Source organism: Pleurodeles waltl, chromosome 11 (genome assembly GCF_031143425.1).
Source record: "Pleurodeles waltl isolate 20211129_DDA chromosome 11, aPleWal1.hap1.20221129, whole genome shotgun sequence".
NCBI classification, from domain to species: Eukaryota; Metazoa; Chordata; class Amphibia; order Caudata; family Salamandridae; genus Pleurodeles; species Pleurodeles waltl.
The window spans coordinates 257,138,766-257,210,854 of NC_090450.1; positions in this window are offsets into that span (position 1 = coordinate 257,138,766).

The window sequence follows — 72,089 nt, forward strand, 5'->3', positions numbered from 1 at the left end:
TACCCCGTGTGCCGCAGGCCCTCCATTAAATAAAAGGCTCCTCCCCCCCATTGCCTGGGGTGGCATCTCTTATTTATTTAGGGCCCGCCACGCACAGGACATGGCGATGGGCCTAGTGGCATTTCTATAGTTTTAAAAAATGTATGCTGCCAGATGCAGGTTACGGCCCACTTGGCATGGGTAGCAGGGCCTGGAGGGGTATGTAGTTTTTTTATTCACGTTTAGGGCCTGCTGCCCACTGGGCAAGAGTAGCAGGGCCCTGGGGACATGCATTTTATTTATGTTTAAGCCCTGCCACCCACTGGGTATGGATGGCAGGCCATGATGGGCATGCATTTTTTTTAATGTTTAGGGCCCTCCACCCACTGGGCATGAGTGGCATGGCACCGAGGGGATGTATTTTTTTTAATATTTATAGCCTGCCACCCAGTGGGTATGGGTGGTGGGTCCCTGAGGGACAAGTTTTTTTTTAAAAATGTAATGTGTAGGGCCTAACTCTTTTTGTTATTTTGTAGAGTCTTGGAGGAAATAATCTGCTGGCTTTTCTGGAGTTATTGGGCTGTCTGCTGCACAGTGCATGTAAGTCTGTGTTTCTGTACACTTTTTGGTGAGATAAACAATGCATATGTTAAAGTGCAGAACCTTGAGGTCTCCACACAGACTTGTGACTTGCAATGGGAGGGAGAAACGTGGTGGGCCCACACAGTTTGCATCATGTCACCTCACCATGTCCAAACAGGTCAGCGCCGTCTCCTCCTCCTGTTTCAACACCCTTCGAATGCTCCGCAGAATCTTCAAGTGGATTCCAACAGAAACCAGAAAGACGGTGACCCAGGCCCTCGTCAGCAGCAGACTTGACTACGGCAACGCACTCTACACAGGCATCCCAACCAAAGACATCAAACGACTCCAACGTATCCAAAATGCCTCCGCCCGACTGATCCTCAACATACCCCGCCGAAGTCACATCTCCCCTCACCTAAAGGAACTCCACTGGCTCCCGGTAGACAAGAGGATCACCTTTAAACTCCTGACCCACGCTCACAAGGCACTTCACAACACCGGACCCTCCTACCTCAACACCAGACTTAACTTCTACACTCCAACGCGTCAACTCCGATCCGCCAACCTCGCCCTCGCCATCGTACCCCGAATCCAGCGCAAGACATCCGGCGGCAGATCCTTCTCCTTCCTCGCCGCCAAGCCCTGGAACTCTCTCCCCACATCTCTCCGCCAGACCCAGGACCTCCTCGCATTCAGAAGGCTTCTCAAGACCTGGCTCTTCGACCACTAAATCAGCAGCGCTCCCCCCTCCCCCACCCCCCCCCCCAGCGCCTCGAAACCCTGACGGGTACATAGCGCGCTTTATAAATTTTATGATTGATTGATTGATTGATCATGTCTACCCCAGACAATCCTTGCACGTGTCGAGATGGTGTGCTTTTCACTGGAGTAGCCCTATTGTAACTCATGGTTTTCTGAGGAATTCTGTGTATTCCTGTGTTTTTTTAAAAATTTGTATTTATGTGTTTATGTAAGTTTACAAATTATTACACTCTTTAGGGGTTTTGTGTACACAGGCGTTATAACATTTGAACACAAGGCATCCCATATACAATTTATTTTTTAATTTCTTTGTAGGAAGGGGGTGAGGGGGCTTGTTGCAGCTCTTTGGAACAACTTTTGGATTTTCCTTACACATCCTTTATGCAATGGTGGCTGCTCCTATTCTACCCCCCCGGTCTGCAAAAAGCCACGTTTATGAGCCATTATATTCAAACTACGCATGTACAAATTTGTTTTGAACAATTTTAGGTTTCCCTTTCTTTGCAGGTGGCTCATCCTGCCCTTTTTGGTCCATCCAACTTCATGTGAAAAAATTGTATGTTTTCCATTGTGGTTCTATTTCCGTTTCCTTTGTCTTTTGATTTTTTAGTTGCTTTCCTGCACGTATTGATAATCCATGTATGCAACTTTGCTTCAAACAGTGCATGTTTTCCTTCCTTTGCAACAGGCCATGCTGTTTTAACACTGTTTGCTCAACTCCATTTGAGGGCTGCATGTTTTCCCTTTATTTGCATGTGCATCAGAGTTTAGTGCATTTTTTAATCACTGCTTCCCTACATATGTGTAGGTCATTCGGATTCCTAGGGAGCGACGAGCCAACACACCAAATGCAAGATGGAGAAGTTTATGCAGCCTGTGAAGGCCATGAAGCATCGTTCACATCTAGCTACCCCAGCAGCAAACCGGGCCAGAGAGTACAGCGACATGATGGATGCTGATGGTGGAGTGCTGTTTTGCAGTGTGTTCAATGTGGTAGTTGACCACACCAGAAAACACACAGTGGCTGTCCCAAAAACACTTGAAGCACTGCACAGATGCTACAGACCCTCACTCATCACCGAAATATGCCAATCAGATGACTGTGAACTCACTTTTCACAAAGAGTACAGTTGCCAATGCCTCAAACCAGGAAATAATAAGTGAGTAGGTCGATGTCTGCACAGCACTGAACATTCCATTAAGCAAAACTGACCACGCTGTTTTTGCCAAGTTTCTCCAGGAGCGAGTTCGGAATGATGGAGCAGTACCTAGAAGTCATTAGCTTCAAGAACATTATCCACCAGAGAGATATGTAGGAGCTAAGGTTGATCTGAAAAAAAAATTGCAAAATCAGTGTTATAGTTCATGAAACACCTGATGTCAAACGACGATGTGTATTGAATGTTTAATTTGCAGTGGTCTCTTCACAGGGTGGCCATCAAATCCACAACCTACCAGACAGTGATCCTCTCACAGTGCAACAATGGAACTGTAGTGCAAGCAATAGTGAGGGTGCTCATCAGTGTCAGGAGTGATTGACACTGACCTCTTTTGGTGTGGGATGGCTGACCGAATTCCAGTCCTTTCACAGCTTGCAGCTGTGTGTGACGATTGTGTGACCTCTTTCACAGATACTGAGAGGAGCAACAGCATCTACAAAATTATTTTGGGAGACAGACGTTGGTCCCTCTCAGAACAATCAATCTGGGCATTATTGCTTTTACATTATAATCAGCAGCATGATATTGGTCTAGATTTGGGCTGCACAGAAGAATTGCCTATACATGGCCAAGAATAAAACCTAAGGACAAGCATATAGGTTCCATAGTTTATGCCATATGTGTAGACCTGTGACCAAAAACAAATTGTCTCAAATGTAAGTAAACATAAACATAAGATCCCTCAGTTTTGTGTTTAAAGAATTGCGAAATAAAATACTGCACAAATGCAGCAAAATTCCCACATTTCTGCCGCAAAATGTGCTTATTTGTGCAGAAAAATTTGCTATCCAAGCCTCAATATCCTGAGGGTCCTGTTTAGAGTGAATGTTGGAAAATGGATTATTGATAAGGGCAGGTAAGTACCTACACTTAGCAATAGGCCACTAACCTCCACTTAGGTCCAGTTAGGTCTCAGTAAATTAAACCTAGCTCAACCCTTGGTAGCTTGGCAACGAGCGACAAGGCTTAATTTATGATACAAAGCATAAAGCATTCAAATATCACAAAACAGTAATTAAATAAAACACAGGAAACAGTTTAAAAATCCAAAATCAATTTATAAAAATAGGAAATATTCTAGCTTTAAAATGACAACAAAAAGAATAAAATCAGATAAGAGGAACCGGAGATATTAATTTTTAAAGAATGATTGCTTTCTAGCGCAGAGAAACAAAAAGCGCCAATCTGGTCACACCTCGCCCGGGGCAAAGTCAAAGTTTATGGCTGACCGCGATGGAGCCTGGCTCGGCTACAGCCCGCGGGATGCCTCGGTCAAAAGTTTACCTTAGGACTTAGTTATTTTTTCTGGAGATTTTCTTCAGCGGGACAAACCTGCCAATCCAATCCGACCTGCTGGAACTCTTCCTCGGATACACGTTGCGGAAGCCCTTGGTGGAGATTTTTACCTTTGGACTTAGTCGGTTTTTAGAGGTGAAAATCCTTTGACCGGGGCAAGCCTCAATTCGGATATGCTGGCTGGGAGGTCCTGGTCAACTTCCTACATTCGGACGTAGTCACTTTTCTGGAGATTTTCTTCACAGGGACGAACCTGCAAGTCAGGCCAGGTTGCGGTTGAGGCAAGACGGCTAGAGTTGCCACGGCGGGCTGGTCCCACTATGGAGCTTTTTTCCAAAATTTCTCCAAACTTCTGGATCTTCTTCCAGATGTCCTTTTAAGGTTCTTTTGGGGTCCACAGTTCACCCCAAGGTTCCAGAAGCTCTGAGATGCTCCTTCAGGGTGTGGACTGCAACTCCCAGAATGCACCTGGCACAAACTCCTTTTTGGCCACTGGACAGTGGTCAGCTGGTTGGTTTCTTCAGGAGTTGGTGCAGGTGACTCTGGTTAGCAAGTTTTCACCTGTAGCTAACAGAGAGTCCCTCTTTGAACCAGTTGAAGCCAGGCAAAGTCCTTTTTGTGGTGAAGCACAAGTGTGCAGCTGGTGCAGTCCTCCAGAGTGCAGTGTCCTGGTGCAGGCCAGGGGTCCAGCAAGGCAGTCCTCCTTCTTCTGTAGTTCTTCCTTGTTGGAATCTGATAGGGATTTGGTACGGAATTGAGGTGTGGGTGCAGGTCTGCCAGTTTTATCCTTGCTCCTGGGCGAAAAACAGGGGGGTCCTGGTTTTCCGATCAGGGGCAGGGTCCTTTCCCCTTTGATGACCACTTCCTGGGAAGTGTGGCAAAAATCTATCCCTGGGAGCAACATTCCTCAAAAATCCATCATGGCTGAAAGTGATTTTTGGAGGTTACATCTGGCTGAGCCCGCACACTGGTGTGGCTAAAAATCCTAAACACACCCCTCACCTGCCCTCTCCTAATCTAATCAAGGGGGCACCTAATTGTCTGGGTTTGCAGGATGTGAGGGTGTTGCTGGGTTGCTCCAAATGTCCTTCCCTGCCTTTGAAGACCAGTTTAGCAGCCCTCCTCCCTTCCTGCTTCCCCATCTGCTGAGGGGAGATCTCCTCCCCCAGGCACATCTCTTTGTGTGGAGCCAGGCCACTTCACACCTCATCAAGTCAGCCTGGCCAGGCTGCCAGAGGCTGGCCAATCAGAGCAAAGCAGCAAAAACACTGCAGGGCTGAAGTTGGCAACTTTTCAGGTAAAGTTTAAAACTCTTTAACTGAACAAGTTATATTAAATCCCACAACTGGAAGCTGTGGGATTTATTATAACAATTAATTTGATACCAAACTTGTAGTGTCTGTTACTTAAGGGGATTTTTAAAATTAAAATAAAGTATCCTCATTCTAGCCTATGGAGGCCATTCACTACAATGAGGGAAAAACGAATTTGGCTGTTTTACCTCACCAGGGCTTATAAAACCATTTTTATAAGGTCCCTGCTTATAGTTACATGACACCCAGCCCTAGGGGCACATAGGGCACACCTCAGGGGTGGCTTATATGTAAAAATAAGGTAGTGTAAGGCTTTAGAACTACTTTTAATTCCAAAGTCCAATTTGCATGTAACTTTAATTTAAAAGCAGCCAGCAAGGCAGGCCTGCCTTTAAAATGACACTGGGCTCCTCATCAGTGCACTACCTATGCTGGGGTCCCTAAGCCTACACGCCCTAGCATATACTAGGGACTTATAGGTAGGTTGACTTAGCCAATTATAATTAGCCTAATTTGCATACTGATTTTACACAGAGCACAGGCCCTGGGACTAGTTAGAAGTACCCAGGGCACCATCAGAGTCAGGAAAACACAAGCAAAAGTGAAAAATGGGGGCAAAAAGTTAGGGTGCCAGCTGCATACAACTAAAAAAAAAGAAATGCCTCCAGGCCTGCCACCCTTACATTTTGTGCGTTGGGTCCTACATTAAATGAATGGCCCCCCACTATTGCCTGAGCGGGCATCTCTTGTTTATTTAGGGCACACCACACACAGGACATGACGGCGGGCCTGGGGGCTTTCTATACTTTTTTTTAAATGTATGCTGCCGTGAGCGGCCGGCTGCATACACTTAAAAAAAAGAGTGAAATGCCTCCGGGCCCACCACCTGTGCTCTGTTGTAGCGAGCCCTACATTAGATGAATGTCCCTCCCCCATGGGCTGCGGGCCCTCTCTTAATTATTTAGGGTCCACCACAACCAGGACATGGTGATGGGCCCGGGGTCATTTCCTTTATATTTTTTTAAATATATGCTGCAAATCACCCACTGCATGGGTGGCCAGCTTCATACACCTAACACAAAGAAATGTCCTTGGGCCCGTACCGTGTGTGTGGCAGGCCCTCCATTAAATAAAAGGCTCCTCCCCCCCATTGCCTGGGGTGGCATCTCTTATTTATTTAGGGCCTGCCGCGCACAGGACATGGCGATGGGCCTGGGGGCATTTCTATAGTTTTTTTAAATGTATGCTGCCAGCTGCAGGTTACGGCCCACTGGGCATGGGTAGCAGGGCCTAGAGGGGTAAAAAAAAAAATATAGGGCCAGATGTAGAAAGCCGTTTGCATGTTGCAAACTGCAAAAATCGCAGTTTGCGGCATGCAAACGGCCGACCGCGATGCTCATTCCCAAATTGCGAGTCGGTACCGACTCGCAATTTGGGAATGCGACTCGCAAATATGAAGGGGTGTTCCCTTCCTATTTGCGACCGCATCGCAATTCAGAGTTGCTTTGTGACCGCGAATGCGGTCGCAAACCAACTCGCAGTTACCACCAGTGTCACACTGGTGGTAACTCATTTGCAAAAGGGAAGGGATCCCCATGGGACTCCTTCCCCTTTGTGAATGTCGAAAAAAAAAAAATTTCAGAGCAGGCAGTGCCCACTCTGAAAAAAACGAAACCAAATGGTTTCGCTTTAGTTTTCATTTTGCAACTCGTTTTCCTTTAAGGAAAACGGGCTGCAAAATGAAAAAAAAACTGCTTTATTTATAAAGCAGTCACAGACATGGAGGTCTGCTGACTTCAGCAGGCCACCATCCCTGTGAGTGCAGGGACTCGCTATGGGGTCGCAAAATGTGACCCACCTCATGAATATTTGATGAGGGGGGTCTTTGCGACCCCATAGCGAGTCGCAGAAGGTGTCTGAGACACCATTCTGCATCCAATTTTGCGACTTGCAAATTGCGAGTCGGTCAGACTCACAATTTGCAAGTCGCAAAATTGGATTTTCCTACATCTGGCCCTTAATGTGTAGGGCCTAACTTTTTGTTATTTTGTAAAGTCTTGGGGGAAAGAATCTGCTGGCTTTTCTAGAGTTATTGGGCTATCTGCTGCACAGTGCATGTAAGTCTGTGTTTCTGTACACTTTTTGGGAGGTAAACAATGCATATGTTAAAGCGCAGAACCTTGAGGTTCTGCAATCAGCCCTGTTTTCTCAAAGTGAATGAGAGCCCCTGAAGGTGGGGTCCACTCTGTCTCGGAAGTGCTGTAGGGAATTGTGTTACTCCAGTGTATGTAGGTCCCAGTCCTGCACTATACCTGCTTGTTCTTTATAGTTGGCCACCTTCAACGCACAGACTCAGTTTGTGTGGTTTATTAGAAGGAACAGTGTGGTATTCTTTATTAACCACAAAAAGAACCTAAAATAAAACTAAGACCCATATTTAAGAGAAAGTGGTGCATCAACTATGATGCGCCACTTTTCTTGTGCCCCCCCCCTACCGGCACTTAACAACACCATGGTTGTGCCATATTTTATAATATGGAGCACCATATTTATAACATGGAGCACCATGGCGGTCATTAGCACAATAGCTCCAACATTTTTGTTGCTTTGCTACACTAGCGTCAAACATTTTGACGCTAATGCATCAAAGTGCAAAGAGGCCCATAATTTACTGAGCAGGTGTCAAAAATTACGCCAAAAATGTCGCAGTGAAATTTTAAAAAATTTCACTATACTATTTTTGAGGGCCTCCTAGCGCCAGAACGCCCCTCTTGCATACATTATGCCTAGCGTAGGCATACTGTGGTGCAAAATGGTGGAATGCATGCATTATGCCACATTATAAATATGGCGCGGCAGAAAAGACACTTTAGCGCTGCCTTAGCATAAACAAATGACACTATGGCGGTGCTAATGTGGAGCTAGGGGCTCTTAAATATGCCCCTAAATGTTTCTTGATCTCCTAAGAGAGGGGCTTTCTTTTCTAGTCATGCAGGGTTGTTGTCAGAGACAGCAAGAATTGAATGATTAAAAGCTGTTCTAAAAGATTTGTAACAAAAAACTGAAAATAAAGGAAAATATTGTTAACTAACGTCCGTCTAAAGGAACTCCTTTTGTGGACTTCTCCTGTGCAGTGTGAGTCCTATGTTGGAAGGACCTTTTCTTAAGTTCTGTTCTTAAGGACTGCAGGACAGTAATAATGCCTACTGCTACATTCTTTCACAGCGGAGCAAATGCCACTCTCCACGTTTTGGTTCTTGCTTGGGTTCAGGCAGTAGCATGAGTATAAGAAGCAGTTTCACTTCTACACACTGATGCACATGTTCTCTATTCTTTAGCAGGTTCAGTCCTGAGCTCCCGGCTGGAGAGAGCTACCAGACTCCTGAACACAACTCCTCAGCACCTCCAGCTCCTACATTGACATCATAGGCCAGCCTTGCCCCCAGCAATTTATTTGCATGGTGCTCTACTGACTCTACTGACTCCGCCCTAGGCCACAGGAATAATGCCCTAAGGCAGACCAATGCAGAGCTTCTGAATCAAGTCGTACCCACTGCTTCTAACACCACTGCACTAGCTTGTGCCTCGAGGGCGAGTTAACCCTGGCCTGACACAGGTGCAATGGCGCCATTTTGTCTTGCCTGATCCCTCCTAAAAAATAAGGTATTCTCGACTGGTTAACTGCAAACACTCTGCAGTCCTTAATGTTAAGCTGATTGGTGTGCTTCTCCTTCCATCTCCACCATGAATGGCAGTGCAATGCCTCAAACACTCTTTAACACTAGTGGCCCCCTGGGTGTAGTATTATTAATGAGTAACTCCTATTTAAGGGGTGTGAAATCGATGTTCAAGGCTGGGTTTTTCATGTAAGTTGTGCATGCCACACATAGGCAGGAATTTGAAGGTATTGGAAACTTCTCATTGACCCCCTCCAACGGAGGAATGGAACAGAGATTTTCTCCTGCATAGGGCTTGAATAAAAACCTTTTGAGAGTTTGGAAGAGGCATGGAACAAGTGTACTACTGAATATAAATCCCCAAAATATTTATATAGAAGAATATTGAGGACAGAATGGGACAAACTATTAAAAGGTAAGTGCAAATAGGGAAGAATACATTTACTATTCCTAACTCCACATCTAGGTACCTTGAAGAAAGATATACAGAGTAAAAAATGTAGACCTTTTTACCTGACATTATTTTTTAAATATTCTGTCCTCAATATTTTGTCTCCTCGATATTCAGGGGACGATATTGAGGGTGCACTTCTGAGTGCATACCATGGGTGAAAAAAAGCTCCCCCCCCTGGGCCCAGGCTCCATGAGACCCCCTCAGCACATCACCTGGCCTGAGTGAGTCCGGAGGGGGGCCCACTCCATGTTCTGTGCAGGAGACCTCTTCCAGTTTCGTCACACCACTGGTGCACACCGTATGTAACATTTCCCATATTGATGGGAGTGTAGGAGACGATGTTTCTTCACAAGTTAAATTATTCGCTCTTGCAGATTTTTTACATGTACTGTTGCACAAAAGCAATGGCATTTCAGCAAGCGTAATTGTATACATATGACATTATACAGGCTGAAATGCTTTGGTAGAGGCATGTAAAGTAATTCACCAAATTTTTCAGGGAAAACACCTGGAAACCTGTGATGGTGCAATTTTCTAAACATAATTTTGAGAAGTTATTTAAATGCTTTAGTCACTGATATGTGCACATTTGAGAGTATAACTTCTCACAGGCAGGTTTCATATGTTTTTGTGCATTGGGATCATTATATATATTTTTTCAGATGACTCTTCGAAATAGATCGCTTTACATATATTAGTATATATTAGTAAGAATTGATAGAAATATATTTCTCACATATTAGTTGGTATGTGCACTGATACGTGCACATTTGAGAGTGTAACTCCTCACAGGCAGGTTTCAAATGTTTTTGTGCATTGGGCGCATTTTATATTTTTTTGCATATGACACTTGGAAATAGATCGTTTTACATATATTAGTAAGAATTGATAGAAATATATTTCTCACATATTGGTCGGTTTAATTAATTCTTAGCATAGAGTTAATCTGTTCTGTCGCACACATTGTGCATGCTGTGTAGTAATGTCAAAGGTAAGGGTGAGACGCTCAACTTCTTTCACACTTTAGGTATTAGAACTCAATTGATGTTTCCATTTCTTTAATGTCCTTACTATGATAGGCTAAGGTGAATCTTTTTTTTAGGTGGTTAAGGTGAATCTTTTTTTAGGTGGTTCATGAGAGATACAAGGTTGGCAAAAACTATAATAAGAAGTGTGCTGGTGGCAGATGAGGCTGAAGGAAGAGCGAGCAAATGTTCAAGGAACAGATATCACACACAAATTTAATCTCAGTTCAAATATAGCTTACTATGATGTGTTAGGTACGATTTGGATAATAACAGTGGCTCGCATGCATGACTCTCAATGTGAAATAATCATCCTTTCACAAACATGAAGAGGAACAATTTAGGGTCAGATTTACAAGAAACTGGCACACCACGGTGTTGCGTCAAAATCATCAGCACTGAGCTGCACCAGTTTTGAAAGGCAGGGATGCAATGTATTTACAAGAATACAGCACACCTCTGCGTTTCCCTCTGAGCCAGCTCTAAATTAAGCAGCCTGCATCAACGCAGGCATCCTTGCACCATAGTGAAAGGGTGTCTGCATTGAGAGGTGTGATTGTTTATGTGCAGGAAGGTGTCCATTCCTGCACATAAACAATCATCCCTGGAATTTTGCTTCTTCTATGTGTGCCACAGAATGCAGCACACATAGAAAACGCAAAAAATGAGGAGGAATAAAAGTATTCCTCCTCGTTGTGCCATGCTAACGTCACCCCTAGGGTGACATTAGATTTTGGTGCCGTCTCAGATTTACGAATTCTTGTAAATTTGGGCAGCATCAAAAGCAATAGGTGTTTCAATGAAACACCCACTGCAACACCTATTGAACGCCCCTCTGATGCATAAAACTGCATCGGAGGGGCCCACATTTACAAATAGTGGTGTTATTCATCCTTGTGAATATGGAGAAGTAGTTAGCGCCACGGGAGCATCACAAAAAGTGATGCTCCAGGGGACTAGGTCCTTGTAAATCTGGCCCTTAGTATTGTAGAGTTTGATAATACTGTTAATATTAGAAAATCCAAGTACGGTTTAATTTCTTGTGTTTACATAATCTAACATGATTGAGCTTAAAATTTTGTGCTGTCCCTTGTGTCTCAAAAGTCAGCAAAATGTGACAAGTTTCAGTTTATGAAAGTAAAAGAGTGGAAAATCTAACAAAGAAAGCTGCACTGACGCACATTTTAAATGCGCAATTTGCTTGTATGTTCGACTTGGGTGTCTTTTGATATAAATCATGTGCTAGAAGCTTAAAACCGATTTTAAATGTAAATTAGACTCTAAACTAACAGTTTATATAGATTCATTTTTGAATTTGTTGTGAGTGATGAAAGATTAATGAGTTTGAAAATGCGTGCACAGTGAGAAAATGCTCTTCTCTGTTATACTTAATGAAATGCAAAATCAAAGCTCGTTCATTTAAAATGAAATGTATTACTCATACTGATGAAATATTATTAGTGACCAATTTATGAGTTTGTATATTATATGTTTTACTAAAATGTATTAAGTATATTTTATATTTTTCTTGTGTTAGTATAAGTAAGGCCTACAGAGATTGATTTTGCAGTTGTCTAAAGTGTTGAATTATTTGTTCATAATATGAAGTCTTCTTTCAGATTTCATTCCCATGAAAAGAAAAGTCCTTGCTTAAAAGATGTATTGTTTAAACGGGAAGAGATGTGCCCATTTGTCCTTGAAAACATTACATTGCAGGAACATGGACTGAGATCATTGTTTCAGCATGTTGGAGTGACACAGAAAGGAGATGTTCCCATGACATGCTTGGGTAGAGAATGTATGTTGCAATTTGGAATCTTCTGACACCCTGATTGGTATGCAACATAACATGAACAGACACCTTTGGTGGCTCAAATAGATTGGTTTAGTTTGAAATATCAATGGACACTGGAACTTTAGTCAGTCTGCAGCATTTTCCTGAGCAGTCCTAAGCAGACCTTTGCGGCTTGCTGAGGTTGTCCTGATGCTTGCTGACCCTGATGTCTTGCTGATGAAAAGTTCATGAATGCTGTATGGCTTGGAGAGGTATCTTCCTCTCTGCCATTAGCCCTTACCTTTGAATGCCCTTTGTACATATCGTGATCCTTTTTGCCCTTTCAGAAGACTCATGCCTGAGCTTCTGACATGCTGGCGCTTTCTCTTTTTGCCTATACTTTGCCAAACTCAGTTAATGTTCTGCACTTCGAGATTATGTTTTTCCAAATTATTTTTGTCCTTTTTGTATTTTTCCCGCATGTGTTTCTCCTCACACATGTTTTTTCTTGGTTTAGTTAGCGGTAGGGTTTGACTGTGCCCAGCTAAAAATTATTGACTCTGCTAATTTTGAATTGACTAATGATTGTAAATTCTGAGCATCGGTAATATCTGTGTCTCATATATGTTTATTGACTTTGTGTATTATTCTTTTTGAAAGTCTAGTTTAATTAATGTTAGTACACCTGAATTTGTTTCGCTGCCTCAGGCAACCTTTGAGGATTATGGTGGTCATTACAACCCTGGCGGACGGTGTTAAAGCGGCGGTAATACCGCAAATAGGCCGGCGGACAAAAAAAAGGAATCATGACCGTGGCGGAAACCGCCAACATAGACAGCCACTTTAACACTCCGACCGCCACGGCGGAACAGACAAGCAGCGCGGCGGTCACCGCCAACAGACAGGCGGGAGACAATGTACCGCCCACAGTATCACAACAGGCCAATCCGCCACCTTTTCCGGGGCGGATTCACCGTGGCTAAAAACACGGCGGAAACAGCTTTTGCAATGGGAAAACACTCACCTTCTACACATCCCACGAGGAAGGAGGACACCATGGAGCCGGAATTACAAATCCTACCTGCCCTTGTCTTCCTGCTCATTTACGAACACCAGCAACGGCGGCGGCGAAGACATCGGTGAGTACTGCACCTACGACATAGGGGAAGGGAGGCAAAAGTCAGGGACACACACGCAACACCCCCATCCCCACCCTCACCCTCGCACATTACAACACACACACCAATGCATTTCCAAACATCACAGGAACAACCCACAACCCCCCGCCCCCGGAAGAAAGCAAAGACCAAAGGAAATCAGTTCAAAAATTGTAATGTATCAAAATACAGTTACCAAATATATACAGATATATATATACACGTTCCAGATTTTATACATTACAAGAAGTAGTGCAGTTATGCACATATCAATGTCCGTGCACCACTGGGCCAAAAATGCATGGGCGAGGCCCACATTACATACCTGTCCACAAACAGAGAGAACACTGCTGGGGCATCAGATAGAAATACAACAGGCACCTCAGGGGGAAGGGAAGGGGGGGGCACCTCAGCCGGATGACAGCACCACGCCAGATCCACGACAGGGCTCCATGCCCACTGTTCCATCCTGGGGAGTGCAAAGCCACAGTCTCTCAAGTCTCTACAGTGGGTGGGTTGCCCACTGTTCCATCCTGGGGAGTGCAAAGCCACAGTCTCTCAAGTGGATAACAGTCTCCACTGGTTCTGGAGGGGGACTGGTGCCCAGAGTGCTTCATCCTGTTAAGGACAGACGGAGTGGATGCATGTCTCCACTGGTTCTGGAGGGGGAATGGTGCCCACACTGCATTAGACTCCCCGTGACGGTTCCTGTTCCGTCACTGTTCCAGCTGTACATGGGATAACGATGCTTGATGTGGCGGTGTTTTCCTTCTTCAGCGGGTCTCTGCCATGTTCAGCGGTGCTTTGCCCTGTTCAGCGGTCTTCACCATGGCGGTGAGTTCCTTGTTCAGCGGTGCTTTGCCATGGTGGTCTCTGACCTGTGCATTGGTGTGTGGCATGACGGTCCCTCATTGCCCAGCCGGGGCCCTCCTGGGCACTGACTCCGGCGGTGGTCTCCTGACCAGTGACGATACTCCTGCCCTCCTGGGCACTGACTCCGGCGGTGGTCTCCTGACCAGTGACGATACTCCTGCCCTCCTGGGCAATGACTCCGGCGGTGGTCTCCTGACCAGTGACGATACTCCTGCCCTCCTGGGCACTGACTCCTGGGCACTGACTCCGGCGGTGGTCTCCTGACCAGTGACGATAATCCTGCCCTCCTGGGCACTGACTCCGGCGGTGGTCTCCTGACCAGTGACGACGGTGCTGGCGGTTGCGCCCCGGTTGCCAGGGAGGATGGCTCCCTTCTCCACCGTGCTGCTCTTACCAGACTGTGCAGACTTCTTCTGGCACTTCACCACCTTTGGAGGAGTCACAGCTGACTCTGCAATTCCCCTAGGACCCTTCTGAGCAGTTTTGCCGCCAGGAGTCTTCACCCTGTCCCGTCGGCCACTTTCCAACTTGAGATGCTTTACAGGGGGTGGACTGTCAGTGCTTTGGCTCCGTGTCACACTGCCTGCCCTGGTGACCGGTGCACTCCACACACCTGTAACATGCACCACTGGTACTGGAGCCTTTTTGGCTGAGGCGCTACTACGGAACTTATGAATTGGAGGGGTGGGGGTGGGGGCAAAGAGGTCAACGTTGCTGAGGGAGAGTTTCTGACGAACACTGGGATGGGTAGCTGGAGGGGGTCTGTGAGTGGAGGAAGAGGAGGTGGTTGTAGGAGGTGTCACTTTAGGTGTTTTGGGTGCAGGTACTGGAGGCTGTCGTGAGGTGGATGGATGTTGGGTGTGTGGGTGCCTGCGTTTGTGTACTTTGGGAGGGGGCGTCACAGACACACTGGGAGAGGACACAGGGGACGTGTAAATGGTAGTGGGGGTGGTGAGTGCAGGTGAGCGGGGTGTGGTACTGGGTGTTTTGGTGCGAGTCCTAGTGCCTGTAGATGTACTGCATGCAGGTGAGAGTGTAGACGACACTGGGAGGGAGGAGGGAGGTGAGGAGGAGGGGGACACAGTGGAGGCAGTGGATGTTGGTGTGTCTGTATGTGTGTGATGCTTGTGTGAGTGACTGTGGGATGTGTTGTGCCTATGTTTGCCTGAGCTACTTTTGTGTGTTGAGGTGTATGCATGCTTGTCTGATGGTGTGCTTGGGAGAGGCTGGGGTACAGGGGATTGGGTCTGGGTGGAGGAAGTTGGAGGGGGGAGGCTAGACACAGGGACAATGGCTGCCATCAGTGCTGAGGCCAGAGATTGCAGGGTTCGATGAAGGGCAGCCTGACCAGAATGAAGGCCCTCCAGGAATGCATTACCGTGTTGCAACTCCCTTCTACACTGCACCCTACTAACCCGTCTACACGAAGCCGGCATCCAAGACAAAGCTTTCAACTGGATCTCCTCCTTTCTCTCCGGCAGAACCCAGAGGGTCCGACTCTCACCTTTCCACTCCAAAGCCACCAACCTCATCTGCGGCGTCCCCCAAGGCTCCTCACTAAGCCCAATGCTATTCAACGTCTACATGGCCCCCCTCGCACAACTGGCCCGCCAGCACAACCTCAGCATCCTCTCCTACGCCGACGACACCCAGCTTGTCCTCTCCCTGACCAAAGATCCTCACACCGCCAAAGCCAACCTTCACGAGGGACTGAAATCCATCGCCGAATGGATGAGCAACAGCCGCCTAAAACTTAACTCCGACAAGACGGAAGTCCTCATCCTCGGGCGCACCCCCTCGGCCTGGAACGACTCGTGGTGGGCCACCGCCCTGGGCCCTCCACCCACCCCAGCCAACCACGCACGAAATCTCGGCTTCATCCTCGACTCCGCCCTCACCATGTCCAAACAGGTCAACACAGTCTCATCCTCCTGTTTTAACACCCTCCGTATGCTCCGCAGGATCTTCAAGTGGATTCCAACAGGAACCAGAAAGACGGTAACCCAAGCCCTCGTCAGTAGTAGACTCGACTACGGCAACGCACTCTACACAGGCATCCCAACAGAAGACATCAAACGACTCCAACGCATCCAGAACGCATCCGCCCGCCTGATCCTCAACATACCCCGCCGATGTCACATCTCCCCTCACCTGAGGGACCTCCACTGGCTCCCCGTGGACAAGAGGATCACCTTTAAACTCCTCACCCACGCACACAAGGCTCTACACGACACCGGACCCACCTACCTGAACACCAGACTCAACTTCTACGTTCCCTCACCTCAACTACGCTCTGCCAACCTTGCCCTCGCCATCGTCCCCCGAATCCAGCGCAAGACCTCTGGCGGCAGATCCTTCTCCTACCTCGCCGCCAAGACCTGGAACGCACTCCCAACCTCACTACGCCAGACCCAGGACCTCCTCACCTTCAGGAGACTCCTCAAGACATGGCTCTTCGAAACGATAGGAGCCCCCCCCGGCCCCCCTCCCCCCCTAGCGCCTCGAAACCTTAACGGGTACATAGCGCGCTTTATAAATTATTGATTGATTGATTGATTGGATGGCATTCACAATGGTCGACTGCCCAACAGTGAGTGACCTGAGGAGGTCAATGGCCTCCTCACTGAGGGCAGCAGGGGTGACAGGGGCAGGGCCTGAGGTGCCTGGGGCGAAGGTGATGCCCACCCTCCTGGGTGAGAGGGCTCGGGGCGAACGCTTAGGGGCTGCTGAGAGGGCGGTGCTGGTAGGGGAGGTGGCGGCTGTACCTGTAGAAGTGGGGGGCACAGATGGTGCCGCCACCACAAGGGAGCTCCCATCGGCGGACGAGTCCATGTCGGTGGCTGGTGATCCCGTGACCGACGTGTAGCTCCCCTCACCCTCCGTCCCACTGGTGCATTCTGAGTCCGTGGTGTGGCCCGCCATGGCCATGTGGGATGCAGCTCCCTCGTGCTCCGGTGCCACTGTACCTCCGCCTGATGATGCTGATGCACAAAAGAACAGGGAGAGCACAAAAAGGGGGGTGACGACAGAAGAAAAAGAGGTTGAGTGCATGGCTTACCGCTACCGTTGGCGGACAATACAGACACAGCAGCCCCCTGCACTACGCGCGCTCTTGGCCTCTACATATGCAATTCCTATGCAATTCCTGGGATCTGGCCTACATCGCTATGGTGGACAACTGCACACATGGATGCCACAGGGGCATGTATACCTGTACTTGGCACTCTACTGAGGTGGGGTGGAGTGGCACATGGCCTGCATTACGGAAGAGTCTAGCCTACGGAAGTCGCCCTAGCCTAGGGAAACCCACAGTCCTCCTCCCACACCCAGACCCATCTACTGCGCACAGTCCCCAGAATGAGGGTGTACTCACCCCCTTGTGTCTGCTGTGATGCCCTCAAGCGCCCATCCAACTCCGGGTAGGCCACCGCCAGGATCCGGAACATCAGGGGGGGTCATGGTGCGACGGGCACCCCTCCCACGTTGGGAGGCCATCCCCAGCTGAGCCTCCGCCGTCTTCTTGCTCCAGCGGCGAATGTCCTCCCATCTTTTACGGCAGTGGGTGCCCCGTCTCTGGTGGACCCCCAGGGTCCGTACGTCCTTGGCGATGGCACGCCAAATGTCCTTCTTCTGGTGGGCGCTGACCCACATGACATGCACAGGGGAAGAAGAGAAGTCATTACCAACTGCACCGTCGAAGTGAGTGGCCCACATCCCTGCCCATGCCATGTGGCACATGCATTCACACTCATGCATTGTTCCCTGAACTCTGCCCCCTTCCCTCTTACAACCAGCCCTCTCCACCCAGGCATAGCCCATACAACGTGCTCCCTGTGTACTTACCTGTTGGTCTGGAGGACCGTAGAGTAGCGTGTACTGGGGGAGGACGCCGTCTACTAGCTTCTCCAACTCCTGGGCAGTGAAGGCAGGGCCATTGTCTCTTCCACACCTAGGTCACAGCAGCACTTGCAGTGTAGGTCCTCTCCTGTCAAAGATCAGGTATCGAGTGATTGAGCAGATAGGAAATGGTGGTCACGTCCGCGGCGGTGACGTCTGCGGCGGTGCGTATCATCACCGCTGGCGCACTTCATCATTGGCTCCTGGGACCCATAGGGTCCAATGTTAACCAATGCAGCATTGCGCCGTGGTCTACGACCGCCTACCGCAACGGTGTACAACGCCAGCGCAGATACCTCTCATCCCATTGTCCCAGTTTACAGGTCAGGCAGCCGCCATTTCAGGGGCCCACATGGCTTCATTTACTACTGCGTCACACATACCTAGGCCTACACTCAACACACATACAGGAAGATTTTTGTCTTTGGTGTCGTGTTCTGTGTATCTGTGGGTACATACCTGGGATTTTGTTGAGTCTGTGTTGGCTGTTGTCCTTCCTAGGCACCGTCAGCTGGGACATTTGAGAAGATGGCGGAATCCTCCGGTGTACCGACCGCTGGTGGACCTGTTGACAATGGAGGAGCGACATTTAATCATCACCTACAGGTTTGACCGTGCCACTATCCAGGAACTATGTACCCAGTTGGAGCCAGACCTGATGTCACCAATCCGCCATCCCACAGGAATCCCCCCTGACGTGCAGGTGCTGTCAGTGCTCCATTTCCTTGCAAGTGGGTCTTTTCAGACAACAGTGGCCATGGCATCAGGGATGTCCCAGCCTATGTTTTCCAACGTGTTGTCCAGAGTGTTGTCTGCCCTGCTGAAACACGTAAGGAGCTACATCGTTTTCCCTCAGGTGGAGGATTTGGCTACAGTGAAAGGTGACTTCTATGCCCTTGGACATATCCCCAACATCATAGGTGCTATTGATGGGACCCATGTAGCTCTGGTCCCCCCCACAGGAGTGAACAGGTGTACAGGAACCGGAAGAGTTATCATTCGATGAATGTACAGATGGTATGTTTGGCAGACCAGTACATCTCGCAGGTAAATGCTATGTTCCCTGGCTCAGTGCATGACGCTTACATCCTGCGCAATAGCAGCATCCCTTATATGATGGGTCAACTCCAGAGGCACCGTGTGTGGCTATTAGGGGACTCTGGTTACCCCAACCTGTCCTGGCTATTGACCCCAGTGAGGAATCCCAGGACCAGGCAGAGGAACGCTGCAATGAGGCCCATGGGCGGACTAGGAGGATGATCGAACGCACCTTCGGCCTCCTGAAGTCCAGGTGCCTCCATATGAAAGGTGGTTCCCTATTCTACTCACCGAAGAAGGTGTGCCAGATCATCATCGCCTGCTCCATGCTTCACAATCTTGCTTTGTGACGCCAGTTGCCTTTTCTCCAGGAGGATGGTCCAGATGGCGGTGTTGTGGCAGCTGTGGAGCCTGTGGAGCCTGTGGACAATGATGAGGGGGACGCTGAGGAAGAAGACATAGACAACAGGGAGTCAGTCATACAGCAATATTTCCAGTGACACACAGGTGAGAACAGTTTTCTTTTTACCATTACATTCACTTTCACACTTCTACCTCTATCCTGTCTGTCATTTCATAGCAGTATTTGGTCACTGAGTTGTACCTTTCCATTACGGTTTCACAGGTGTGGTTAGCAATGTGTGTCATCTGCTTGCATCCTTCAAGGACTTGTGATGTGTGACATAGGTATGTTGGCTTTACAATTGGAAACGCATTTTGACACTGTCATTGATAATACATATTTACCAAATCACAGACTGACTCCAGATTGTTTTGTGGTTCAAGGGTGTTTATTTAAGTGCCCAAAAATGGAGGGGGGTAGTAATATGGTGATGGGGGACGGTGGAGGAATGTCCATGGCACAGTCCAGTCCATTAATCACACAGGTGCACTGCCCATATGGGCATAGGAAGTGGGGCTGGGGCAGTTTCAGTATGGACAGGGTAACAAAGTGGGACAGTGGGAGGACATTCAGGGTGGTCTAATTTCCTGGCGGGGGTCTTGCCATCTTGCTCTGTCCTGTTCCTGGATCTCAGGGACCGCTTGCGTGGTGGTTGGCCGTCAGCAGGGGGTGGGGTGCTGGTGTGGTGGTCCTGTGGTGGGGCGTCCTGTCCACTGGCGCCGGCGGAGGTGGTGGGCAGTTCATCGTCCATGCTAGTGTCAGGGGCCCCTTGGAATGCCACGGTGTCCCTCATGGTCTTTTGTATGTCCTTCAGCACCCCTACGATGGTGCCCAGGGCGGAGCTGATGGTTCTGAGCTCCTCCCTGAACCCCAAATACTGCTCCTCCTGCATGCGCTGGGTCTCCTGAAACTTGGCCAGGACCGTCGCCATCCTCTCCTGGGAGTGGTGGTATGCTCCCATGATGAGGAGAGGGCCTCGTGGAGAGTGGGTTCCCTTGGCCTGTCCACCCCTGTCGCACAGCAGCCCTCCCAGTTCCCCTGTGTTCCTGTGCCTCCGTCTCCTGGACCGTGTGCCCACTACCACCTCCCCCAGGACCCTGTTGTTGTTGGGGTGGTGGGTTATCCTGGGTTCCCTGTAGTGGTGGACACACCGCTGATTGACGCGTCCTGGGTACGGAGGGATGGGCCCGCTGGGTGGGTGCTGTGCTGGTGTTACCAGAGGGTGGAAAGTCAATGTTGGGCTGTGCCTGTGCAAGGGGAACCGACTGTCCCGAGGCCCATGATGGTCCGGGCTGGTCATCAGGAACCAGTAGGGCAGAGCTGCTGTCGTCACTGTGGGCCTCTTCTGTGGATGGAGTGGAGTTGTCTGGACCCTCCAGTGTGGTGACGTTCCTTAGTGGTCCTGCAGGGATATAAGAGCATGATTATTGCATGTGTGTGTATAATGGTGTGCAATGGGTGGGTGTTTGTGTACCCCAGTGCAATCATTCCTGTGTGTGGGTTTGTGTGATGATGGTTAGGGGGTTGTTCTGGGTATGTGCAGTGAGCATGCTTTGGTGAGGGGTGACCATGCTTAGTTGTGTCATGCAGGGCTTGGTGTTGGGATGACTGGTTTGTGTTATTAGGACATTAGTGAGGAGTGTGAGTGTTAGGGGAGGAGGTGAGGGTGGGGGTGTGTGATAGCATGCAGGTAGGGTGGGGGATATGATAGTTAAGATTTGACTTACCAGTGTCCATTCCTCCACCGACTCCTCCGAGGCCCTCTGGATGCATGATGGTCAAGACTTGTTTCTCCCATGTTGTTAGTTGTGGGGGATGAGGTGGGGGTCCGCCGCCAGTCCGCTGTACCGCAATGTTGTGCCTGGAGACCACTGAACGCACCTTCCCCCGTAGGTCGTTCCACCTCTTCCCGATGTCCTCCCGATTTCTTGGATGCTGTCCCACAGAATTGACCCTGTCCACGATTCTTTGCCATAGCTCCATCTTCCTGGCTATGGATGTGTGCTGCACCTGTGAACCAAATAGCTGTGGCTCTACCCATAGGATTTCCTCCACCATGACCCTGAGCTCCTCCTCGGAAAACCGGGGATGTCTTTGGCGTGACATGGGGTGGTGTGGGTGATGTGTGGGGTGCTGTAAGTGTTGATGTGTAGTGGTGTGTGGTGTTTTGTGCGTGTAATGTTGTATGGGTGATGGTGTTGTGTGCCTCTGTGTGGTGGGGTTCTCAGTTGCTGTGCTCTCTGTCTATCTGGCCTTCGTCCGTGAATTGTGGTCGTAGGGGTTTGTGGGTGATGTGGGTGTATGTTTTATATTGTATTGAGTGTGTGGGAGTTGTGTTTGTATGTGTGTCAGGTGTGTGTATTTGGAATTGTCCAATGTGGCAGTGTTTTGGAGATGTGTGTGTATTTTGAGCGTGGCGGTGTGACCGCCAATGGAATACCACGGTTGAAAGTCCGCCGCGTGGATTCGTGGGTCGTGATAGTATGGGCGTGTTTCTGTTGGCGTGACGGTGGAGGATTTGTTTTCGCCAGTTTATCACCGACCTTTGGTGTGGCGGAGTTGTGTGGGTGTCTGAATTTCGGCAGATTCCGAGATGTGGGTCATAATAGCTGTGGCGGAATTCCGCGGCCGCGGCGTTGTTTTGGCGGTCTTCTGCACAGCGGTAAGCGCCTTTTACCGCCAATGTTGTAAGGAGGGCCTATGTATCTTTGTAATATGGTTTTGCGCATTGTCTACATGACTTTGAGTTTGGGTTTGTGATAAATCTTTGAACTTTATTTCTGACTGGAGTTTTCCTTCTATGGCCACCTTGGTAATGGTGTCTAAATTGTTTGGGCATTGTTGAATATTATTGATGGTTCACCACACATCTTTCTGAGTCCAAAGCTCCATCTACCTCTTTGGGCATTTGATTCCTGCAATGGTTGAAAAATGTGTCCACACATGTCAGTATGCCTCAAGAATTCTATCTCTTCCTTTTGTTCTATGGCAAGGTACTTTAAGGGGATGGTATGCATGCTTCATAGATCCATATTAACTGTAGGTCACAGTTTGAAATCAAGAAAAAGATGACTCAGCTGGGATGCTGTTGTGACTTGATTCTCCCTGGTGGAACTCGTGGTCCCAGGGAAACCTTGCCCACATTGATCTCACCTGTGGTAGGGAAGAGGAGCCTGCTACAGCGATGATAGCACCTCCACTCTCCCCCCGGAGCAAAATGTTGTTGTAACTTGCTTCTCACTGGTGGGACTCGTGGTCCCAGGGAGCACCTTTTCTGCATTGATCTCATCTGCTGCATTGGGGAGGAGTCTGCTCCAGCACTTATAGCATGTTCACTCTCCCAAACGGGGCACAGTATGATGGGACTCGAGGTCCCAGGGAGCACCTAGCCCTCATTGATCTCACCTACTGCTGGGGGGAAAGGACCCTGTTAAAGCACTTATAGCACCTTCAATCTCACCGTGGCTTCTCTCTGGTGGGACACATGGTCCCAGGGACCACCTTGCCTGCAATGATTTCACCTCCTGAAGGGGAGGAGCCTGCTCCAGCGCTTATAGCGCCTTCACATTCCCCATGGCACAGGAAGTTATTGTGACTTGCTTCTCCTTGGTGGGACTAGCGATCCCAGGTAGAACCTTGCCCGCATTGATCTCACTTGCTGCATCGGGAAGGAGCCTCCTCCAGTGCTTATAGAACCTTCACTTTCCCCATGTTGTGGGACGTGTGTGGGCTGTGCCCCAGCAAAGCTTAGGCTGAGGGCAGGGCTGTCCATGCCCATCAGAGCCTGGGGGAGGCTGGGCCCCTCTCCTTGGTTTTTGGTCTTGGAGCACGGGTGAATTGATCTTCAGTAAGTGCAATTTTATGGGTGATTTGTGTTATTTGTTTTTATTTTTGATGAATCAGGGACAGTAGGGTGTGTTTTGAACCTGTGTTCTATTTTCCTCAGCTTTAGCTTCATCCAACACCAAGACTATTGTTGAGAGTTATTTTTTCACCATTTACAATCCGCTGTTAAGGTTGGGTGTCTTTTGCCTTGCTTGCCCTGCTTGTCCATTTAATTGTAAAACTTTGCAGGCAAGTAACTTAACCTCCTGTGACTGAACTATCCACCTAGGTTCGGAGCGTCTTGTACCCTGGCAACTATAGGGATGCGCCATGTAGCCGGGGGTGCTCCCACCACATGCCCCTCTGTTTCTTTTGAGATTATGCTCAAGAGGGCTGTTCGGATCATTGCGTACAAAATAAAACTTGCTGAGCGCAGCCCTTTCTTGGAGCTTGGGATTCTGCCAGTGTCTCATTCTTCTGCTGAGAGGGGCCACAGATTTAGGCACTGATTTATCTCTGAGGTATTTTCGACCTAGCAATTATATTACTACAGCAGCCACCTTTCACACTTACAATGTCGCTGTGGCTATACCAGAGCCCGGATTCCCCTAATCTCCCTGTCTGCCCCTAGTCTAGCATTTAAGCAAAAATGACAACTAGGGAAGAATGTGGCTGCTAAGCGGAAACAACCTCCCCCACATCAAAATAACAATGGTTGATTGCTTTCTTGGATTCAGTCCACAACAGTCAGCACAGTCCTCTGCAAGTCAGACATGTTACTTTATTTCAGGATCTCAGACCAATGGGAGTCCTCTGTGAGAAACTGAGTAGCATTCTGGGGGGAAACTCAAACCACTGATTGAGTGTTTAGATTGAATAGAGGGTGTTTTGACCAACATTATTACACAATAGGCCATTGATAATTTGGGAACCAAAGAGAGTGGTTTATCCACACGAAAGTCTGCAACCCCGCAAAACTTTCTAAGCATCCCTTTGAAGGCCATGGGCAATAGCCTCTGTGTGAATCCCCCCAGCAATCATGGCCCAGTAACAACTTCCACCACAGGGTGTCCGAACTGTGAGAAGCCTACAGCTCCTAGCACCAGTGCGCTAGCCACCCCAGCCCACCCTACCCCTTCTTCTCAACTCGCATGACATCTTCAATTGCACCCTTGCAGGCCACTGACAGCTCTGCTCCTGTTCACGGCCAGGACGTTTTGAGTCTACCTCCAACAGCCTCCCCATATGTCCTAATCGGGGCTGCGGTACCCCCCCCTCAGGGCAGGTCAGCAGGAATCATGGGATCAGCTTCAGAACAGGGTTGCTCACTGGTTACTTAAGTAATACTGTTTCAATGATTGTTTACAAAATGAGACCATCACGGTGAGGAGGGTGGGCTGGCTTGGTCAGTCAAAACAAAATATAGCAGGGGATTGCTTTATTGTAAACTTTTGGCATCCAGTTTGTGTACAAAGTATACTGAGGGTGAAGGAATGTAACAGTTTAGTTGAAACTAAAAGCAAAACCTTAAACTTAAGGTATTTCTGTAAGCCGCCGGTGTCCTTCCTAGATTGGCGGACCTTTAGTGCTCCCTACTTAAACACAATCTCACCACTGAGTGGCTTGGAGAGCATAGATTGACGCAATGGTGATCAGCCAGAGGCACAACTGTAATCTGTTATGTTTTACCACACCCTATACTCTGCTATCATTGTTCCTAGGGATTGTATTGAGGGACAGTGGCCTTGGGTGTCTGTGCTTGTGCCCAATCCATTATTTTCATACATCGGTGATCCTGCACCCTATTCCATGGCTGTGAGGTCTGTAGGTAGGGATGAAGGACCTTTGTCACTCAAGATATTTAACTGGAATGTGGCAGGTCTCCGAGCTAAGGCAAATATACCTGACTGGCTGTATTTTATCAAGGGCTATGATATTATTTTGTTTCAAGAAACATGGGACACTCTGCCTCTAATGAAAGATGGGTACAAGTGCTTCTGTGTCCCTGCTACTCTTTCTCGCTGCAGGTGTGTATCTGAGACCTGGCCGTTTGGGTGAATGTTACCTTAGGGGGGCATGTGAAATCTTTTGAGACTGTGGACAGTAGCTTCCAATCCATAGTTGTAAGGTCTAGCGTGAGACTCTGTATTGTGAATTTTTATAATAATTATTTTATTGGTATTCCAGATATGAGGTTCCTGCCTTTATTTAGTTTTATTTCTAAAATAGTGGATGACCTTGCACTGTTAGGGCCTACACCTTACCTTTGTTTGGTCGGCGATTTCAATGTGCAGCTTCCCCCTTTGGATACAATGTTTGATTTGCCCACTCACATTGATTCACAGAGTATGGAATTAATCTAATTTCTTACTTCCCTCAATTTGGTTAACAGAATAGAAGTTGCTGATTTGACTGGAAACAAAGCTCCTACCTTTTGGGTAGAGCTATTTCTTCTATAATGGACTATGGGGCAGATTCATGGAAAGTGGCGCTGCACCAAGTGCAACACCACTTTCCCTGCGCCTCTTAGCGCCTCCCTACCACCACCATGTGTGCACTATATTTAAAATTTGGCGCACAATGGCGCAGGGTAGGGGGCAATAGCATCATACAATGGACACTATTGATGTACTCTGCAGGAGTAGCACCAAACTGTTGGCGCTACTCTTACAGAGTAGATAGGGGCCCATTCTAAAGAATGGAAGCCCCCTTTTAACGCCTGCTGTGACCAGGCATTAAAAAGTGTCACAAAAAATCATGCAAGAAATCTCATAGATTTCCTTGCGCTATTTTTTCAGCCCCCCTAACGGAGGAACGCCCCCTTTGCACACATTGGGGGTCATTCCGACCCTGGCGGTCCATGACCGCCATGGCGGAGGGTGGCGGAAGCACCGCCAACAGGCTGGCGGTGCTTCCTGGGCTATTCTGACCGCGGCGGTAAAGCTGCGGTCAGAAAAGGGGAACCGGCGGTTTCCCGCCGGTTTTCCCCTTGCCCAGGGAATCCTTCATGGCGGCGCTGCTTGCAGCACCGACATGGGGATTCCGACCCCCTTCCCGCCAGCCTGTTTCTGGCGGTGGAGGATGGCGGGAACAGGTGTCGTGGGGCCCCTGTTAGGGGGCCCCTGCACTGCCCATGCCACTGGCATGGGCAGTGCAGGGGCCCCCTAACAGGGCCCCACAAAGATTTTCACTGTCTGCTTTGCAGACAGTGAAAATCGCAACAGGTGCCACTGCACCCGTCGCACCCCTGCAATTCCGCCGGATCCATTTGGAGTCGGCTTCCTCGTTGCAGGGGCTTTCCCGCTGGGCCGGCAGACGGCCTTTTGGTGGTCGCCCGCCGGCCCAGCGGGAAAGTTGGAATGACCGCCGCGGTCATTTGACCGCGGTGCGGTCATTCGGCGGTAACCGCATGGCGGGCGGCAACCGCCGCCCGCCGCGGTCAGAATGACCGCCATTATGCCTGGCGCAGGCATAATGTAGCTCAAAGGGCTACAGAGTGCCGCAATGCATGCATTGCGCTACTCTGTAAATATGGCGCATGCAATTTGGCCTCGTTGGGAAACATTAATGTAAAAAATAATGATGTTAATGTGGTGCAATGTGGCACAATATTAGAAATATGCCCCTATGTGTTTATTACCTGCAGTCTAGACGACTTACTCATTATGGTACAGTGGTTCCTTCTAGCTATTGTGACCACAATGCCACTGAGATTGTATTATTCCTCGTCTTTAAGGAGAAGTGTAGGATGGACATTATGGCTCATAATTTGCAGCCTTCTACTGACAACCTGAGGCTGTTTTGGAAACTAAGAGATCCAGTTCAATATTTTAACACAATAATTAAGGCAAACTTGGGGGCCGTTTTGCAGTGTTTTAATGATGATGCCCATTGTCTAGTGCTTGAAGCCTTTACTGCCTTATGCTGTAGCATTAGGAAGGTTCTTTTAAAACCTATACGCCCCTTGCCTAACATCCCCTAGATGGTTTAATGCACAATGTTCTGCAGCAAATAGGGTGCTGCGCTCTGCCCTAGCCTCACAATCTAGGGACCCTGCCTTGGTAATCCTTTTGCGTAAGAACTATAAAAAGGTCACTGCCAAGCATTGGCAAGAGGTAATCACAATTCAATGGGGTCAGTTAGTGCAGGATTCACAGCTGAATAACGGTAAATCCTCCTGGTTCATTGTATTTGAGTTGAAGTGCAAAAATAGGCCCCTTAGCTCAATTACGTGACACATGTCAAGTAAGACTTGGGAAGAACACTTCCTTAAAATGTACGCCGCACCTCCAACCCTTGATATCTTTTCTTTTGATCCATGCCTTGTATTATGCTTTAGGACGACTCTCGGGAAAGAGGAGGAAGACATTAAGCAAAGTGTAGGTAGGATGCCGATGAGCCCTGATGGTGTCCCCATTAATCTAATAATAAGTAATGTTACTTTTGGGGCTCCCCCTTCTGATTAACATTTTTAAAAACGTTGCCCACTCTCCTCTGCATGATACATTGCGCACTTCCATCATTGTGTCAATCTTTAAAAAAGGAGATCGGTCACTCCTGGCATGTCATAGCCCAATCTGGCTAATTGACACTACGTCCAAAATCTTGGGTAGAGTAAACTATAATAGAATTAGAGAATAGGTGTAAGATGAGCCAATATGGGTTCAGGCTTGAAGTGGGAACTGAAGAACAGTGCCTGAATCTGAATGTGGTTCTGGGGAAATACACAGTTGTTAAGCAATCCCCTCTCTACCTAGCATTTAGGGACCTAACCTCAGCCTTTGATTGTGTGAACCGATCAAAACTATGATCTGTTCTTATAGATCGGGGTTAGACATAGGGCTAATTCATTTTTTTGCATACCTACATATGGACTTGAGGTCTAGGGTCCATATTAGCACTCAGGGTGAGGTTTCAGGAAATACAGGTATACACCAAGAAGTATGACAGGGTTGCGTGTGTGTGCTGACTCCCCCTTTATTCACCCTTCATATCAATTAGCTTTGTCTGTCCTTAGCATGTTCGACACCAGATGTCCCAATAATAAAGGGTAAGTCGTTACCAACACTTCTTTAAGTTGATGATGCAGAGCTCATGGCTCGCACCCCCAAGCCACTGCGTCAGCTAGTGACTTCCTTTGTAGACTTCATAGCCTCGCTTGATCTGCTGACAAATTTTACAAAGTCCCATATTATGTCATGTGGGCCCAAAAGTAAGCCTTTATTAAGTGTGGTTATGGGATTGTAGCACCTTTCCATACCATGGTGTAATTTTTTTGCTGGAAGGTATTGGTCCTCTAAAATTGCATCGGTGTACTAAATTCTCCATGGCTATTGGGTCCTTAAGTAGCCTTCATCAACCAGTGGGAGAGGGTTATCTTGCTTCCCTTATACACATATATAATTCACAGTGTTTACCCATTGCTATGTATAGAGCAGAGGTTTAGGGCATTTCAAACTGCAAGACCATCCAGTGTGAGGAAAACAGATTTTGCTGGAAAATCCTGTCTGGCCTTATATCAACTTCACCTCTTATTTGCCATAAGAATTGGGCTGCCCGTACCTGGCAGACCTGATTAGAGTATGGCCTGTTTTGTTATGACTTGCAATTTGGAAGAATTCAGAAGCTGTCCTATCAAAAGACATCATAATGGACTCTCAGTCTCTAGACAGAGGGATGTGTATTCCTTGGCTGGCATATGTGAAGGTTGCCTTTTGTAAAATAGGTATACAGTCCACTTTTACCAACCACTATCATGTATTAGTGTAGATTGTGGCTCAGCAATTTATAGCTAAGAGAAATTTCAACGGATAAGGGACTTAGCGGAGAAGCACAGCATGACTGCTTATTTGAGTTTGATTGAGCCTGATTGCCCCATTGTTTTGGATTGTACACAACCACAGGTCTATTTTGTCTTAGTAACCCATGCTATTATTGTTTTATTTTTTTTCGTAAATTTTTATTATTATTTTTTTGTATTTTAATAATTTCATTGTTTGTTTTTATTGTATGACACCTTTTAAGGATGTTACCATGCTTTCGAATAAAGCTTGCACAAAAATGAAAAATGAATGACTCAGCCTTTCATAGTTCTGAGATGGGAAGCCTGAGTACCACTTAGGTGAATAATATAAATTAAGGGATTTTCTAACAGTTCACTCCTCCAAGGCCTCGTGCGGCTATGAAAGAGGGAGTTCTGATAGCTCAGGCTGAGAGAGGGTCCAATTTAGAGTTTGGTTGATGAGGTTATGCCATCACAAACATGACGGATATCTTGTCTGCCTTATTACGATCCAATTATATCCTATAGAATCATAACACTGCAGATGGAATATCTGTCATGTCTGTGATAGAGTAACCCATCCGCCAAACTCTAAATCAGGCCCAGAGTCTTGAATCTTCAGGAATGAGCTGAAAGATTTTCATTGCAGTAGAAAATACTAAACAAATGGCACATAAGAGAAGGCCAGTAATTCTGAAATAGAGGTGGGGCTGGGTTAGCGTCAGTTACATGTTGGATATGACTAAATCAGTATTCTAAGATTTCCAGATTGATAAATATGAGTAGTAGCGAACTTTATTTTAAATGGGGAGATTTCCGCATAAGATAGTACCTGTGCTAGTCCAGTAGAGCTAGTACAGGATCAGTCACATGTGTCAAAGTAATGTAATTCTACTGATAGTAATACAAGAAGAACCATTCAACGGGATAACATTGAATGGGAAGTATTCTTGGAAGTTTGGTACCTATATAAGGTCAATAGGTCTTAGAGAAAGTTCATCACATACCACAAGGTTGGAGCATCTGGTTCTACCTTTCATCGTTCTAAAGGTCATGCATTAATTCCCAGTGAGGTCAGTAATACTAATTACGGGGATTTCATGATACAAAAGTGTTGGACTCACCTGTGAGAAGTACCTTGAGAAATGTAGGCACTGATCAAAACAGTCTAATGAGACATCAGAGGATTGGGTGGATGCTTCTTGAAAAGCACCAGAGGTCTTTGTGTAAAGAAACATCACATATATGTATTCTGATTTGCGTGAAGTGATTGTGAAGAAGCACTTCTTGAGTAACTATGTCCTAGAGTTGCATAAAACACCTAGTGGAGTTCAAGCTGATTGACACCAGGCAGCTTGGGTAAAAGGCTGGCCTTTGAGGGAGCTCTAGAGTAAACAGAAAATACCATGCCCTGATCACTAGAAGTGTGGATCAAATTTGCCACTGAAACATTCAGATAATGGTGAGAGTAAGGGAAATACAAGAGTTCCCCCAAAAGGCTCTAATGCAGGGGGTCTTCAAACTGGGGGTGCTGGGCTCTGGCAAAAAGAAGCATTATGCTGATCACAGTGCTTTGTTTTAGGTTGAAAAATAATTATCAGCAGTAAACCACTCTGTGATGGGCCATCAGTAACATGTTTTGTCATTTATATCCAAGCTGGGAGTATGTGTTAAAAGGGAAGGGACCTCCCACCCCCACTTTTAATAATCCCACTCTGGATACTTTTACATGTTAGTAAGGCCTGCCTGACTAGAATAGTATGTTTGGCATCATGTAATTGATTGCATTTTTAAAACAGTAACAGAACCTAACTGCAGTGTTTAAATAAGTATAGATATATTTAAACCTTGCAAATTCAATAGAATAATTGTGAAAAATGTGGAGGTATTTGTTTTTTTCACGGGGGCACAGATTTAAAAGGTTTGAAGACCACTGCTGTAATGTATGACTACAGGAGGAGAATTAAATGTAATTCAGACCAGACGTTTTGTTTAAAGAATTTGGTGGAAGGGCCTCCCTGCTTGTCAGGCCTACCTTTTCGCAGGAGTGAAATGGACACGCCGTAGTTCCTTACTTCCGTGCGAATCAAGCAGACCACTAAGAAGGTCAAGACTGACTCACAGGGACGAAGGGACGAAGCTCACTCATGTAGGCTTCAGCCTCCACCTGACGATATCCGGGTTATATCCAGCTTATAATGTCCCTTCTTCCTAGCTAATAGGGTGTTCCTTTTGACTGCTTTTGCTAGTTTGCTCTACCTACAGAGGCTAGGCTCTGTATTCGAGGAGACTGAACACTGTATAAACAACTTTTGAACAAAAGTCTTAGGTTCAGAAAAGCAATATGCCAAGAACAGTTTCACATTGCTATCATCTCTGAAAATATACACAAGTTAAATAGTCTGTGAGTCCTTAATACCATGCAGTGTTTTGTGAAACTGTTCATCAGCTGTTATATAACTGTTCATCAGTTCATTAAATTATGCATTTCTATACGTCATTCATTGCGAAAACCACTGTTCATTAGTTCATCACATTAATGATATACATGTCACTTATAGTAAGTATTACTGTTCATCAGTTCCTTAGAAAAATAAAGGACCATATTTATGGGAGCTTAGCTTTGCCTTAGCGCCATGTATTTTGATGCTAAAGCGGTGCTAACTTAACTCCATATTTATATTTTGATGCTAGACCCGTCCAGCGTCAAAATTTTGGAGTTAGTGCCATTTTTAGGATGTGCCAACCCACTTTGCGTCAATGAGATACAAGGTAGGCGTTCCCTTCCTAAAAATGACGCTAGCACCCCAGTGCCATATTTAACTCCCAAGACATAACCAACAGGGGTCGGATTTTGATTTTATATCTATACTTTTTTATGACAGTAGTATTGCCAACAACCTCATATCCTTTGATATACATACCAGTTCTCTAAGTTCCGGTAGGAAGTCGGTCCTCAGATTTTGCAGGCATCCTCCTGGAGACATGTTGTACAGGGGCTGCCACTCGACTGGAAATCAGGCAGATGGAGTCGCTATTCTACCAGCTATCCATTTATCATCTAAGGTTGATAATCATTCTCCTTCACTTTCCGATTTGGATTGACTATCTGCTTCTCATGTAAAAACATCAATTACAACCAATGGAGAATGTCAGGAAGCACATAAAGGGAGTTTAATGTCTGTATCCCAAACAAGATCTCAACTGGTGATTTCACTACCAAAACTCAATGTCATGTCTTGGAACATTGCGGGAATAGAATCAAAGCTAGATGATCCAGAATGGTTGGGCTTTGTCAGCAACTACGATGTTTGCTTATTTCAGGAAACTTGGGCCGTGGAATCATATCATCTAGAGGGTTTCACGTCGTATTTTTCTCCTGCTCAATCGGCCACCAGAGGATTTGGCAGATGCATAGGAGGTCTTATGATCTCATTGAATAATAGGCTACATTGCGAACATTCAGTGATTGAATTCAACTCTCGTGATTTGTTGGGTATACAGCTTACATTTTGTCCTGGCTTTAGGTTAACTGTATTAAATGCATATGTAAGGTCTGTTCCACGTACTACGGAATCTGAGATACTTACACATCTGTCAGAGTTTGTAGAGTCTTTAGATCCTTCAGGTTTTTTGATGATGGCAGGTGATTTTAATTGTTCTTTTGTACCTGATGGCACTATTAGTATCCTAACTAGTGAGGAAGATGAACTATGGGGCATCCCTCAAACCAAGGAAATGGTTCCATCTCCTGCTTCGTGTGTATCTATGCAGTTGGCCTCACTTTGTTTAAAATATGGTTTGAGAGAATGTAACGGTCGCTCTAGATCTGATCTAAATCGTGCTCCTACATTTAAGCGAGGGCTTTCCTTTAGCACTATCGATTACATTCTGGTGGATATCAGGCTTTGGTCAAGCACACTAGATATGGAAATCTTTTCTCGCCATGACAGTGATCATAATCCCTTGTGTCTTGTATTAACCAACTAAGCTTTTTTTAAAGCAAGACACACAGAGATTACTAATGTTCCAATCCCTCGATTGAATCATAGATGAACTCGTGTTAGCTGGCAAAATGTGGCAGCAAATCCATATCAGATTAGGGATATCTATTTATCATTTCTAAATCTCTTTTCAGTTTTTGGGGAACATGAGATTGCTACTATACCTATTCTGACAATTCATACAGAATTGGTGGACACCATACGAGATATTTTTTATAAAGAAACTCGTCTAAAGCGGTCATCTGATTTCATCCCTTCTAATGAGTGGTATAACAAGGATTGCGCTCTAGCAAGATCAAATTTAAAAGAAGCAGTAAAAAACCTTATTCAAGAAGACATTGTGGATGCTAGATCTAAATATGCTAAGGTCCTGAAGCAAGCTAAAAAAAGCTGGGAAGACGGAATCTGGCAGAGGTTATTGGTTGCAGTGAAAAATAAGGATGATGGTTCTTTTTTTGGAGATTACTGGCCTGCAGATCGAGAGGGGGAAATGACTCCATCAGCTCTTATATTCAACCCAATAGATGGGTGACCCATTTTTCAGAAATTTATGCCTATCCTGTATTGCATGACCCTAAGGTTATCAGACATGTTGATGATGCAGCTACTAGAAACAGCTCCGTTGAGAGCATTGTTTTTTCTATAGCTGAAACAACTGATGCTATTAATTCTCTGATGCCAGCTAAAGCCCCTGGCCCTGATAAGATACCTGGGGATCTGTTTAAATCTGAGCCCACTATATGGGCATGGTATATCAATTTATTGTCCAATGCCATAGCAGCAGGTGGTCCCATTCCTGATTCTTGGCATGGTGCAGAAATAATCCCTGTTTTCAAGAAAGGCGATGTAGGTTTGCCAGCGAACTATCGACCAATTAGCCTTATTGATATTATTCAAAAGATCTTTGCAAAACAAATTTTTCCCAGACTTATGGAATGGGTTTTGAAGAATCAGATACTATCTCCTCTACAGGCTGGATTTCGTTCAAAAACTAATACTATGGACCAAGCCTTTAGGTTGTCACTATTATTCTGGAAGTACATCACCTTAGCCAGACAGAAATTATTTGTGGCTTTTGTAGACCTGAGATCTGCTTTTGATCTTGTGCCTAGAGAGAAACTGTGGGGAGTTCTGAGGAAAATTGGTACCCCAGAGAACTTAGTACATTTAATCCAAAGATTGCACGAGAATACTTATGCTCAAGTAAGATGGGGTAATCAGGGGGAACTTACTGACAGAATAGAGATCGGGAGAGGGGTACGACAGGGTTGTGTCCTTGCTCCGACTCTTTTCATCCTGTTTATCAACGAGGTAGTGCAAGTTATTACTAATTGCCAAAATGATGCACCCTCTCTGAATAATATAAAAATCCAGATTCTGCTATTCGCCGACGATTCTCTCTTGATCTCCCGAACACCAATGGGCCTACAGGTATTAATGGATAGGTTTAGCTTGTTTCGTGACGACTTTGGGCTGGAGCTTCATCATATCAAAACTAAAATTATGACCATGGGACGTGGTCCCTCTAAAGGAGATACCGTCCTTTACAAAGGGACTCCGTTGAGCAAGGTTTGCTCCATTGATTACCTGGAGGTCAGAATTAGTAAGGACATGCAGTGGGAGGCCCAGATTAATAAAAGCTCAGCCCTTCTGGCACATAGATCTGGGGCAATTTTGCGCTTCCACAAGTCGACCATCGAGAGAGTAGTCTCTCCAGCACCAAAAATGTATGGGGCAAAGGCCCAGAGTGCTGTGGTTTATGGGGCAGAAATCTGGGGATACTCAAATGCTGGTAAACTTTCAATAGGTGAAAACAACTTTGTAAGATCACTCTTGGCTTGTCCACGTAATACTCCTTTGTTACCAATGTTTTGGGACCTCAGGATTGCACGTATCTCAGACATTATTGCTCTAAGACCGCTGCTTTTCTGGGTACGTGTTTGGTCTACTCCTGAGCTACTCACATATAGGGAATCCATCCAAGATATCTTAGATAGACCTAACGTGCTTACTATTCCTTGGTTTAAACACATATCTAAATGGTTTTGCATCCTGGGTCTTAGTAACTACTGGAGCCATCCTCATAATTTAAGGAAAGAGCAGAAGAAGCATCTAAAAACAGCTTATTGGGCATATGTCAGGGGGAACTACTTACTTCATTTGTCTCATGGCAGATTGACTTCTCAATTTCTTGACACCAAGTGGCATCCGTGTTTTGAACTGTTTATGGATCTCATTACTGATCCATTAAGCAGGAGTTTGTATATTCAGTTCAGATATGGATGCCTACCTCTTAAATCTTTTGGCAATTGGTGGGATTTTACTCTGAGAACTGATCTATGCCCGAGTTGTAGTATTTCTCCGGAAACCATTGTGCATTTTATGTTCATATGCCCAGCATATAGGATTGCTCGTCAGAGGTGGATACGTCCAGTTTGTAAGAACATGGGGATCAGATGTTGTGTAGATGCTTTAAGGATTATGATGTGGGACACATCCTGCACTCTGTTCTGTGCAGTTAGCAAGTTCCTTGCGGCTGCATGGCATATACGAATTTGCCAGTTAAACAACTCTTCTTGATTATTATGAGGCCTATGATTAGGGTATTAGTTTGTTGAATGATATTTTGGCTATCTTGAGGAACAAGGTCTAGGTAGTTATGAACTGTGTGAAGAGAAATATCTTTTTGATTTTAGAATTTATGTTTTATATTTTTATGTATTTTTTGGAATGCCAGATATTTATGATTTTAAATTTTATTCTTGTATTGTGTGATTTTTTCTTTGATGGTTTAAATTAACCGAATAAAGCGATGTGTTGATGATGATGAACTCCCAAAGCAGAAATGTCGCGCAACTGGGAGGTGAGCCTAATAATGTCTCTAAGCCTGTTTAGCATAATTATTTAACGCCTGGTCAGACCAGGCGTTAAAGTGCAGGTAGGCCCATTTCCATAGAATGGACACAAAGATGTCCACCCCAACCCCCAGCAACACCACCACCCACACCACAGGGACACTACAGGAGGAGGGAGCCCATCCCAGGTAAGAAGCAGGTAAGTATTTGCGTATGTGTGTGGTGTGCCATTGGGGGCCTCTTACATGGGCCCCCTGCCAGGCACTGGGTATGTAGGGCTTGCCCAGGGGACACTGGTCCCCTGTGGAGGGAATTGGGGTAGGGGTAATGACTCCTGTCTAAACTTAGACAGGAGGCGTTTTTTGGCTGCTTGTGTGTCAAAAAATGACACTAGACTGACTAGCAAACAAACACAAATGATGGACGGAATGTGGAACTAATCGAACATTTACGCGCCGAAACCGATCTGGGTTTATTCCATCAATTCTTTTGCTAACCATGCCACCCCAGTTTGAACCCAGCCATATGCACATCAGTCTTGACCCTGTTCCCTATGGGAACAGTCCAGCCTGAACTGCCAGGCCAAGTCCTCCCTGGACCGGAAACAAGCATCCTGGGGCCAGTTTCAGGGTATCACCCTTCTTCAGCCAGGCTAGCTTGAATACAGTGATACAGTAAGCCCGAGACCCACGTCTGGACATACTCTACGCACTTATGACAACAAAAGCAAACAACCGAACAAGATATGATGGACGGAATGTGGAACCAATCAATCACTTACCCCCAGTGACAGATCTGGGTTAAATCCATCAATTCTTTTGCTCACCATGCCACCCCAGTTTGAACCCAGCCATATGCAAATCAGCCTTGACCCTGTTCCCAATGAGAACAGTCCAGCCCGAACTGCCAGGCCAGGTCCTCCCTGGACCGGAAACAAGGATCCTGGGACCGGTTTCAGGGTATCACCCGTCATCAGCCAGGCTAGCTTGAAGCCAGTGGCACAGTGAGCCCCGGACCCACGTCTGAGCATACCCGGCACACGTCTGAGCAGCAGAGGTAAACACACGCAAATGATGGACAGAATGCAGAACCAATCAAACATTCACCCTGGTCACAGATCTAGGTTTAATCCATAAATTATTTTGCTCACCATGCCACCCCAGTTTGTACCTAGCCATATGCAAATCAGTCTTGACCCTGTTCCCTATGGGAACAGTCCAGCGCGAATTGCCAGGCCAGGTCCTCTCTGGACTGGAAGCAAGCATCCTAGGACCGGTTTCAGGATATCACCCTTCATCAGCCAGGCTAGCTTGAATCCAGTAGCACAGTGAGCCCCGTATCCACGTCTTAGCATACCCTGTGCACTCATGTCAACAAAAGCAAACAAACAAAAATGATGGACGGAATGTGGAACCAATCAAACATTTACCCCTAGTCACAGATCTGGGTTTAATTCATCAATTCTTTTGCTTACCGTGCCATCCCAGGTTGGACCCAGCCATATGCAAATCAGCCTTGACCCTGTTCCCTATGGGAACAGTCCAGCCTGAACTGCTGGGCCCGGAAACAAGCATCCTAGGACTGGTTTCAGGATATCACATGATTTACGTTTGGTAGTCATTTTAGTGAAGCTAGTATGTGAGTTATGCCCTCATGTACAATTGTGTGGTGGTAAAAATACCTAATGTATTTTCTATGCATTTTCTGAAGTCACTTTAATGTTGCTAGCAGAGTGCATGTAACACACTGAGTTTCAAAGTTTGCCATTAAACATTCATGGCTGAAACAAGTCCCCTGAAGGCAAAGATTACACGTAGAGCTCATGGGGAAGAAAAACAATAAAGCAAAGGGGCAAAATATCTGTAAGCAAATAATTGGTATCTGTGCATGATCGCACGTGCATTGAAAAAAAGAACAATTGTCTATGCCTACTCTAAACCACCACAGCTCATGTCTTTATGCATCTTCCTGTCAATGGCCAACGTGCTACAGTCAAAACTCTACCCCACAGCAGCTACATATCAGAATGTCTTTCATGTATCAAGATATGGCACCTTCTCTTCAAAACAATAGAGCAAATGTATTGGTATTTAGTGAGGCCTGTGTTCATCACTGTAGCGTCCTGCAGGACATGTCATGCAGCATCCCCTCCCTAGGGGCGTGCTAACACCCACCCCTTACCCATCCAACACAGGCACCACCAATCAGGTGACTCTGCTAATAAAAGGGTTTGGGTGTGCGTGCCATGGGCCAGTTATAACCACTAAAACCTTGTGCCTCATGCCTATGTCAGTCATTTTTGCAGCATGCAAGCCTAGGGTACATGGCGCTACATTGGTGATGAGGCGGACTGGGCCCAGCTTACTGGCCATCTCCGCCATGTAGTGGTTTTGTCACACTATGAGGAGAGAAGTTGAGGAATTCAGTCCTGGTCCAAAAGAAAAGAGATCGGCTCAATGATCCTTCTGCTGCACCAGCCGTCAAAGCTGCCAGTGATGGGAAAGTGATGAGGCCATCTATCACCGGATGGCGACAGAGGAACAGTGACGTGCAGGAACAAGAGTGCCCCTACACAGATACTACACCAGAGGCCAATTCACAAAAGGAACTACCCACATGTGAGGCTACTGCGCCTGTGATATCCTCACTACGCCCTGCAAAGCCTGCCTTCCTTTCTTTTTCTGCCTGTCAGAAAAGCTAAGACAGGAGTGGCTGTGGTGTGAAAAGAACGAGTAGCCCCTTGACCACATTTGCTGGGAGTGAGAGAGAGAGAGCTGGCAGCCTGAAATCATCGTTGGGAAGAGGAAGGGGATCTCTCATGCCTCAACCCACATCCACACGCAGAAGAGCGAGTGTGTCTAGCAACCACATGCCTCGAACAGATGAAGCACTTGAGACCCACAATCACTGCACTAGATCAGGGACACCTCTCGGTCGGAGGCCATCATGCTGTTGCTGAGGTTTGCTGAGGTTTGCGTGCTGATCCCAAACAAGTGACCGGGTGAGCTTCCACAGCTAAGGAGAAACTAGGTGTAAAGGAGAGCCTGTGAAGATTCCTCTAGCTGATTCTCCACAGCTGGGTGTGTTGCTCCAATGAGGGTTTGCCTTAAAAAAAAGAGACAAGAGGTCTCTGACAAAACAGGAAACAGTTCATTTAGTTAAATATATTACTGCCTGGGGTGGGGGGAGGTGCAGTTACAGCGCCGGGGTCTGAGGACTGTCTCTCACAGTACATTGAAATGAAGCATGTTTTATACATTTCTCAGGGAGCAATGAAGCCATAAAACATTCTTTCCCTGATGAAATATGTGACTGTTGGTAAGGAGCCATAGATACAATTTCCAGATAGAATGCAGGTGGGCCTCGACATGTGTGGACACTATGGGCCAGCAAGTACGTGTCTAGATTTCTGGGATGACGTGTGTGTGGTCACTGCATGTGCTGTGTCCTGATTGGCTAAGTGTACCTAACTACATGTGGCATCTAACTTTATGGTGTTTTGGGAATGCATGCATCTTTCTAGCCATTTGTGATTTTGTGGGGCCAAGCTCCGGGGACCATAGTAGAGCTGTTGCCTATCTGTGGGATTTGATCTAAGTTTTTGTGCTCGGCTGTCGGCTAAGTGTTAACCCACCTGTGACCTGACAGTCATTAACCTGCAGGCCTGGGATGCAGAGCCTGCCTGACCACATATCTATGTGCCGGGTTGACGGAGAGTTCATGACGGGGGCATCCAACAGAGGTAATGTGACTTTGCTTTGCATATGAAAATGTATTGTTTGTGTCTAAAGGTGTCTTATTGTCGAGCTCATTGATTAGTCCGAACAGCTGATTTAGAGAAGCCCATCAGAAGCGTCTCCCGCCTCTGATAACTTCCAAAGCTGTCCAGCAAACCCATCATGGGCAAGAGGAATGCTGCACACCCCCTGGTGGCCAACTGCACTACTGTGGAAGGAAATGTGACTGCTTCTGCCTCCAACCTGAACAGATAGACTTAGACAGGAGCTGCAACACTGGCAAAAGGAGGAGCTGCCAGGACCACTAGGGTTTAGTCCTGACATTGATTCTGACACCACTGTCAGAATGAGGTACTGAACCAGTCTATTACTGATGGTAAGAAGCAAAACAAACACTGTGAGTCTGCTACACAAGAGGGTGCCCCCCACAATGCAAAGAAGCTTACAGCCAACAGAAAAGGCTTCAAACCATACACTGCTTGCAGTGAAAAGTCACAGAGCCTTCCTGGCAGCAGCCAAATACTCCCATAAAGGCCAAGAAGCACAGTGAGTGCTTTCCACCTCTCAGGCAAACAGTGTCAGTGCACTGTGCCACCACCTGCCCACACTGCCATAGCAGAGACACTGTCAAAGGGAAAGTACAGTAACATACATGTGACACCCACCCATGGCAGACAGGAGAAACAAAGTGACAATAAACTTGAAACGCCACCCAATTCCCCAGAAGGACAAGTCCTGCACCTCCGCTCAGCCAGGAAACCAAGAGAGAGCAAGGGCAGACAGAAAACCCTGCTCTAGACACCAGGGCTCCATCAACATGCACTGTTAAGGCACACCATGTCACATCCTCACCAACAGTTCCAGATGACGGCATGGTCTCAAGATGCTAGCGCTGCACTGTCAAGAGAAGGGTAGTTGGAAGAAAGACTCCCCACTGTCCACAGAGCAGAAGCCCTAATGATATCCCCGATGAGGGAAGAAGCAGCACATGGTCAGGCACAACATCGCACTAAAAAAGAGAGGTGAATCAGCGACCTCCCAAACCATCATCAAGCAAGAGCCCAACAACAGAGCTGGTGGGTGGACTACAGAGACAGTGAAGCACTGAGAGGCCTTATTGGGTGGCATCTGAAGGAGGTGCATGCTACTGCATCCAGAAGGCGAAGAGACCCAAGCAACCAGAAGTCTCAACAACATTGTCCCAAAGATGGTGCATGCTGCTGCACCCAGAAGAAAAAACTCCCTATGGGAAGCCTCAACTGTATATTTGGGAAGAAGGTACATGCCAAAGCACCAAGGAGAAAGAGGAAGAGGAGGAAGTATGAGTGTGACCTGCCGGTTCACACCGGCAAACCTGCCGATCAACCAAGCCCAGGAGGGAAGGTCAAGAGGGGCCAAGCCTGAAAGGTAAACTCAAGGAGACTCAAGCTGCTGGCAGAGCTCATCCAGACACACAAGCAGCAAGCCACTGAGTTGAAAGGAGGATGACCTGGCGACAGCACATTGGGGGACCCAAGAGTAAGCTGCAAGCACACACAAACCAACTCTCTGCCCCACGCTTGCCAGAGTATCGATCCAGGCACGGTTACTAACAGCTCTTCAACGAAAACATCCAGGAATAAGGATGCAGGTGCTTCTACAAAGAAAGAATGTAAGCACCTGGGCTTCAGCAATCCAAGCTGCTTGACAACCCAAGAAAGAATGCCTTTAACCATCGACGCAAGTCTTCACCCTAGATCGTACAGGTTCACCACACGACTGGCAACCCCAGCATGCCAGATGACAGCCCTGTCTTGATGTGTGATTCCTACCATCCAAGGAGCATAAAACATCCTGAGTGGAGTTCAACATCACTATCAGAACTACAGACAAGAAGCACCAGTGACACTTGGCTCAACCTGCCAGTACCCGGTGGCAAGAGCGTGTCTTGTACATTGCACAAGCAACTAGGCAGTGGCTCCTCACCTGTCTTACAGCTGCCCAGATGTGGCACACATGTAGCTCCAGCACAGACCACACGCTGTCCCATGGCAACCCATCCAAGGGTTCTCAAGAAGCGCAAGAGATAGACTTCACAGTGCCTAAGTGTTGGAAACCAGGAGGTGGCAAGGCCTTGCAGCATGGATCAAAACAGTTTGCATACATGTTCAACGAGCCAAGCAGCATCACCAAAGCATGCTTCATGATGGTTGCGTGTCAGTGGACTCTGACAATGCTTCTGATGCACCCTGTTTTTGAACTGTTGACATTAACCACAAGTCATCTGGAGCATCAGCAGAGTGGGTCAACTCAACACAATGGGCATGACTCATACCAGCATACAGCCGGCAAGTCCCTGACGTTTCTGAACCAGTGTTTGTTTCCTGAACCACTCAGGTTAAATTATGAATGCAAGCAGAGATGTCCTGTTGTAGATCGCTTCATCAGTCCATACGTCCTCTGCTGTACTACTGACTGACTCTAGACACTGATGGACCACGTGGTTTCCAGTTCATTGTTTTGTTTCCACAGGTTGGACTTGTTTTTCTTTTGGATTTTGGTAGGAATGTAATGTCCTGCAGAACATGTCATGCAGCAGCCCCTTCTTATGGGCCGTACTAACACCCTCCCTTCACCCATCCAATACAGGTGTCACCAGTCAGGTGACCCTTCTAATAAAATGGTCTGGGCGCACCTGTCCTAGGCAAGTTATGCTCACTAACTGTAACTGTTTCAGTCATTTTTGCAGCATATGGGTCTAGTATCCGTGATGCTACAACCACTAGGAGTATGTGAAATTCATAAAATGTGTTGTTTAGTTACGCGAAATGTTGTGGAAATGACAGAAATGATGCATATTTATGCAAAATGCCAACCCATCATCGAGTGCTATATTTTAGTGCGAAATGCATCCAAAATGGACACAAGGACGCTTTTGCACTTAAAAACACAAGTGCCATGAACAAGAGCTTCTCGCATTGTTTTTGTTCGGGGTCTTCCAATGCTAAAATTATGCAACGAAGAGCTGCATAATTACGCGATGTGGTGTAATGGCGTAATTTCAGGAATTTCCAGTAACAAGAGAAATTCCAAAATCATGCAAATTTCGTGACAGATTTTAAATTTTGTCCTGGCCTATTCACCACCTCCCTTTCTACTGCTTTCTGGCTCTCTGGCAAGATGGGGTTAATCGCTTGCTTTTCTGCCGCACACTGCACTTTTGCGGTGAAAGACTGTCTAGGAGACAAGGTGTCTTCTCCAGTCTCAGGTTTCATTTCCCGGTCTGATGGCTCGTGAAGTTGTTGAGGTCAGAGGGAGACACGGTAAACGCTTGAAAAGAATCTCAAGGTCAGAAAAAATCAGGTCCTGTGACAATAATAACCTGACTGCCCCACCTTAGGGAACGACATCCTTTGAACACTAGTTCTCGCGTTAATTGCTTTAGTGTGTTTCCGCTTTTTATAGCTCTGCACTGTTTGTCTTGTGTACCACCTACCCCTCCTGTAAGAATTCTCTGCGGAGAGAGACCTAATCTAATGAGTGTATCATGCCTCAGAAAGAGAGGCAAAGATAAACACCGTGCTGGCATAGATGTACAAGGCAGCAATTTTTCTTACAGAGGTACGTTTGCAAATTGACACTCGCAGCTTTATTTTCAGCTTTGTTAAAGATGTGGGAAAAAATGCATTTCCACGTGAAAAGAAAATGTAATTTATAAATAGGAAGACGGGACTCATTTACATTCTGCACGTCGAAGAAAAATACATTAATGCTGCATGCAGGGTCAGATCCAGGCGAAAAGCTGAACGTTTTGGCTTTTTCCAGATGGGATTACAGGCCCTGCCCCCTCTGGAATAAATGTATTTTAATTCCACTCCAGTCTTGTTAATGTTGGGCCATTCCAAAAGGCTGAGAGAAGCTTGGTCTGATGTAGACTTTTTATTTATGGTTTTGGAGTGAGGTGGGGTGCCAATAATTGTTATAAATATTAGCTTATACATTTGCAGCTGGAATGACCACATGGCACCCCTTTCCTTTGCTATATTTGGATCTCCCCTTTATTCACATCACCACAATAAGGAAGGGACTGCTTAGCATCTTAAATGGAATTACATTGGTGGGCCACATAGGAAGTGTTTAATCTCATGATCTGAAAAAGGTAAAGCCTCCATAACTGTTTTTCTGCAGAATGCATCCAAGCCAAATTTGAGTCCTTATTTTCTAGCACCCTAAGGATTCTAGGGTATCCAGAGTTTCAGAATTCCTCTTGAGGGGACCAAGAGAAGATGCGAAATATAGCTACATTTTAGGTTTTTGGAGAAAAAAGTGTTCCACAAAAAAGTGTCTTTTTTTAATAAAAATTGCATCAATAAATGGTTTGCTGTGCTAAAGTCACCATCTTCCCAGCTTTCAGGAACACGCATAGCTGAATCAAACAACCAGTTTTTAATGACAGTTTTGGCATTTTTTAAAGAGGTAGTCTACTTTTCCTTTTTTTGCGTGTGCTTTTAACCTACTTCCAGTTTCTGGTTGAAACCGGTGTGAAATCCATGGGCGATCCAGGAAAGCTATCGATTTTTTAAAAGTAAACTATATTCTGAATTCAGCAAGGGATCTTTTGTGGAGATCCCTCAATGTTTTTGCAAGGAAAGTAACTGTTGATATAAAGAAATATTGAAAATGAGTAGGAATATATGGCCATTTGTAACAAAGGTTTTTTCTGTACCTTTTTTGTCACAAAGGCTGATTTCCCAACGCAATATACCATTACTTCCACAAGACCCTCCTGGTTGCAGGGATCGCTATAGTTTGTAAGTTTTCCGAAAACCCGTGGTACTCTCTGTCAACAACTGGACTGCACCTTAGAATGGATTTTCATTGTGTACCCGGTATAGACCAAATCATATGGTAAAATATGTAGAGTGAGTATCAAGGAAAGCTATGTATTTCTGAAATGGTCACTAGATGTGGAGTTTATTTGCAGTGCTTATTTGTACAACTCTGAATTTATTGGTACCTTTACTAGCATGTGGTTCAGAGAACATTTTTCAAAATGTCTTCTTTCTTACAGACTGGCTTACATTTGGAAGGCAGACATACAAAAAAATAAAATTTATAATTACAAATGTTCTACTATTCTGTAATCCCACATGACTCCCGATAAAAATGGTGCCTCACTTGTGAGGGTAGGCCCAGTGCCCACGACAAGAAAAGGTCCAATAAAGCAGTTTTGACACATCACACTTTTTCACTGAAAACCAACCCTTTTTATGCAATGTGCATAGATGTGGGTTTTGGGCCCGAGCTCAGCCGGCAACTAGGGAAATGTAGCAAATCTGTACATTTTTAAAAAACTAGACACTTAGGGGTATTCAGAGTGGGGTGAATGGCTTGGTGCTCACCAGGTTTTCTACCTCAGAAGCCTTTGCAAACCTCATTCATTGACACACATATTCCTCACATTTCTGGGAGGAAAACTTGTAGAATCTTTGGGAAGCCACATATTTCCACCCAGCATTTCTCCAGGTCTCCCGATAAAAATGGTACCTCACTTGTGTGGGTAGGAGTAATGCAAGCAACAGGATGGGGCCCAAAATGCAACATGGACACATCACATTTACTGCTGAAAACTTGCCTTGTTTTGCAATGTTGGTAGCTGTGGATCTTGGCTCATAGCTCACAGGGCACCTAGGGGAGCCTAGCATACCTGTACATTTCTGATACCATGGGGAATCCAGGGTGCTGACTTCCATGGATCCCACCAGGATTTATTGTTCAGAACCCTTTGTAAACCTCAAACTTTGACTAAAAACACACATATTCCTGGCATTTCTGTGTGGAAAACTAGTGGAATCTGTGGGGAGCCACACATTTCCTACCACCCATCATTCCCCCGGGTTCCCTGATAAAAAAGGTACTTCACTTGTGTGGTGAGGCCTAATGTCCGCCAAAGGAAATGGCCCAAACGGCAACATGGGCACATCTTGTCACATCCTGCGCATTTCTGAAAAATAGGCAACCTGAGGAGACCAGGGCTGCATGACTTGAGTGGTTCTCCCTAATTAATTTTACCCAGAAGCTCTTGTAAACCTTAAACTTTGGTAAATAAAAAGCAGTTCCCTCACATTTCTGTGCCGAAATGTTGGGAAGTTGCTGGGCGACACACATTTCCTACCATCCTGAGATCCCTCTTGTTTCCTGATAAGAATGGTATCCTGTGTGGGTGGTTCAAGAGGCCATCAGACAAAGGACCCTCATGCATTATGTTGAGGAATAAGCGATAGGAGTAGTTGTGGTATTTAGGGCTGTGCTGTGGTGCCACCCATACAAACCAATCAACCGCAGACATTTTTTAAAACTAGACACACAGCGGGCAATAAGGTGGCTTGCCTTACATGGATCCCACAAGGTTTTCTTACCCACAATGCCCTGCAATGCTCACACATTACCTAAACTCACACATTTTCCTTGCATTTCTGATATGAAACTGAGCCAGGGGGGCACTTTAGGGGTAATTGCCCCATCCACCCTCTGGGGTAGACTATTCCTACATTTAGTGGGGTCACAGCAATGCCCTTGGTGGGCAGTCCCTACCCTTATATTTGTTTATAACTATTTTGTGGTATCTAGTGGGCTTTCAACTGCTGAGTATATGAGCAGCAGGTCTGATCACCACCTCTTTGCTAGTGTAGTGCCCTGACAACACTGACACAGTGACAGGCTTGTAGGCAGAACCTGAACTTTTTAATAACTATTAGCATTGTTGGGAGCATCACTAAGGTTTTCAGCATGAAACTGTCACTCATTTCTGACATGATCATTAGCTGTATGTGCTCATTCCTCCTATGCTTGAGAGCACATGTATTTTAAGTTGTGCTTCCTCGAAGGCATAGCTTGATCATACTAACATTGGTGACACAACAGACCCAATTCCCTGGGTTGACAACAGGAGACGTTCAATGCACAAAAGAGCCATAGGTTATCTATTAAAGATGCATTTCCTATTTATCTCCCATCTAATTGGAGCCCTTGGTTAGCATATGATAACATATCTCCTTCGGGATTTTATGAGATATTCATAATATGAACCATAAGAAACACCAGCAACCTCTAAATACTCCTCAGGAGGGCAATTGCAATTATTACATTTGAGATTCATATATTGACAATACTCCTTTGTTTCGAATATGTTAAGGTGGTCAGTGGTCTTTAATGATAGCAGGATTTGCTGTGTTCTTAACTTTTCTTTTAAACATGTGTTAGCACGTCAGAGCCATAATGAGTAAACTTACAAGGAGAGGTGTTTACGTTGATGAACCTTTGGACCACGTTCGGGGACTTCCCTGTACAATATGTCTTTTTGGCATCACAAAACAATAGATCAATAACCCAATCAATAATCACCGTAATTAATAAACAAACTAATCAATAACATTTAAAAAGAATCAATAAGTTGAACACACCATGACCTTTAAGTCATGAATAACCACACCAATTTAGTTAAGGGTTGGGATATTTATTTCCCTATTAGTTACAATCTAATGTAATTTCTGTTAATCTCATTAGCAATTAATCTTATTAGGAACTCCACTAATTAGCAATTAGATCGCAATCAATCAATGCATGGAGAATATTCATTCAGTATTTAGGCACATCATTAATATGAAGCAACTTAGCAAAGTATCAGTAATACATGATTGAACAAAGCAAGAACTCAGTCATTTGTCTATTTGCGTAGGATATTTGTGAACACCTTAACTAACCTCAAATTAGCATTAGCATGTTGGGCTTCATGCAAAACATTTTGCAAACACGAATTTAGAAAACATCTAACTATGGCCTCTATCAAAACAGCAGTTGGAATCTAGAAAGAAAAGGCAAACAGGCAATTACAATTTTGCATCAGATAGTTATCAATCCAACAGATCAGCAAACAGCGTCAGTCTTCGTCCTCAGGACATCAGTCAATTGACCATCAGCAGAGATAGGACGGGGCAAAGTCTCGATGTAGCATAGCTAAGAAATAGGACCTTCCCTCATATGGAGGAGAAGCAAGTATCGGGACGAATGGGTAGAGGATGGTTTAAAGTATCAGGACAAAGCAAAAGAACAAAAGTATTTGTGAATGAGCAAAGTGAAGTCTCTGTGTCTGAGTGGAGTCTCTCTCGAGCTCTTTGGTTCCCTTCGTTAAATCAAAACTGTCTAATTAGCCCTTAACTCCTCATTGGATAATAATTGGTGCATCGTTATCTCTGTCCAATAATTCTTCACGCATCTTGCCAGAATTTTCCACAAACCACAGTTCTCATTTTGCGGATTGGTCCATGTTATTGACATCTTCATCGGCTGGAATGTCAGGCAGGAAAAGTTACACTTTGCGCTCCAGTCAGTGTCTCCATTGTTTTCTCCTACTACAGCTAACCTTGCACCTGTTACGAATTACACTGTTGCATTCAGCAAGAAGTCGCCTTGATCAAGTCGGTTCTCATGAGAAAGAATTTACTACGGCTACACACACATAACTTGTGGAAAAGTACAGCTTCGTGTCCCTCAGAAAAACAGCACATTACACGTTAGAAAAATGAAGTTTAATATGAGACCAGGCAGCTAGGCCCAGACCCTCGCAAAGCTAAGGCCTTCAAATTTAATAAGCAAACTCTTAATACATGACTCTAATTATGATATGCTAATACAAATTCAAAACATTATTGCATAATAATTCAGAATTAACAGCTTTTATTAGTCTTCGTATACATTGGTAGCCACTCCCCGTGGGCACATTTTAAACGTGTGCATCATTTTATATGTTAACACATTTTCTATGCAGCTTCATCACACAATATATTGCAAGCTTTTCATGTTAATATTGCTTTAAAAAGACACACTCCAACTCATGATTCCTGCATATCTCACTCTCTTCATACTTTCTCCCCTGTACTTTGCTATCTTTCCTCTCTCGACCTTATATTTGCCTAATTAGCAAGGGATGATTTAAAAAGTGGTGCTAAATTGTCTCTCCGCCTCCTGAAGGGGTTTCTATGTTAGCTACAATCCCCACTTCCCCACGCCCGTGATATCACACAAAATTGTCTCTGGATTTGTGCAGTTATAGTCCATTCTCCCCCAAATTTCCTCGCTTTTGTGCGACCTATTCCATAAGCAATTCTCTTAAAGCAATAAAACTTCCGTGTCCCTTTACCACCCCGTCAACACATTGATGATATATATTTAAAAGTGCAACAAATACCCTCAAAAGGACGTCTTTTTGCTATTGAAAATGGCAAGCGTATTTGAATGGCCAAGTTTTCAGACACTTACGGGTTATTCAATTTAAAAATACCTCCATTTGCAGTTTAATACAACGATATGAAGCCATGTCTTCAGAAATATAAAAACATCCAATTTTTGTAAATACTCTTCATACATGATTTTATCACGAAAACATATTTTAAATCACCCTTTTGGACTTTTCTACTGACTTACTGGGCATGCTCTAAAAGAAATGGAGTTTTTGAAAAGTCTCCCCTAATCAAACATTTTCTTTTCGTGCATTACAGCTCATGCTACTATTCTTAACCACTGAATATCTTCTTGGCTGGGGCTTCAGGCTTTTACTGAAAACTGCTGCTGAACTGAAACGTGTCCCTAAAACCAAATATTAAATAATGTTTGAGAGGTAAAATTGTGGTTCTCTGTTTGTCCTTGTTGAAACAAACTATTCATTTGACTCACAACCACCTTGCTTCATGTTCAATGTTCAAATTTCAAAAGTATTACTTTTCGTTAACATCATTACAAAATTCTGATAACAGTCTCTACTAAATTCAAAACTGTATAACTGCAAATATAATTCTAAGATAGCATCACTACTCAAAACCATTCATTGATAATCGATAATCGAGTTGCCCTTTTGTAGATAAGCTGATATATAGCTATATGGATCATTATACCCATTCAAAACATTCTGAATGTGATAACAAAAGTGGGTATTCAACATGTATCACGTAACAGTACCAGTGTTACTATAACTAAATAAACTATTATAATCTCAAACAGTGCATAAGTGCCAAATAATCTAAATAAAACAGAGGCCTCTAACAGCTTTCTTTTCCGTCTTTCCTGTTGTTATAGCTCCTGTTGCTGTTTGAGGGCCCATGTGTACTTGCGGGGTCGGGTGATTTTCTATGTTGAATGGTCAGCATTGACTCTCCACAATCAATATTTTAAATATATCCAATTTCGTATTATCTAGGTACGACTAGGTCCAAAAGGTAGTTAGGTCCAAAAGGAACAGAAATGGCCATCTCCGGCTGCGACCTGACCTTGGGAGACTAATTCGTACTAAATATTTTGTTTATCGCACACTGCTCCATTCTCGGCACTATCCGCTCGATAGCTGCTTTGTAATCCCAAATCCATTTTAAATCAGGACGCTGCGGTATAAGTGCTCAATCAGGCATCGGAGAAAATCCATGCAGTTGTTCCCCAAGCAAGGATTGTTATCTCGGCATCCTATTTATTTCATTCTCCTAATCCCCCATGCCATTCTCCCTCTGACATTTTGATCCTTCTCTATTATTTTTTCCCATCATAGCCCTGGTTTGAAAAAAAGCTCACTGCATTAAACTCTCAATTAAAGGAAGCCTACGGTATAAAAACTTTACAGCCACACAGCCACTGTATATAAAGATCCCTGCTACACTCTGATGCATACATGGCTTAAACAACATAAGCACTCACAAAGATACACAGACAATGGTATTATATTTTACACAGAAACAAATTCAGAAATGAACAGAGGCAATGTTTATCTCAGCAGGAGCAGAGAGAGGGAGTATGAGAGAGATTGGGTGAGTATAGCATAGCTGAAAAACATTTCCTTTATATTAATCTTGGAACTGTTACCCTCTTTGGCCACGCACTTGCCGGTTGTTTTCAAATAAAATAACTTTGGTTTTGTCTGTGTTGAGCTGGAGGCAGTTGTTTTTCTTCCAAGCAGAGATGTTGTTCATGCAGTTGGCAAAGTATGCTCTGGTGGTGCTGGTTGAGTCGGTAAGGGAGAGGATGAGCAGTGTGTCACCTGTGTAGGATACAATGTTGCTGCCATGGTCTCTGAAAATGTCTGTGAGGGGCCGTCATGTAGACATTGAAGAGTGCTGAGCTGAGCAATTCTTGAGGGACTCCACTGATTAGTTTCGTGGGTTCTGGAGCTTAAGGGGAAGTGTAACTCAGTGAGCTCTATCTGTGAGAAAGGTGTCAAATTGAGTGCCTGTCTGCAGATACCCAAGTACTGAAGCTTTTTGATGAGTGAGTTGTGGGAGAGAGTATCAAAAACTGTGGAGAGGTCTAGGAGAATGAGTGAAGCCTGTTTCTCCTCGATCAAGGACGCTTCTGATGTCATTGGTGGCCACAATGAGGGCTGTTTCTGTACTGTGGTTGGTGCAAAAGCCAGCTTGAGGGCTGTATGGGAGTTGATGGAGTTCTAGGTGGTCTCTGAGTTGAGTATTGATGGCTTATTCTAATACTTGGCTGGAAAAGGTAGGAGCGAGATGGGTCTGTAGCTACCGAGGGTATTGGATCCTCTGTTGGTTTCTTCAATAGGGCATTGACTTCTACATTATTCCAGCAAGACGGAAGGTGTCAGTGGTTATAGAGCAGTTAATGATAGTGGTCAGTCCAGGGGAGATGATGGTTCTTCCAAGGTAGTATATCAAGGTATGGATCTGAGGGGGCTCCTGAGTGGATGGTATTCATCAAAGCGGTGGTGTCATCATTCGAGAGGGGCTTCTATGTGCTTAGCTGCTGTTTGGCGATGAGGGAGGTGTCCTGCTTGGCTTTTGCATCGCTTTGCTGTTGGTCAAATGTGTTGTAGAGCTTTGAAATCTTCTGTTCAAAGAAGTTTGAGGGGTCGTTGCAAAGTGCTTTGGATGGGATGATGTTGTTGGCAGCTGCAGAAGGACTCCTTGATGATGGTGAAGAGGTCTTTGGCATTGTTGGGGCTCGCTTTAAGTCCGAGAGTTCGGGCCTTATTTTTTTAGTCTCCTAGTTGTAGGTGGTAGAGGTTGAGAGCAGCTTTGCATGTGGATCTTGTGGTAGTGTTTTTGTCTAGTTTCCATTTTCTTTCAAGTTGTTTGCAGGTGCGGTTGGACTCCCTGAGATCGTTCGTCAACCAGTTGGGACGTTTGTTGTTTTTCTAGGTCTTGTTTCTGGGTGGGGGAGGTGAGGTTGGCATAGTCGGTGAAACATTTAATGAAGAGCATGGTGTCAACATCAAGGTTCCCAGTGTCGTTGGGTGTAGGGTCTTGGTACAGTTTTCTTTGGATATGCTTCCCCAGTGTCTTAATGGTGTAACAATATAAAAGATTTCATTTTAAGTAAGGCAGACCTACTGGCATTGTTACAGGCTCATAAAACAAAAAATAATATGGCAGGGGCTATAGGCTTTATCCAGGGGCCAGCACATTAAAACATATACAGCAGACTTATTGGCCTTGTCAAAAACTCCTTAATAACCATTATCGAATGTTTATGTCATTACTTCACACATTGCAATGTTTAATACCAGTTATTGTGGCAGGATGAAGCACTCTGGGCACAAAGCCCCCTCCAGAACCAGTGGAGAAAGGCATCCACTACCTCTGTCCTTGGCAGGATGAAGCACTCTGGGCACAAAGCCCCCTCCAGAACCAGTGGGGAAAGGCATCCAGTACCTCAGTTCTTAGCAGGATGAAGCACTCTGGGCACAAATCTGACTCCAGAACCAGTGGAGAAAGGCATCCACTACCTCTGTCCTTGGCAGGATGAAGCACTCTGGGCACGAAGCCCCCTCCAGAACCAGTGGAGATTTACATCCACTACCTCAGTCCTTGGCAGGATGAAGCACTTTGGGCACAAAGCCCCCTCCAGAACCAGCGGAGAAAGGCATCCACTACCTCTGTCCTTGGCAGGATGAAGCACTCTGGGCACAAAGCCCCCTCCAGAACCAGTGGAGAAAGGCATCCACTTCCTCTGTCTAAGGCAGGATGAAGCACTTTGGGCACAAAGCCCCCTCCAGAACCAGTGGAGAAAGGCATCATCTACCTCTGTCCTTGGCAGGATGAAGCACTCTAGGCACAAAGCCCCCTCCAGAACCAGTGGAGATTGACATCCACTACCTCAGTCCTTGGCAGGATGAAGCACTCTGGGCACAAAGACCCCTCCAGAACCTTTGGAGATTTACATCCAGTACCTCTGTCCTTGGCAGGATGACGCACTCTGGGCACAAAGCCCCCTCCAGAACCAGTGGAGAAAGGCATCCACTACCTCTGTCCTTGGCAGGATGAAGCACTCTGGGCACAAAGCCCCCTCCAGAACCAGTGGAGAAAGGCATCCACTACCTCTGTCCTTGGCAGGATGAAGCACTCTTGGCACAAAGCCCCCTCCAGAACAGGAGAGAAAGGCATCCACTACCTCAGTCCTTGGCAGGATGAAGCACTCTGGGCACAAAGCCCCCTCCAGAACCTTTGGAGACTGTCATCCACTTGAGAGACTGTGGCTTTGCACTCCCCACGATTGAACAGTGGGCAAACCAACCACTGTATAGACTTGAGAGACTGTGGCTTTGCACTCCCCAGGATTGAACAGTGGGCAACCCACCCACTGTAGAGACTTGAGAGACTGTGGCATTGCACTCCCCAGGATTGAACAGTGGGCAACCCACCCACTGTAGAGACTTGATAGACTGTGGCGTTGCACTCCCCAGGATTGAACAGTGTGCAAACCACCCACTGTAGAGACTTGAGAGACTGTGGCTTTGCACTCCCCAGGATTGAACAGTGGGCATGGGGCCCCCTCGTGGATTTGGCGTAGTGCACTCAACCGGCTGAGGTGCCCCCCCTTCCCTTCCCCCTGAGGTGCCTGTTTTATTGCTCTCTGATGCCCCTGCAGTGTTCTCTCCGTCATGTTTGGGTATTGAGTGTGGGCCTCGCTCATGCCGTGTGGGCCCAGTGTTCCACAAACTTCAATGGAGCAATACCTGGACTACTATTCTTGGTGTATATATTTGTTAATAGTGTATATATATTTTTGCGTAGTGGATTTTAATATATTACAATGGTTACACTAATTTCCTTTTGTCTTTGCATTCTTCTGGGGGCTTTGGGGGGTGTAACTGTAATGTATCATGCTGTATTAGTGTGTGTGTTGTAGTGGGTGAGGGTGGGGGTGGGGGTGGGGGTGTTGCGTGTTACGTGTGTGTGTCCCTGTTTTGTCCCTCCCCCCTCCCCTGTGTCGTAGGTGCAATACTCACCGTGGTATTTGCCGCTGGCGTTCGTGCTCCTGGTAGAGGAGCAAGAAGATAAGGGCAGGGAAAATGTGCAGCTCTGGTTCCCTGGTGTCCTGGTTCCTCGTGGGGTGTGTAGAGGTGAATGTTTTCCCTTCGAAGTCCTGTTTCCGCCGTGTTTTCGTTCGCGGTGAATCCACCCCGGAAAAGGTGGCGGATTCGTAGGTTGTGATACTGTGGGCAGTACAGTGTCCTCCGCCTGTCTGTTGGCGGTGACCGTTATGCTGTTTGTTTGTACCGCCGTGGCGGTCGGAGTGTTAAAGTGGCTGTCTTTGTTGGCGGTTTCCACCACTGTCGTAATTCCATTTTTTTTTTCCGCCGGCCTGTTGGCAGTCTTACCGCTGCTTTAACACTGTCCGCCAGGGTTGTAATGACCACCTAAGTTTCCTAATGGACTCCCTAACTATAGATTTGAATGTTATTTGTTTATTCAAAACCATCCCCTATACTTGAGGACTAGATTTAAGATTTTTTCTGACCAGGTGAGAAGACTCTTGACAGAGCTTCAAATGTTAACACTTTCTATTTTTACTTATATTTTACCAGTTCTAGTTAGTCTTCAGCTGGCCCAGATGTTACTCTTCCAAAATATTTTTGTCCTGTATTTGCTTTTTACTTTTTGTCCCCAAATTTGATTGCCCGGTACATATCAGCTAGTGACATTTCTGTAACATGATGCATTTTATCTGTTTCCATGTTTTTGACAGATGGTCTACATGTATTCAGAGATCATCAAGAAGTACTTCTTTTGTACTTTGTTGCATACACTGAGTGCTTAGAATGTTTAATCCTGATAAAGCTTCGCTTTTTCCAATGACTTGGTCACCCTACTCTGGTCTTGTATCTCTGAGTCTCACATGGTACAGTTTGCCCAGCCCGCCACTCTGTCTCACAAGCAAACTTCCCTCGCTGTCATCACTGGAACTCAAGTTAGTGAGAGTTTTAAGGTTGCAGTATGTGTATCGGCGGCTGGGACTCGTGGGGTCAAGGTTCTGAGACTGATGGGAAGGGGGAGAGCCCCAATAAAGAAACTTTGTGGCGGCAAACAAGCCTGTAAGCCTGGCCACTAGGTAGCTCCTCCTCTTCTCCCCCATCTTGCACTGCGCCACTGAATTGATGTGCAGTTAGCTAGGAGGCCCGAGGACGGTGCCTCAGGCCAGCTCCTGTAAAGGGTGCAGAACTAGCTTTCCCCCGAGTCTAAAAGAATGATTGACTTCCTGAAGATGCAATGCTTGAGTTTATGGTGCAATAAAGCAGCACCCGGCGCTCTGCATTGGAAATCTTAATGGCTCATGATAGTGGCTTCACCACAGGACACCGCTACCTGTGCTAAGGCCTGCACCAAGTTACAGCAACACCGACCATTGGTAGTGAGTACATTATCCGTGCTGACTTTTCTGCATTATGGACGCCACACTTCCCTACCCATAAGCAGCAGATCGATTAGCTAATTTCACAGTGGCATACAAGTGTCTGGATGCTTAAAGGGTAAACTTTTCACACTGATTTTTCCCCAAGCCAGTTGTGGGCCTCTGGTTATACGAACATTGTGTGACCTCAAGAGCGGGAGTTAAAATAAAAAAATAAAAACTTGTTAATCCATTGACCAATTAATTTTGTAGCGGCTCTTCTCTGACTCAGTAACCTCCACATTAAATGACATTGAGACAGTATAGTGGTATCCCTGTGAGCTGAATTGGTTGAAAAAGCAAAGGTGAAAGGTGGCCGTCGGGCAGTGCTAGCACAAAGAGAGGGACAAATGGCTGCGAGGTCAGAAGCTTAAGGACTGCCAAGATTGTTTTAAGATTCAACAATAAAAAAATAGTAGGAAGATGGTGGAACTACATGGTGAAGCCACAGCTGAATAGATTTTCCCACAGCAAACACATGTTGATGACTTTTCAGAAAGGGAAAATATGGGGAATTCAGGGGTGACTAACTTCGACAAAATGCAAGTAAATCCACCCCCCATAAAAGCTGGGTCACAAAAGACAGCTCTGATTAGGGCCAGCCTTTCTAAAGAGAGAGAAAGTATTGACATTTCTGTCAATGGCACAAACTCTGAGGCCTCTTCTCTCTCTGATGTGTCAGTCATTTTATCTATGTTAGCTGAGCTGGCCACTTTGCCTAGTGAGGCCCCACTTGCAGATAAAGATAACAGAGAGGGCACAGATCTTGACAGGTCAACAAAAAACACATAGCCAAAATATTCCAGCAGAGGAATTAACTGGCTGCCAGATGACCAACGGACTCAGATGACTCACAAAGAGGGTGACTTGAATAAAAGAATGAGATTAGGAGAGTGTGTTTTTTTTTACATACAAAGACCCGGGGAAGCACGAGGAGGATCAAGAGGCCAGTCTATCTATTAATCCAGTGGAAATGGAAAAAACAATAAAGGAATCTACACCCCTAATTGAGGTGAAAGTGTCTTCAGCAGGGAATAAAGTACATTGCAATATTGGAACTGTATCAAGACTGAATATAGATCTCTCTTATGAAAGCTTGGCAGGCCTGGGAAACACCAGCTTGAACAAGGTTCAGGAGAACCTCGGGGAGGTACTGGGCAGGACAAGAACGAACCAAGAGCTGACACAGATTAACGAATGGCCACAGTAGAAGTCCAAGTCACTAACAGATCTGTTGGATGACATCCTCAGTGAAATCAGAGATTTAAAACGCACACAAAGGGAGGAAATGGTTATATTTAGCCAGCGACTTGAGACAATGGAAGAGGCTATAGTATAGCTTCCTGAGAAATTGCGGGAAGGTGAGCAGAGAATTTCTACACTGAAAGATAAAGTGATGGTGCAACGAGTTAAACTGTCAACTGCTCAGAAAGAAATTTGACTGCTGTCACATAGGACTGAAGATCTTGAAAACCATAGTCAACACCCCAATCTATTCTTTCTAAGTGTGCCAGAAGGAGATGGGACTCCGAGAGGATTCACAGATGTGGTGCAGCTGGTCAAAAAACTGGTCAAGACATGTTTTACCAGATTTTGAGAAAGATTTGATGATCATTTGAGTGCACCAAGTACCGGTGCATAAGACTCCAAGTATAAAACATCTACAAACTATGTTTAGTGAACTTCAGTGATTATGGGATTAAAGAACATCTCCTAGCAACTGCAATCAAGCAAACTATATTCTACATTTCAAAGATTTGGACACTCTGTGTTTTCTCAGTTTTGTCATTAGCTGCAGGCCTATGATGACAGTATTTTCTAGGACTCCTGAGCCAGGTCAGATCTGTGGCACTACAGCCTCACTCTTCCAACAGTTAAAGCTGAAAATGTTGTATAAAGGACAGTTCCATATTCTTTCAGATATGGGCACTGCATGTGCACTGCTGGCAACGATTCTAAACTCTGCCACCTGAATCCGATTTGCTAACTGTACCCAGTATTTGATGATTAACCAGGGTGCAGAATGGAGGGTATCAGTCAGCAGCAGGGCAGAAGGGTAGAAGCAACCTAGGTGCAGGAACAAGACACCAGTAAGAAATGTGGGTCCAGCGGGCAGGTCTCCCTTTGGTAGGGATGGGGATCATATTGGGTGGGGACCCCCCGGGGGGGGGCGGGATGGGGAGGGAAAGGGGAACTCTTCAGACATAAAAGGGGTAAATGTTGCAAATGGGAATGAAGGAGACATGAGGTATTTAAAAACGTGGACACTTTTTGCACTGCACTTTGGCACATGACACTTTAGCACTTTAGCACACTTTACACATGACACTTTGAATTCCTAATGGAATCAGAAAAATATCACTGGGGTAACTCCAAGCAACTTCAGAAGCATTTTAGGATAGGTTGGGTGAAGCTGCACTGTGAACTTTTAGAATTTCAACCCATCAAGGCAGCTTATGTGGTAAAGAAAAAGGGTAGATGAGCTCATGATAGATTAATGCAACACAAAGGGGCAGGACATATGGTTTTCACTGTAGGCCTCCGGAGAGATTTTTGAAGCTGGTTTTTGTTGATGTTTAGTCGAAAGATAGCAAATGAGACTGCAAAATGAATGCTTGAATGTTATCTTGTTCAATGTCAATGGCTTGAATAATAAACAGAAAGATAAAGGTATTGAAGTTTGGCAAAAAGGCCCCTCCCCTGATATTGCCTTAATTCAGTAGACTCCCTTCAGTAAATTAGAAACCTAAGAGATATCTGGAAATATATACAGAGGACACAAAAAACATATTTGCACTTAACTATGTTCCTGTGATCAGAAAGACCAGTTCACCATTCTAAAGGTGAACACAATTACTTTAATTTACTTTAACAGGGCGACTTGCACTGACTGTTGCCCTTGTTAAATTGTATATGCCCTGTGCTCTCCTGGTGAATTTTTTTAAAGAAATACATGGAGTATGTGCCACCTATATTTGGGCCAATAAAACACAGACAATAGAATTAAACATTGTATGCAGGCCAATAAATGAAGCAGGGCTTGCTTTTCACAACTCGAGAGAGTATATTTTGCCAGTTTTCCACATTAGTTTTATAGATTTTCTCATTCCCAGGTTCTGGAATAATCTAGAGTTATTTTTTTTCTAAACATAATCCTGCAGGAGTGTAAGATAAACGACTGCATAGGCCTCACCAAATCACCCAAAAAGGTTGTAGGAAAGTACCATCTTGCCTGGCATGTTACCCCCATTGTCACTGTGTGTATGTTTGTTTTTGCCCATGTGTCACTGGGATCCTGCTAGGCAGGACCCCAGTGCTCATAGTATGTGCCCTGTATATGTTCCCTGTATGGTGCCTAACTATATCACTGAGGCTCTGCTGACCAGAACCTCAGTGTTTATGCTCTCTCTGCTTTCTAAATTTGTCACTGCAGGCTAGTGACTAAATTTACCAATTCTAATTGGCACACTGGTACACCCATATAATTCCCTTGTATATGGTACTTAGGTACCCAGGGTATTGGGGTTCCAGGAGATCCCTATGGGCTGCAGCATTTCTTTTGCCACCAATAGGGAGCTCAGGCAATTCTTACAGAGGCCTGCCACTGCAGCCTAAGTGAAATAACGTCCACATTATTTCACAGCCATTTTTCACTGCACATAAGTAACCTATAAGTCACCTATATGTCTAACCCTCACTTGGTGAAGGTTGGGTGCCAAGTTACTTAGTGTGTGGGCACCCTGGCACTAGCCAAGGTGCCCCCACATCGTTCAGGGCAATTTTCCCGGACTTTGTGAGTGCGGGGACACTATTACCAGCATGCACTATACATAGGTCACTACCTATGTATAGCGTCACAATGGTAACTCCGAACATGGCCATGTAACATGGCTAAGATCATGGAATTGTCACCCCAATACCATTCTGGTATTGGGGAGACAATTCCATGATCCCCCGGGTCTCTAGCACAGAACCCGGGCACTGCCAAACTGCCTTTCCGGGGTTTCCACTGCAGCTGCTGCTGCTGCCAACCCCTCAGACAGGATTCTGCCCTCCTGGGGTCTGGGCAACCCTGGCACAGCAAGGCAGAACAAAGGATTTCCTCTGAGAGAGGGTGTTACAACCTCTCCCTTTGGAAATAGGTGTGAAGGGCTGGGGAGGAGTAGCCTCCCCCAGACTGGAAATGCTTTGATGGGCACAGATGGTGCCCATCTCTGTATAAGCCAATCTACACCGGTTCAGGGATCCCCCAGCCCTGCTCTGGCACGAAACTGGACAAAGGAAAGGGGAGTGACCACTCCCCTGACCAGTACCTCCCAGGGGAGGTGCCCAGAGCTCCTCCAGTGTGCCCCAGACCTCTGCCATCTTGGATTCAGAGGTGTTTGGGGCACACTGGGCTGCTCTGAGTGGCCAGTGCCAGCAAGTGACGTCAGAGACCCCCTCTGATAGGCTCTTACCTCTCTTGGTAGCCAATCATCCTTTCTTGGTAGCCAAACCTCCTTTTCTGGCTATTTAGGGTCTCTCCTCTGGGGTGTTCTTCAGATAACGAATGCAAGAGCTCATAAGAGTTCCTCTGCACTTCCCTCTTCGACTTCTGCCAAGGATCGACTGCTGACTGCTCCAGGACGTCTGCAAAACCGCAAAAAAGTAGCAAGATGACTACCAGCAACATTGTGGCGCCTCATCCTGCCAGCTTTCTTGACTGTTTCCTGGTGGTGCATGCTCTGGGGGCTGTCTGCCTTCACCCTGCACTGGAAGCCAAGAAGAAATCTTCTGTGGGTCGACGGAATCTTCCCCCTGCTAACGCAGGCACCAAAAGACGGCATCACCGGTCTTCTGGGTCCCCTCTCATCCTGACAAGCGTGGTCCCTGGAACACAGGAGCTAGATCCACGTGACCCCCACAGTCCAGTGATCCTTCAGTCCAAATTTGGTAGAGGTAACCACTCCCTCTTTCTCCACTCCCAAACCCCCTCCATCTTCCCGTCCCAGTGTGTCTAAAAAGATTTTCTGGCTAACATTGACCTCTTCCCTATGCCTCCCCACGCCCTTCCCCTAGGGCCAGGGTGTGAAGATCCCAGGCCAGCACCTTAGCCACAAAATCGTCATCCGCTGTGGTACCTGCAAGTTCCAAGGGGGCACCTGTCAAGCCTGGCAGTGTGCCACGGACCAATGCAACAATGCAAAGGACCAACTCAGTCCGCCACCTGCCAAGGTGAAGAAGGGGCCAGCATGCAGCACGGCCAAGAAGCACGACCCACCCCGCAGAGCCTCCTCCAAAACACCATCTGCCAGTGTCATGGTCCCAGCAGCGTCTGTTAAGGTGGGGAAGGGCAAGAAAACCCAAGGCAAAGCACTTCAGGGCTCGGAGCCTCCAGGTGAGGAACTGGTGCCCACCACTAGTCCTGACAGCCCAGCAACCTGTACCGCGGGAAGCACCGCCGCAGGGACAGCCACCTGCACTGCCATCTGCACCGCCACCTGCACTGCCGCTGTTACAAAAACAGTCAGCAGCATCATCCCCAGTGGGCAGCCGTCTGAGGCTGCAGGAGACAGCCTGGTGTCTCCCTCCACTACTATCAGCACCTGCACCACGGGTAGCACCGGCAGCATCTCCGCAGCAGACACTGCCGCAGGCACCACCACCTGAACCGCCATATGCACCACCACATGCCAAGCCCGTGCCACAACAACTGTCATCAGCAGCATCCCCAGTGGGCAGCCGTCCGAGGCTGCAGGAGACGACCTGGACCCTCAACCCACCACTTGAATCAGCACCACCGGCACTACCAGCAGTTTGCAGCCTAAGTCGCCGCAGGATGGAGTCTGGCTCTGCCTCCATGGAGTATCATGCTACCTGTTCCCTGCACATCTCATGCCTCAGACACCCAGGTGAGGGAATGGGAACTGCCACACCGCAGGTGCAGCATCACTGGGCACCAGGCCCCCTCCAGAACCAGTGGAGATATGCATCCACTCTCCCTATCCTTGGCAGGATGAAGCAGACTGGGCACAAGGCCCCCTCCAGAACCAGTGGAGATATGCATCCACTATCACTATCCTTGGCAGGATAAAGCAGACTGGGCACAAGGCTCCCTCCAGAACCAATGGAGGTATGCATCCACTATCACTATCCTTGGCAGCATGAAGCAGACTGAGCACAAGGCCCCTCCAGAACCAGTGGAGAAATGCATCCACTATCACTATCCTTGGCAGGAGGAAGCAGACTGGAAACAAGGCCCCCTCCAGAACCAGTGGAGAAATGCATCCACTATCACTGTCCTTGGCAGGATGAAGCAGACTGGGCACAAGGCCCCCTCCAGAACCAGTGGAACATGTCACCCACTTGAGAGACTGTGCTTTACACTCCCCAGGACTAAGCAGTGGGCAACCCACCCACTTGAGAGTCTTGAGAGACTGTGGCTTTGCACTCCCCAGGACCAAGCAGTGGGCAACCCACCCACTTGAGAGACTTGAAAGACTGTGGTTTGCACTCCCCAGGTCCAGGCAGTGGGCAAACCACCCACTTGAGAGACTGTGGCTTTGCACTCCCCAGGACCAAGCAGTGGGCAGCCCACCCACTTGAGAGACTTGAGAGACTGTGGCTTTGCACTCCCCAGGCAGTGGGTAAACCACCCACTAGAGAGACTGTGGCTTTGCCCTCCCAGGACCAAGCCATGGTCAACCCACCCACTTGAGAGACTGTGGCTTTGCACTCCCCAGGACCAAGCAGTGGGCAACCCAACCACTTGAGAGACTGTGGCTTTGCACTCCCCAGGACATCGCTGTGGGCATGTTGCCCCCTCCAGGAGCAGTGACGTAGTACCATCTTCCGGCTGAGGTGCCCCCCTCCCCTTCCCCCTGAGGTGCCTGTGTGTTTTCGACCTGATGCCCCTGCAGTGTTCACTCCGTTTTGAGGCAGGAGTCAAGTATGGGCTTCGCCCATGTGTTTTTTAGCCCACTGGGCCACGGACATTTGCAAAGAACAGTGTACGGCGTTCTGTACATATTGTAAATATTTGTATATACTGTTTTTCTATTTATTACGTATATCTGCCTATTTCTAAAATATCACTGTTTAACTCAATTCCTTTTGTCCTTGCGTTCTTCCAGGGGGTGACGGGGTGTAAATGTAATGTTGCTGCATGCTTTTGTGTGTATAGTGTTGTGGGTAAGGGTGGGGTGGGGGTGTTGCATGTTGCGTGTGTGTGGCACTCTCTTTTTCCTCCCCCCCTCCCCTGTGTGCTAGGTGCAGTACTCACCGTGGTCGTCGCCGCCACCTTCTTTGATATTCCTTGTGTATTAGCAGATACACCAGCATTGGCAGGACCTGTAGTTCGGGATCCATGGTGTCCTGGTTCTTCGTTGAGTGTCGAAAGGTGAGTGGTTCCCCTTCAAAGTACTGTTTCTGCCGTGCTTTTGATGTTATTAGTATCTGGCAAAGCTGGCGAATTGGTGCCTTGTAATAGAGTGTGCGGTACATTGTATTCCGCCTGTCTGTTGGTGGTCACCGCCACGGTGTTTGTTGCTACCGCCGCGGTCGGTGTGTTAAAGTGGCTGTCTGTGTTGGCGGTTTCCACCGTAGTCGTGATCCCATTATTTTTACCGCCAGCCTGTTGGCGGTATTACCGCCACTTTATCACCGACCGCCAGGATTGTAATGAGGGCCTTAATGTTTTTTTAATGTTGAGAGGGTGCTGAAGTCCCTGCAGCCCCCCACATCATTTCACAAATGTTTAAGGTACCCCTGCCTCATCAAGTGGCACCACCAGAAAGAAAATAAATCATTTATTAATGCCGTAGTGCTTTATGGGGACCTCCTGGCCTCCGCAGTAAATATTAAGCAAGCAGATTTGCAGCTTGTTTATTATTCTTTTTAAAAAACATTCCAAGTGTTCCAGTGTGCACCGTGGACAACTGAACTAGTTTTGTATTTTTGCAGTGGTGCGGCAAGCACATGGCCTCACAGCCCCTGCCAGCACCAATCATGTGTGCAAACAGGAGATGGCAGGGTTTTTTTTTAGCACTCGAGGCCTCTATGCCTACGTGGGTCCCTCAGAACATATTATTCATTGGGGGTTATGGGTGAGCCCCAAGGCTCCTGTCAGCTCCTCAGCTAGCACCATGCTAGGTGCTGGTGGGAGCAGGCTCCATTACATCGCTCAAGCCCAGATGGGAGGAGCTTTTTTCACTGATCCTGCTTGGGCAGGAGCAAAGTTGTGTTCCATGCCCAGAATTGCGTAGGGAGGGTACGTCTGCACTCTCCCCTTTCAGGGGAGTAGAGTGTACTGGGGATGGGGTCCCTGTGACAGCTTAACAATATCGGGCCCTGGTGCATGAGGTCCTCAGGGTCAATCAGTGGCTCTAGAAGCCCCAAGCCTCCCTGCCATTATTGTAATTTTCTATCTCAACTGTTGGGGCCCCTGGGGCCTGTCCAAAGCTTGGGGATGGTGGTTCTTTGGCGCTTGTCCTTAAAATAAATATTTGGCCCCAGGGAATGGGATCGCTGTGTACTCTTAGAGGCATAGTGAGGGGAAGCGTGCACCCCCTGCCCATTATATGGATCCCAAAGGTTTCAGGAAATCACAGGGAGGAGGGGCTGCATGCCCCCACTCCAAAAAAGTAACAAAGCACCACACTCCCCATGCCCTGGCTCACCCTGTTTTTTTTTGTAAAAGGGCGGGAGAACACCATTTTGATTATTGGAGATGCTGACTCGCAGATCCCTTGTAGATCTGTGGTGCCAATAAAAAAATTATGTTTTTTTGCTGAAGCGAGGGGGGGCTCTGGGACACCTCCCCCCACATAGGCCTTAGCGACAGGGTAGCTCTACCCTGCCCCTATATGTTTTAACTTTTTCCTAGAACAGGAGATTGGTCTCCGAGACCTATGGATTGGGTGCCAGCCAATCAGGTTTTAACTAAAGATCTGTCTGCTCTGAGGCTCCTCAGCATCATGAACTATACAAAGGTTTTCAGCCTTAATGTCTCAAAAAATAGAGAACAGATTCACACAAAATTACAAAATACATGCTTATGGGAGCAAGATCTAGCTTTCTGCCAAGTTTGTGTTATTCCTTTCAGCTGTTTTGGCTGCAGCTATGGAAAGCTTATTCTGAAAAGTTTGTTTCACAGCAACAGTGTGTTTCCATTTGTGGACTGCCAAATAACAGGGGTGTGGGAGCTTGGCAAAAAAATTACCATCCAGCCACTGTAACCCATTTACACTTTCAGATGTATGCTGGCATAACACTCATATGTCTGACTAATTTGAGCAATGGGATCTCACAGTGACTAAAATATTCTTATAATGACTATTTTTCCTAATACAATTGTTTTAGGCACTCTGCAATCCGACCACTCACAAGGAACATTACACAGTTTTTGAAGGTTACTTTCATGCATCTATATCTAAATCATACTCTGTATTGATGTCTTTTCTGAATACATAACACTGCTGAAAATCATAGCCCTCGCGGAATCTAGTACTGTATTTGAATTTGTTAAAAAACTGAACCCAGATATCCCTTTCAGAACGTACCCCTTATGTCATAGCATTACGACAGTTTTGCCACCATCTATGTTTTTGTCATTCGATTTTGTGGCAAATGTTGTTACTCCCAGAAATTCCTAATTTTGTTTCACCAGATTGTCAGGTGAATGTAATATAACTCAGAACAAATTCCTAAGGCCCTCATTACGAGTTTTGCAGTGGCGACCTTCCCACTGGACCTATTATGATGCTATGGAGCCGCCGGCAATGCTACTGCCCACAGGGGCACCAGCACCCTTGTAATGCGCATTGTGTGCACAGGGGCTATGGGCATGGGCAGTGCAGGGGCCCCCTTGTGGCCCCTACTGTGCAGACAGTGTGCATTACGAGGGTGCTGGTGCCACTGCAAGCGGCAGCATTGCTGCCGGCTCGATTACAAGCCGGGGACAAAGCTGCAGCTACTTTCCCACTGGGCTGATGGGCGGAAACCTTGGTTTTGGTAGTACCCCTAACTACTGCCATGGTGCACTATATTTTAAATATGACGCACACATGGTGGTGTTAGAGGGGGCGCTAAGGGGTACCAGAAAAAAGTCGCTGCACTAGGTGCAGCACACTTTTTCATAAATCTACCCCTACATCTCTCCTAGCTCTGAGCTATATATCCATAAGGAATAATTTTACACAACATGGCACAAGTTGTGTTTAAATGCAACCTTATGGAACGTGGCTCATTCCCTTTATAACTGGCTGAAGTGTTCCATGTAATGTTTTCATTATGTCACATAGAATCCTGAGGTGGAAAACCCCACAATATTTAGTTACTCATATACTGTTTTATGTAGTGTATTTCCCCTGATCCTCCAAGTGTTAAATTCTAGGGTCCAAGACTATGGAACATATATTCCTCTAAGATATAATATAGTCAATCCTAAGCTACTACAAATAAGAGCTGGAGTAGAAAGTAAAATTTTAAGGGAGGAAATGTTAATTGCCAAAAGTCTAACATCACAAAGAAAGGCTTTTTCTCACCATAAATCGAATATTGTGAGACACTGCAATGGTGGATTCTCCATTGACTGCTCAAATGATCTCAGGTGGAGGGGCCATGAAACATCAATGTACATTATAGCATGAGCTCCCTCAGCCTCTCTTCCCCAAACCATAGATTTGCAATAAAACAGTTATGGTGGCTTGTCACCCACCCCAATCTACATGTGCCCATGATTCATTTCCCCCACAAAAATATTACAAAAAAATATTTGGCTTCCTGCTAACCTGAACCATCGACTTTAACAGTGCCCCTTTGCCTCTAATACAAATGCATTTTGAGCCTCCCTACCGGTCTACCCTCAATAAAGACTTCCCACATCACCCCAGTATTAAAACAATATTGCTGTACCCTACCACATCACCTTTGCTAAGTCCTTCCCCAAACATCCCAATATATTGTCCTGCCACACTGCTCACCACTGTTTTAGCCTTCCTTCCTACCTACTCAAACCTGTGCTCTCCACTCCCAATGTGAGAGTAAAGATTCACCAACCTACTGACATTAACACTGAGCACGTGATACAATTTATTGCCAGACATGGGTCTGAAGAGACCGTAGATGACTTGGAGGGGTGCAGTTAACAACACAAGGACTCCATCCACATTCACCACCTCCCTTTTATCTGAGAAGACCCAAGAAAGCTGGAAAAATACAGCATAAAAGACAAATCATCAATTGCCATTTCACTGCTGTCTGTGGAGACTGGAGACCTTGTGGAGAATGTAGATTATCATCCACCAAAGCACCAGCTTTGAGCCTAGACTCTCACTTCTATGATGTCAGAGCAGTGAAAAACAACTCAAAGTCCTCCAGAGAATGGAGTGTATGTACCACATCAGCTGCGCTTATCTCCTACAGGTTTGCATGCCTAATTCAAAGCTGTATTCTGTTGTTGGGAACAGACACTCTCTCCATATTGAGCATGGTTCTCATTGTTTAAGACGTAATTAACTTGAGGTGGTTCTGTCTCATAGCATATCTATACTTAGTTTTGTTTCTTTTACTGTCAGATGTTTATATGCCTGCCTGATACTTCTAAGAGTGCAAGCAAAACAACTGTTTTGCTTAGAAGCAGTTCCTGGAAAGCAAAAGCCTGCACTGTCACTGCAGAGGTCACTCAAGAAACACATAAGCGGGAACTTATATCTAGCAGAACGATGATGGACTTTAGGCTAGATAGCCCTTTGGTGGCAGTGACAGAAGGTAACTCAATGTGGACCACCCAGTGCAATATACAATCCAGGATAGATGCTTCAGGGAAAAGAGTAACAACCTTGGAGGATCACCTACATCGCAACAACAATGTACTAGTTCTGGGAGGGGATTATGTTACTCGCAGCAGAAGTTGATAGAAATGGAGGACAGGAATCATCAGAAAAATGTACAGTTCCTGGAGAATTCAGATGGGCATGAATCAAATGATTAGCTTTTCACCATGCATTCCTGTTGGAACTCATTGATTAATGTTTTCACCCTCTGGCAGAGATGCAAAGGGGCCATTGTATATGCCCAGGGAACCCAAAATCTCAAAGCACCCCAAGACCTATGATAAAATATTTCTTGTGATGGTACACAATTATAGGAATGGCAAATTTTACTGCGTGTCACAACTGTGAAAGAAAATACAATTCTTAGCAGTGTACCTCTACCTTTGTAATTGGGGCATCCACTGTAGTCTGCTACAACTGGCAATAATGTCATAGTCAAGTTTATTTGTATAGTTAATAAAAACTTTACAAACATTTCCCAATACACTTATCAATCATGTAAAAAAGAACAAAACATTTTCATGGCAAAAAAATAAATAGTTTAAAAGTACACACAATTTAGACATATTATGTGAGGAAATGAAAATGCTCTCTGCACCTGATTACTCTTTTGGTGCTTTCCCTGTGATGTTTGGACATGCAGTTTACCCCCATAAAACCCCTTTCTTTTGTGATATAAAGTGTGATTGGGTGCAGTGCTTATCCCTTAAACCGGGTTGTAAAGTGCCCATGACTTATGCAAAAGAGCATTATCAAATAAATAGGCTGTCCATGCTCCTTCGTTGACCCCAGATTCTTTATTAAAAGCAGTATTGGGCATATTTGGAAGCTAGCCTCTTCAAACGGGATTACTTGTGCAAATGGAGCAATCTTAAAAATGTTCTTGACCTACGTTCTTCACTGGTTCAGTTATTTTATAAGCGGTCTTAGAAATTTGATTCACTAACAGACAAGCTGAATTCAGCTGCCACTTAGCCATGTGATTACTGATTGCCTGCAGGTGTGAATTTGCAGATTTAAAAAACATTGGTTTGAGCAGCTTTGTCCTTTACGCCATAGGCACCAGGCATAGACAGAAAATGTGTACTATGGACTCCTGCTTATAACTGCTTAACCGACAACTTTGGTTTTGAAACTCTTTTATACGCTGGAATGAGATCTTTAGTGCTGGGAGAGCGCAGCTTATATACCTAGAAATTAATATGAAATGTTTATGAACTAATGTATAATAATGCCGCATAGAAAATGTATTAATGTATTTTGCTAAAACGTGCGCTTGAAATGTGCCCACGGGGAGTGACCGTCAATGTATACAATGACTAATGAAACTGATTAATAATTATGAAATGTTATGTTAAAGTATGATTTTGCACTAATATAAAAGGTTATATGTTAAAGTTCTGCTAATAAATCATTAGGCCTTAGTTAGTATGAGTCAGGCCTAGCTGCCCGGTTTCATATTAAATGTGTTTTTGTAACATACAGTGTGCTGACTTGCTGAAGGACATGAACTCGTATTTTTTTCAAAGCTAGAAGATGAATGTAACTATAGTAGATCTGTTCTCATGAAAGGTCACCTGAACCGGTACAGACAATGGAACCACTGACTGAAGATGTAAAGAGGACCACTCGACATTCTACCCACTGGAGACGTCAATCATAAGGACCAATAAACTACGTGAGAAATGTTATGGGGTGACAATTTTAATAAAGCCATTGAAACCCTATTGGATGGAGATAGTGGGGTGCCAACCACAACCAATAAAAATTTAGGGGACTATACAACAGAAAAGGGATACAAACCCTTGACACAAGGAAGTAAATTAGACTAGGAGACTAGGGGATAGGAGAGAGGGGAGATGCCGTTTACGAATTTTGCTATGACCGACCCAGACACTTTGTCACTCTGCATAGAGACTTTGCTGTTTGGTTCTTCAAATCAACTTTGTCCTTACCTTGCCCGTTTGTACTTTACCTCCTTATGAGGGATATACCTTTTACCCTGCCCTACCGAACTTTGCTGAATTCCTGGCTGATGGCGAATCAACTGATATCCTGAGGACGAAGACTGAATCTGTATGCTGACCCAATACGGAGGGTAACTATATGACAATGAAATTGTAATTGTCTGTTTGCTTTTCCTTTCCAGGTACCAACTGTTTCTTTTGACAGAGACCATAGTTAGATGTTTTCTAAATTGGTGTTGCTAAATTGTTTTGCATGAAGCCCAACATGCCAATGCTAATTCGAGGTTAGATGAGGGGTACACTAAACAGACAAAAATAGACAAATGAGTGAATCTATGCTTTGTTGAATAATGCGATAATGATACTCTGCTAAGGATAACCTATTTTGACGTCGTGCTATGTTCTAATATTCGTAATTCTTGCTTTGATGAAATCTTATCAGAGTTGCCATATTGTGACTATGCTAATGTGTTTCTTGGTTTTGAGACTAATAAACTTACTAGTAGAATTGTAATCAATAGGGAATACACTTCATATAATAGTACTAAACTGGTGTGGTTATTCATAACTGCAAGGTCATGGTGGTTTCTGAGTTTTATTAATGTCTTTGACTAATCTGAATGGTCTTATTATGGTAAATATTGATGACGTTATTGACATATTGATTAACATGTTGATTAGTTATCTCGTCCTAAGGTGTCTTCAATCAGGGTCAAAAGAGTCATTGTCCTAAAACGAGTCCCAGAGTGAGTAAATTAGTCATAAAGGGACACGTTAACAGTTCTGGTAGCAGAGCGACGGTTTAGGTCCTTTGGCGGCCCTAGGACGAAGGACCATTGTTTAAAAGTGTTTTTTTTTTTAGATAATGCAAATTGGAGGCATTCTAAATTCCCCATGACTTTTCCCGGAATCTCGGAGCTCGCCTAAGTGAGTTGGGTATGTTATCGACGTTTCACCATGTGTGGTGTAGAATTTGCGCTTGCTCAGTTTATGCATATGGCAGGTGATTTGTGAAGTTTGTGTGGATTTAGGCCAGGTAATGTTGTTTTAGTAGGAGTGGGCATACTCCGCAGTATGAGAGTAGGGAAGTCGGCGAACTTCATGTGAGTGTGGCGCTTTGTGCTAAAAAATTATCCACGTGGTTGTTGGTGATGTATGGACCCGTCATGGTCTAAGACTCCGGAGTATATTGACAAGTGTAGGAGACACTTGGGTTTATGTGGTAATTTGTGCGGTTTAATAGGTCAATCGGGCATGGTTGACAAGTCGAGTTTGAGTCAAATTGTGTGACTGAAACCTTTGATGGAGATTTGGCAAGTTCTAAAGTGCACTAGGACAAACCATTGACAAGTCGAGAGTAGGATTTGCGGGTCGAATTCTGCTTGCGAGTGCAGGAGCTGAGAAGGAGAGAGTAGCGGCGAGGCTTCAAGTGAAATCTCTGTAAAGTTCTGAAGCGATTGGGTTACCCTTCCTGTAGTAAACCCGCAAATTTGGGTTTTTATTGATTAAAGGTGCTCTCAATATTTTGCATTAGTTTGTGTGAGGAGAATAAGCTGCAAGACTTTGTCAGCTGCAGTGTGTGTGAGTGTGACGTCATTTGAGCCGCGCTGGGATAGGTCAGTTGCTGAGAGGGGTCACGCACGGATTGGCAGCCGTCCGTGAGAGGCAATTGGTAGAGAAAGGTGGGTGAAGAGTGTTCTGGGATTTAAAGTTATTTCCTGATTAGATTCTAAACAAAATAAAAGACGCAAAAATGAAGTTTTTCAAGGCTCTAAGGAGTGCTTTGAGGGGAGATACATACATTACAGCGTGTGTGGGGGAGCCTACACCGCCTGAGGGTACTCCAGCTTATATCGTAATGGAGGAGAAGGGAGACGCGCCATGTCTTTGGTTTAAACAGTGGTGCAAATTGACAGAGAATGAGGGATGTTTGCCGTTTCCGGATCACAGCACGTTTAATGTAAGAATTTTGGAAAATTTGCGAATGATGTTAAGTGTGCAGAAACCATCTCCGAGACCAGCTCAATATGAGGCATGATCAATCTAGGATTTGATGGCCATACGACAGAGACAGCAGAAATTTGAAAGGAGGATGAAAAGAAGAGAAAAGACTTTAGCTGAGGCTAGATGGGATAATGAGCTCAAGATGTGGAGAAGGGGAATAGTTGACGGACTTAAAATGTTTCCGTCAATAACACAAGAAGATGAGACACAGGGAAAGAAAGCCACTTGTAAGACAGACAAGGGTTCTAGTAAGCCAAAGGAGACTCAGAGGTCTTGGGTAGACGCAGATGATTCAGACGATGAAGAGTTTCTTAATCAGTTGCTACATGATCGCCCGCCACCATATGCCATAAATGATAACGTACAGAGCACTAGTGTGAGTTCTGAAGACCCGGCACAAAATAAGGGAATCTCAAATACAGTGCAGACGAGTGATACAGTTTTGATACAAAATGGTGTCAGTGTACCCACTGCGCCAGACACACAGATACAGTTGCAGCCACCACAGATTCAGAGGCTTTATCCTAATGTTCCAGTATTAGAGACAACTACGAGTCTGATGTTGCCACCTGATCCGGTATACACAAGATCAAAGTTAGTGCAGATTGAGCCAACTCCGCAATTGCTGCCCCAGCCGAAGCAGCAGGTGGTTCTGAGTTACAATTCAGTTGCAGGACCGCAGTCAGTAGCTACAGCACCAATGATGAATCAAGCTATGGGAGTTAATGCTCCACAGGGTTTGGGACTTGGTCAGACACCAGCTGCTATATCATTTCCAATTACTGTTGGTCCACCAGTATCGCTGTATGCGCAAGGAAAGCCAGGCATATGTGATCAGGGAGTAATGACCCAAGAGGCAATGAGAGGAGGGTCCACAGGACACTTGCAGGGAGAACAGACAGTCGAAAGGTCTAGATCCCTGTTAGACTTTAGTCCGATTG